Source organism: Mirounga leonina, unplaced genomic scaffold, assembly GCF_011800145.1.
Source record: "Mirounga leonina isolate KUSES-001 unplaced genomic scaffold, KU_Mleo_1.0 Mir_94, whole genome shotgun sequence".
Classification (NCBI taxonomy): domain Eukaryota; kingdom Metazoa; phylum Chordata; class Mammalia; order Carnivora; family Phocidae; genus Mirounga; species Mirounga leonina.
In genome coordinates, this window is record NW_023270855.1 from 15,294,443 (window position 1) to 15,366,531 (window position 72,089).

Sequence of the window (72,089 nt, forward strand, 5' to 3'; positions counted from 1 at the left end):
ATCAAGCCCTGCACTGGGCTCCCTGCTGATACATGGAGCCAATTTAGGATTCTCTCTCCGTCTGTTCCTCCACCCACTCCTGCTCGCGCATGCTCTCTCTCTTAAAAAAAAAAAAAAAAAAGGAAAGGAAAGCAAAAAAAACAGAAATCTGACATGTCTGAAACATCATCCTATTATAGGAAAATGTATAAAGGTTCCAGGCTTTCCTTAGCTCCCAGTATCACTCTTTGACCAGAGAGACTTATGTATGTGCTCTCTTAAAACTGCGTTTTTTGTTTGAAGGTGAAAATTGGACTTACAATTGGGGGAAAAAGTAATATGAGATAAATTGGAAATTTAAAGTAAAGACATCTAGAGATAGGAAGATAGCCTTGCATGGCTTGATACTGATGATAAAATAGCACCTCATATTTATGTGATACTTCATCATTCATATAATGTTCTCATATACATTCACATCTAATCTACATACCAAATGCAAATTAGATTTGATCATTCTCAGTTGACATATGAGGACATCTGGGCTGCTGGACAACCACAGCGGACGTGACAGAGGAAGTAGTATTTTCTTTTTTTTTTTTTAAGATTTTATTTATTTATTTGAGAGAGAGAGAGATAGAAAGAGCAGGAACACAAGCAGGGGGAGTGGGAGAGGGAGAAGCAGGCTTCCCGCCGAGCAGGGAGCCCGGTGTGGGACTCGATCCCAGGACCCTGGGATCATGACCTGAGCCGAAGGCAGACGCTTAACAACTGAGCCACCCAGGCGCCCCTGAAGTAGTATTTTCTAAATCATGTCAGAGTTGGTACTCAGTAATATTTGTTAGATAGGCAATTGTGATACAGTTGCCACAACTGGTAAATAGAGAATCATTTGTGTTGTTTGCCCAATATCCATTCAGAGAACCATGTCTCCCATCTCTGTGTAACTCTGAGACTGTCAGATTAGAAGCCCTGATACAGTGGCGCCTGGGTGGCTCAGCTAGTTACGCATCTGACTCTTGGTTTTGGCTGAGGTGATGATCTCAGGGTCATGAGATCGAGCCCCAAATAGGGCTCCACACTCAGCTTGAAGTCTACTTGAGAATTTCTCTCTCCCTCTACCTTCCCTTGCTCAAGCTCACTCGCTTTCTCTCTCTCTCTCTCTCTCTCAAAAAATAAATAAATAAAATCTAAAAAAGAGAAAAAAAAGAAGCCTTGATACATGACCCAGAGTAGTCAGTACCCATGCACTGGTCAAAACTTCAAAGACCTTTTTGGTGTTTAATTTACATGCTGGAGAGAAGGGGGGTAATTCTCAAATTTATTTGAGTCGTGTTTCTTTCTCTTAAAACTGAGAAGTCCTATTGTTACATACATCTGCCTATCACTCCAACAGTAAAAAATAGTGTCTGAATGACATGGGTTATTTTCCCATCCACCTATATACTCATTTACTTTCCCCTTCCTGAGAGATATGTTAGCCCATTTTAACTCAACACACTGGTTCATGGTTCTCTGGTTACTCAGATTCTGATTAATGATACTTCCTGTTGACTACTACATTATCTGCTGCGTACTTGGCACTAAACCCTTTTCCTTATCCCTGAGTTTATAACTCACCACTAGGCTTCACCACCTGCGAGCTTGGCTATGCTTGCCTCATAGTAGGGAACCATAGGGCCACTTGATCTCACTCTGTTAGTGCCCATGATCCCATGAGGCATAATTTTTCCTGTATTTTCATGCAAAATTTTCCTTCAGGCAATTATTTTAGGGGACGTATATAATAGTGGTTAAGGGCATTTTCTTCTCTTTTAAACAGGCTTGGATATAAGTCTTGGATACTACCTTTTATGAGCTGAGTATCCTTCAGCAAGCCATTTACCTATACTAAGCCTATATCTCATTCTTAAAATTGGGAAATAATAGTATCTACTCTTATTTTGGATTTTGAGGGATTGAAAAGGATAACACATTTGAAATACATCTGAGAAAAACCAACACATAATAAGGACTCAATAAATTCATTCAAATCTATTTACTGAGTATAGAGATTTTATATATATATATATGATAATCATATATATGGTTATATATCTCATGATATATACCTCATTATTTTATATATATATATATAAAATAGTGAAAGTATACCTCCTATATTCTCCTAGGTCTCAAGATGCACATAAATAAAACAAAAATGTATAGTTCTTATGGATATTGACTATAATAGTAGAGGCGGGAAATAAGCACATAAAATAATATATAATATAAATATATAAATGTAATATTTTTAAATATGAGAAGTTAATCATAAATAGTGATTTTGGGGGTATTTGAGGAGTTACTACTTTATGGACTTAATGAATTATAGAAAAATAATTACTATATCTTTATTACCACACTAACTCTTAAAGACACTAGGTAATTAGAATATGCCAACATTTGTGATCGGTGAGCAACATTTCAACCTCCTAGGCAAGGTACTTAGAATCTAGTATATTCAAGGGTTTATGCCTAAGTTCCTTGAATGGGGAGGTAAGTATATTAAGGCAAGTTATATCTAAGAACAACTGATAATGAAAGAAATGTTAAAAAAAGGCACATGTTAATATGTTGACTGGGGGCAGGGGTGGGGGGTGGGTAGTAAGATTCATTATTACAGAAGTAAAGAGAACAGTATCAAGCATGTGAAACCTCAATATTTTCTTAAACTGCAAGATTAAATTACGACATGTCTTATACTGCATAAGCAAACTACAAAATTTGTGCTTCATTCCGCCCCAATGAAAAACCATGAACAAAATGGAAAAGGCTTGATAAGGAAAATGAAATTTAGGAGTGAGAGACTGAAGACAGATTAATTAGGGGGTGATTGCAATAATCCAGGAGATAAATTGTGGGGTCTGAAATTCAGACAGTTGGCTGTACTGGCACAGAAAGATAAAGGGACAGTGTTTTTGCAAACTTTTCCCTAAACTTTAAAGGGTTTTCAAGTTGTTGGAAAATAAACAATTTATAAGTACTTTTAAAACTGCTGTAATAATTTTGGAATACCAAAGAGCATGAAACAATTTTTTTTTAATTTTTTTATTCTTATGTTAATCCCCATACATTACATCATTAGTTTTAGATGTAGTGTTCCATGATTCATTGTTTGTGCATAACACCCAGTGCTCCATGCAGAATGTGCCCTCCTCAATACCCATCACCAGGCTAACCCATCCTCCCACCCCTCTCCCCTCTAGAACCCTCAGTTTGTTTTTCAGAGTCCATCGTCTCACATGGTTTGTCTACCCCTCCGATTTCCCCCGCTTCATTCTTCCCCTCCCGCTACCTTCTTCTTCTTCTTTTTTTTTTCTTAACATATATTGCATTATTTGTTTCAGAGGTACAGATCTGAGATTCAACAGTCTTGCACAATTCGCAGCGCTTACCATAGCACATACCCTCCCCAATGTCTATCACTCAGCCACCCCATCCCTCCCACCCCACCCCCCACTCCAGCAACCCTCAGTTTGTTTCCTGAGATTAAGAATTCCTCATATCAGTGAGATCATATGATACATGTCTTTCTCTGAAACAATTTTTTTGAGAGGCATAAGTACATAACTTCCTTACATGTATGTACATTTAAGCCTACACAGATGAAAGATATGCACACAGATACACACAAATATTCTTATATACTGAACAAATCAACATTATAATCACCACTGTTTTGCAAACGTTATTGCTCTGTCATAGGACAATATACAACTTCCACAGCAGTAATTTTCTCATTTCCTGATTAACAGACACATAATATATACACAGAGACAGTAATATTCCTTCAGTGGCTGGACTCTCTATGGAGTGCCAGATTCTCACATGTATTTTAATAAAGCTTTAATGTGTTCTTTAAGTGTTACTGACCCCTCCAAGTAAAATATCATTTCTGATATAGTAGAAGGTGGGCATGATTAACACATGCCATCATTTAATTGTATCTGCCATTATTTTTAGTGTTTTATACATCTCTTTATAAATGAAACACTAGCAGTGACATCATCTCACTGTAATTACGTTTAAGTGCCCATGTAGTTAAAAGCACACTAGGTCCTTTTTAGTGGTTAAAGGCAGCCTCTGAAGCCAGACCATCTAATTTTGAATCCTGGTTCCATCTCCTACTGATTAGTAATCTCAGGCAAGTTACTGAAATTCCTTGTCTAAAATCTCTTTTCTTCAAAGGAAATAAGTATATATAATATACATATGATACTTTTGTACTTTACACAAATAATGTTATATATACACACACACATACATACACACTATCTATATATATTAGAATATTCCCCGTTACATTTTAAGCACTAAATAATTGTTACTATTTTGTTGTCATTGTTACTATTACTGCTACTAGTGTTATTGCAGTTTGCTGTGTTATCTTGGACAAGTCAAAGATAATGTCATATCCAGTCATTTTCCATGAGCAAGAAATATATCAAGATTCTAGGTTTGGTGTCTCTTTTACTGAGGATTTTTTTCCAGGTTATTTAACAAAGGCTTGGGTACATAATATTCACAATAATTGGAGAAGTAAGGGCTAGAAATACAATCTTTTAGATGACAAACCCTCTGCCTTAGAAGGGAAAAGGCATGAGGACAAATTGCTTTAATAAAAAACGATATATATATAACGTGGGGTGTAACTATGTTGACAGAGTGGGGAGGGGAGGGGGAAATGTTGATGTAGGGAGGAGATGACACTTCATCCACAGTGGCCTGAGTTACAAATCATGGCCTGGTATTTGGGATTTAGGAATCAAGCATTAGAAGATGAGCATGTTGTTTATAATACTGAGGAAGTACTGGGAAAATCTGTAAAATAATTTGAAGTATTTGCCTTGGGTGTCTAGAGGAATGGGCTATGGGACCATCATTTTATCCTGTGGTTTGTTGATGCCATGTCCATGCATTCTTGGAATCAAATATTAAAGTGATATAAAAGTTATTTCAGTTAGGAATTTACATGTACTCAAATTACTGCAGATGTGAATCTCCAAGACTACTGTGAAATACCTGCAGCAGGGTTCTGGGTCTATATGAAGCAACTGATTTTCAATTATTGTGTGGTCACTGTCAACTTGCAGAGGAAAAACTGGGAGAGCTGGGTTTGTTTATAAGTTAAAGAAGTATTGCAACTGACATGGCAGCCACTAGAGATACTGTTTCAAGGTCTAATGTAAAGAACTGTACTTTTTATGTAAAATGATTAGATTATTTCCATTTTATTTTGATTTTACCCAATGACATAATGAAAACTAATCTATTTAGTTTGCAAAAAAAACAAACAAACAATAATCAGTGACATACGATGTAGTAAAGGGGCTTATTCAACCTCATGTACTCAGTGCTAAGAACTGGTTCAGGAATCATATAAAACTGGTCTAAATCTCAAGCGTACTTCTTGCTAGATATATGGCCTTGGGCTAGCTACTTAACTCACTGGAACCTCACTATTGTGGTAGGATTATAATTTACAGCAGAGGCTCTGAAACCAGACTGCCAGTGGATCTTTTACCCACTGGCTGTATGCCTGGACAAGCTCTTCAACCTCTCAATGATTCCTCATTTGTAAAATGATACTAGTATTGCCTACATACATTGAGTTGTGATGATGCTTGAATGAGCTAATATAGACAGATAAAGACAAAGTTGTAATCAGCATGTAGTAAGCACTCAAAGACATGTTAGTCATTGATATTTAGATGGGACTCTTCATGACCTACAGTTTGACAAGCACTCCCAAATTAAATCAACAGAAACAAAACAAAACAAAACAAAACAAAACCTACATGCTGAATCTAGGTGCTAGATCTTTCTTGAATGACTTGCAAATGGAAAGCACCAAAAAGGTTCTGCTACTATAAACCGAATTGCTAAAATGGATTTTCTGTGTATTTCCTTATGAAGAGCTATCAATTCACTGTGTATTCACAGTCCTACACATGCCCAAACCATGGGAAAAGGGGAGCTGACCTCACCTTAAGCCAAGCGATAGAGATTCATGGAGGGTTTAAGCTCTACATTCGGAGCCTGAAAGCCTGAATTCAAATCCCTATTCTGTCACTTCTTTGCTTTGTATCAAGTCATTTATTTCTCTGAGGTTTAGGTGTTCATCTATAAAACAGGATGAAACTACTTTGTTCTTGGTATTTTTCTTCTTTACTTTACTACACACCCATTTATTAACCTATGACACTCAAAAATAAAGGGAATAAGAAGGAAAAAAAGATTATACTTCTTTCATTACACCACTAGGCTAGATTAAACTTGCTCTCCCCAACAGTTGCAGAGAGGAGAGTTTCTTGAAACTGCCTTAGCCCTTCAAAACATATTTAGCACTGTCACTTTCACAGTAAAAAAAAAATGACGAGAGCCCAACCCACGAGATGCTGATAGCATGAAGCAAAACATATGCTGATGTGACTCATCTAGTATCAAACATAAATAAACTCCATGAGTTTATTTATAGTAGGAGGTGTTTCACACTCAGAGAAACAAGCTCCAAATCAGATTCTGAATTCAATTCAAGGAACGAGGCTGAAGGTATGAATGAGCTGCAGAATAATGTACTAGAATATGAGGATTTACTGAATTTGAGTGAAGAAATCAAGAAGAGAATGAGAAAATAATTGTATGAATAAAACCAGCCCTTTAAGAAAGATGCCAGTTAAATGGGACAGCAACAAAATTCTCTAAAGCTCTGGAGGCTATGGAAGAGAAAAACAGATTCTACATTCAAATCACATTAACATCACATTTGTTTATCTTCCTACCAGTGTGGCATGGCTCATTGTAACATATATACAGCAGTTTAGTTTGGTACACTAAAAAAAACCCCAAAATACATAAAACAAAAAACAAACAAAAACCAGGACTGTGTCACAGCAGGAAAAAAGGGCCTATTCTTTCTTAAAATATGCAAATGCACAGGTAAAAAGGCCTTAAAAAATTTGTCTTCTCCTTCCCTGGGTAATGCTCCACTTCCTTGTCACAGGAAATTTTGAGATTCAGATCACCAGGCAGAGCTGACAAATCAGGGAATTATGGATTTAAGAACCAACCCAAAATCAAAATAGGAATAACATTTTCATTCATTTATCTATCTGGTCAATGAACAACAAAGTGTCTCCTAACAGCAAGGTCTCTGCTGAGTGCTACGAGAGACAGCAAAAAGAGCAGGAAAAGTTCTCCGCCCTTAAGGATCACACAAGCCCTATGAGGAATCATGAAAACAATGTGGGTTACCTCAATTTCTATGCAAAGCTTTAAATTGATGTTTGGAGCATTCCTGAGTATGAACAGAGGAAGAAGTGGTGGAAAGGGATATATTTTGGGAATTCCCCCAAATATGCAGCTTGCAAATATGTAACAAGAAAAAAGTGCGAACTTTATTTTTTTTTTTTTAAGATTTTACTTATTTATTTGACAGAAAGAGACAGTGAGAGCAGGAACACAAGCAGGGGAAGTGGGAGAGGGAGAAGCAGGCTCCCTGCAAGAGCCCAATGCAGGGCTTGATCCCAGGACCCTGGGATCATGACTTGAGCCGAAGGCAGATGCTTAACGATTGAGCCACCCAGGAGCCCCAAAAAGTGCTAACTTTAGAATGAACATGATCAAGGAACACAGGTTTAATGTCATTCAAAACAAAAAAAAGGCAAACAAGTATTAGCCTATTATTATTATCCCTACAGAATCTAACAAGAACGTCCAAGTCTTTCTCTGAGTTTGTATTTGAAACCTTATGATTATTTTTTAGAGTTAATTCAAGAAAAGGAGAATTAAAAGATCCTACGAAAATGCCTTCTACTTCATTATTTATAAATAATTTCAGGCATTAAAACATTGGTTTCTGGGGCGCCTGGGTGGCTCAGTAGTTAAGTGTCTGCCTTCGGCTCAGGTCATGATCTCAGGGTCCTGGGTTCCAGCCCCGCATCGGGCTCCCTGCGTGGCGGGAGGCCTGCTTCTCCCTCTCCCACTCCCCTGCGTGTGTTCCCTCTCTCGCTGTGTCTCTCTCTGTCAAATAAATAAAATCTTAAAAAAAAAACAACACATCGGTTTCTTCTGACAAAAATAGTCTATAGATTTAAGTATTATTTTTAAAAGAGAGCTACTTAGGTAATATTTGTGTTGTTTCACAACCATATTATTTTATGTTTGAGCATATTCTATGGACCTGTCATAGAAAATGGCCACAGCTGTATTATTTTTTAAATCTATATTTAGTCTCTTTAAGTCACATGAATTTCAACCATACTTGAATGGTACTAGTTAAACATTTCTTAGATGTGGGAGGTTCCAATTTTCACCTTTTTAAAAAATCTGTTTCCCTTGTATAGACAACCATGGCAAATTTTTTTTAAATATTACTCTTGTAATGTCTTTGATTTCACTCTTATTTTCCAGACTGATCAAGAACTGCAAATGGCTGTCATTTTTAAACTTTCAGGGAGTAGCACCTGGATCTGATGGAACCCCTTGTTAGAGAGAGATGACAAAGATGCTTAGGTCACCTCTGCCCAATAAGCACATAAACACATATATTGGTTCCACAGTCCCCCTGAAGGGGGTTAACTAGGTTTAGATTATTCTGTCTATCCCATCTCATTGTTTTAGAGAGCTGTCTGATCCTCTGACTTCTGAGCTGGGATATCTGCTTTAGCATTACCCTTTAGGATTAGTTATCACATGTTAATACAAGTAAGCTTAAGTGGACAGTCAATCATGTTCGAGCTGTCAGGCCAATCAGATTTTTTTTTTAACTTAGAACAAGGAAGAAAATGGATGTAGAATTCAAGGTGTGGGACTTCAGAAAATCTAGATGTAATAAATTTTAAACTTATATTTGTCAAGGGATACAAATGCAACATCAAATAGTTACATATGTAACCCTGATATTAGAAAAGTAAAACAAAACAAACAAAAAGCTTTGCTTTTCTGAAAGAATCACTTAACAAAAAGAGCAACAGGGTTGGAAGGCCATTAATTCATTTGTCTGACATCCACTTATCCATCCAATATTTATTAAGTGTTAGCTCTGGGGCTACAATGCAGACCCTGTCCTCATATGCCAGGGATGGTCTAACAGATGAGATATCGGTTAAAATCCTACCATGATCTTCCACTGAAGGTTAAAAAAAGACATGAACTTGCGTCAGCCAACAAGGCCTTGTGTGATCTGCTCCCTGTCAGCTGCTATAATGCCATCTTGTACCACTTTATCTCATTTGGCACACCCAGCGTCATTGGCCTTACTCTATAATTGGGTCCCCCTCGGGGTTTCCCCCTCTGCCTAAAGGGCTATTCCCTCTGGTCTTCACAGGATGGGCAGTTGTTACCATTCAGTTCTTGATTCTACATCACCTCCTCAGAGAGGTCTTTCCTAACTAGCATATATATACATATTTTTTTATGGCAGCCTCTTTTAGGTCATTCTCCATTTGTACCCTGCTTAATTTAATCTGCAAAGCACTTCTTATTACCTGATGTTATAAATACACATTGCCAGCTCTTTGCCTTGATTCCTTGGATATAAGCTTCACAAAGCAATGATTTTTATCCACTTTATTCACAGAGTATATTCACTGTGGTAAAAGGAAACAGTATAAAGTAGTTGTCTGAAAAATATTTGATTAAACAACAAAAAAAAGAACACACAGGTATATATAAAATTACACTGCCATGAAGGAAAGATAAATGTTTCTATAGGAGTATAAAATAAGGTGATTGGAGCTATCCTGGAAGAGGTGAGAGATTCCTAAGGAAATAATATTCAAATTTAATCACACATTTGTTTATCACATAAACTATGTAAACCAATTTAGTCCTTATTACTTAAAACCTAAAAAAACAAAACAAAACCAAAACCAAAATCAAAACGAAGATAAACCACAAATGAATCAACTTATACATAGATTAAACTGGTTAGTGAAATTAAATGAAGGGAAAAACAACCAAGTGGAACCATACTCCTGTTTGAGTGGTTACCACCATAGAAGACCTGCTCTAGGATCCTGGTCCTCCAGTAGATCAGAGACCCCAACTCAGTGAATTGATTAGGTAAACACTTAAATACATATTTAAAATCGACCTAAATGATGTATGTTTGAAAATAATTGGTATGATATCAGAATGACAGATATATTCCTTCTTATTGAACTCTTGTAATTTTTAATAATTTGTCTTCTTTGCAATACAAAAGCAGATCCTTAAGAGCTAATGCTAAGATGTTATCAAAAGGGCAGTCACTCTAGTGATTTAATGGGAGAGAAAAGCATTGAAAGAGAAAAGGACGGGTGCGTAAGCATGAGAAAAGAAGGGAAGGAAACTCAGTTGTCCTACAAGAAACTGGTGGTCCCGCCTGACAAATGAGAACACAACATTCATTTCCTGCATCATTTCCTTCTCAATGCTGGATGGGTCACCAGGAACTAGAATGGAACCAACTCATCAATTATATTGAAGAGATAGTTTTGTCAGAAAAAACTCTTTCCTGCAATGCTGTCCTTTAAAACCATCCCTCTCTTACAGAATTCTAAGTAAATTACTTTTCATAAGTAAGCTTCTACTATTACATAAACTATTTTCTAAGTAAAATATTAAAGAGATTTAAAAATATTTTCTCCCCTCTAGGATATATTTCTTCAAAGTGCAGATACTGGTTTGGGAATCTGACTTGGAAAAAAGAAACAGGTGCACTCTCCTTAACCATTTTAAAATATTTTGTAATTCAGGATTCAGGTCCAAGCACACAGTGCAGGTTAATTTTATGCACCAGTTTGATTCGTATGCAGCATGCCCCAATAGCTGGTAAAATATTATTTCTGGGTGTGCCTGAAGGGTGTTTCTGGAAGAGATGAGCATGTGAATCAGTAGACTGAGTAGAGAAGAGCACCCTCACCAATGTAAGTGGGCCTCATCCAATCCACTGAGGACCTGAATAGAACAAAAAGATGGAGTAAGAGTAATTTACTCCTCTTGGTTCCTCCCTGGTAGCTTGAGTGGGGACATTTCATCTCACTTCATCTTCTTCAGCCCTTGAGCTGTGATTCATACCACTGCCCCCACTAATTCTCAGGCCTTCAGACTTGAACTGAATTAAACCACTGGTTTCCCTGGGTCTACAGTTTGCACATGACAGATTATGGAACTTCTCAGCCTCCATAATCATGTATGTCAATTCCTCATAATAAACACACATCTCTCTCCTTTCTCCCTCTCTCTCTCTCCCCCATCCCCGCCCCCCTCTAATACACAAACATAGAAGTAAGCTTTTGAATCTTATATATCACACAAATAGTAGTAATGGATATATCACTACCTAGATGACACTATTTAAAGTATCCAAGTAGTTTAAAGTCCATATAATAGAATATAACCAAGCTAAATATTACCAAGGCCCTAAATTATAGTGCATTTCCTTTTAGACTAAAATATCTCCTGAAGGGGTGCCTGGGTGGCTCAGTCATTAAGGGTCTGCCTTCGGCTCAGGTCATGATCCCAGGGTCCTGGGATCGAGCCCTGCATTGTGCTCCCTGCTCTGCGGGAAGCCTGCTTCTCCCTCTCCTACTCCCCCTGCTTGTGTTCCCTCTCTCGCTGTGTCTGTCATATAAATAAATAAAATCTTTAAAAAAAAATAAAATAAAAAATAAAAAAGCTCCTGAAAAAAGCTTTACATGTGTACTGGGCAGGGGGTGTAGGGGTGGCAGGGGGTGCACAGGGGGAAGATAAATGACAAGTTTATAGTCATTCAATATTTAAGGAATGTGACATAAAATAATTAGAGGAAACAGGAGCGCCTAGGTGGCTCAGTCAGTTGAGCATCAGATCTTGGTTTCAGCTTGGGTCACGATCCTGGGGTCATGAAATTGAGCCCAGAATCCGGCTCCATGCTCAGCGGACAGTCTGCTTGAGATTCTCTCTCTCCCTCTCCCTCTTGTGTTCTCTCTCTCTCTGAATAAATCTTAAAAAAAAACAAAACACAAAGAATTGGGGTGCCTGGGTAGTTCAGTTAGTTAAGCGTCTACCTTCAGCTCAGGTCATAATCCGAGGGTCCTGGGATCCAGTCCCACATCCAGCTCCCTGCTCAACAGGGAGCCTGCTTCTCCCTCTCCCCCTGCCTGCCACTCCTCCTGCTTGTGCGCACTCTTTCTCTGTGAAATAAATAAATAAAAACTTTAAAAAAAAAGAATTAGAGAAAATAAATAAAAATGTTTTGTAATTCTGTTTCCATTCAAAAAGTGTGGAGCACTGGGTGTTATACACAAACAATGAATCATGGAACACTACATCAAAAACTAATGATGTAATGTATGGTGATTAACATAACATAGTAAAAAAAAAAGTGTCCTAAAACTCAGTAGATAACAAAATAATTCTCAATATTAGTGAAGACCTGGATTGTCATCATCTCATGTTTAGGCACAATCCAACTTATCTTTTGGGTTAAATTGTTATGGTCCATAAACTGTGTATTTTGTTGTTGTTGTTAGGGTTCTGCAATTCTAGACAACCGTAAAAATGTTAACACTTGATAAATTCCTGGATCTTGAGTTATATTTACAAAACTATAATAGATACAAGAGGCAAAAATAATAATCATAATCATAAGTGACACTGACTTAAAGATCTGACTTAAAGATATACTAACTTACTATTCTAAAGAACTTGCTTCAGTATGTATTTTCATTTAAAATACAGTATTCTTTTTATACATCAGTAAATTCCCCCATATTTCTTTAAATAGCATATTGAATACTAGTTTATGGAACATTAGTTACTAGAAAGAGGAAGAAAGCAAGAGATGAGATGGGAAATTACCATATTGGTTAGAGCCAATTATAAATGGAAGTTAAATCAGATATGAAAATAAAGCATTATTTAAAAGGGCATGTTTTCAGAGAGTTTTCTATTTATGTAAAAATTCACTTCACATAAGGCTGTTCTTTGAACTGAGATCCACCTGTTTTGTAATATTGCATACTTGCTAATGATTTCTCAATGGCTATACTGCTCCCTGCTGCCATTCGTGTTGCTAAGGACCCTGCACAGAACATCATGGGAGTAATCTGGAGACAGGCCTTCCCAACCCCCTTCCTGTAGGCAATTACTAGCAATTAGTCACACTGGAAGGCTAAATAACTCTCTCTGCACCTGCAAAAACTATGTTTGAATGCCACAGCTGAATCCATTGTAGGAATCAAAATTAAATTTGAACTGAATATCTAGCCTAATACCTTATTTATTACCTGCTACTCTGCAGAATAAAATACGTGGAAGAAGAGGCCCCCAGAGGTTATACTTTATCTTCAGTTTGTTAGACTGTTTCTCCATGAAGATGAGTCTCTTTTAGGGACAGATAATGTTGGGAAATATATTTCCCTTGGACCCTATTGTAAGCAATGCTGATTCAATCACATCACACAGACTTGGGAGGCTTAAATAAGACACCATTCCTTCCTGGAAAACATTACTTTTTGAATCATAGGCATTAATATGTTTATTAATTCAAATCATATTCTACTTATCTTAATAATGGGCTTCTTTGGGGCTCCTTTGAATTTATCCAAATGCTTCACTCATTTATTTAGTAATCACCAAATGTAAAATATAGTAACTCATTTCGACTTCAGTAGTAATATTTTATAAATGAATTGAAGACCATACAAGCAAATGCTGCCTAGAATCCACAGTAGGTACACTGTATCATCAAGCACCAGTTGCAATCCTGAATCAACTGGTAAATCAAGTAAAGGGCCTTGAACTAGTCACTTAACCTCCTTATTTATCTGCTGAATGGATGAATGAATAATAATAGAAAAAAAGATTTCAGGATGTTTGGCTCTGTAATGCAAAGACATCCAAATACTAAAAGAGAAACACACACACTATTCTGGAACACACTCTTATACATGCATCATTTGGTTCCTTTTGTAAAACCTGCTCTGACTTACTTGAACATGTTAAAAGTGAACTGAGGAACTGCAGCTCCTGAGTGTTACAGGTAATTCAAAAATTACCTGCTCACAATATTTACCAAAGTTGTACCTAATTAAACAAGGGCACACAATGGCACAAAATCTCATACTTTGGAATTTAAAGATCTATATGAGTGATTTTCAAGTACCATCAGTTAACCAATCTGAGGACTGTATGATTTAATTCTTCAGCAAGCACTTTTGCCAACAGATAAGTAAAAAAGAGCTGGAAAACAGACAAATATGACTGAATGCCAAGAATATCTCTGCAAATATAATATTTATGGAGAGAAAAGAAAACTGCTTTTCAGGTTGTAAAACTTCTGTGGATTTCTCTTAGCTTTGGTTTGTTAATCTCACTTACTTATTGCCGGAGGTTTTTGCTAGCACTAGTTTGGGCACTACTAAAGGCTAAAACTAAAAAATTTACTTCCAAAGATGTTTTTCAAAAGGAACTGCTTTTAAAATAGGCTGTTGAATGAGCAGGAGAACTTGAGGGTCTCCGTGCTCACCTCAGTGTTGAGTGCCTCAGGCACTGGAAAAGGAGAATCATAATCAAGCCCTCTGAGAGAATAACTGTCAGCATTTGTCCCTGTTTTACTGTTCTCTTCTCCATAACCCCTTTTCATTAGTGATCCAGTTCAGACTGGTCATCTTCTTCCACTTCAGAATCACACACACCCACACCCCCCCCACACACACACACTCCAAAACTTACTGTAAAGAAGAAAAGTCAGATGACGGCAATCCAAGTTAAAGCAAGACATTCATATCTCCTCTACAGTTCTTTCAACAACGCACAGCATCGTATTATCATTCATATGAGGGAATGTAAGTGGGAGGAGAACCGGGATTTAAAAAAAAAATCAGATTATTTTAATACTAAGTAATGAAAACAGTAAATCTGAAAGGTAATGGTTTGCTAGATTCAATAGAACAGTGTTTCCTACATTTCAGTGTGCATCAGAATAATCTGAAGAGTTTATTAAAATAGATTGCCTGGTCCCATCCCCAGTTTCTGGTTTAGTAGGTCTAGGGTGGGGTCTAGGAAGTTGCACTTCTAACAAGTTATCAGATGATGGGAATGTTGCTGGGCTGGGATACACGCTTTGAGAACCACTGCTCTGAGGTTGTAATGCTTTAATATGGAGTAATTATCTTGCTTTGTTTAAACTTACCAGAAACAGTATACAGTGCAGACACCCACGTTACTCCCAGGAATTTTTAAATAAGTCTTAAGGATGTTCAACTTTAACAAACATCTCATGTAATTTTAGGGATTGTGGTTTAGGAATAGACCATTGCCACAGTCTACCTTGAACTATCCTGGTTTATACTTGCTGTCTCAGTGACCACCCAGTTACTTTCTAAAAAAACTGGAACTGAAGATTCAGTATATGCTAATCCCATCTGTGAACCATACCTTAAGAAACAATGATGCAGAGGTACTCCAAATCAGTAAATCGCCAATGTCTTCACACCCCTTTTAAAACACTTTGTTCACCCAATGAGAACCAGAACTGCCATTACTGCAAAAAAAATGCTCAGCCAGCCAGTGGCCTACTACCATATTCTGAGCTAAGCGTCTTTGGAATTATATGTTATTACTGCACTGACACCTTCCTTTCTGCCTTTTATTTCTTATTTTGGCAAACAATTTCAAATAGGAAGTGTGAAGAAGAGACATAGCTTGGGCCTGCCACAAAAAATAAAAATTAAAACTAAAAGAGTAAGAATATTTTGAAAATTTTATAGCTCTGGTAATCTTTAAAGAACTAGTGAAAGAAGTATACAGTGAAGGTAAGCAAGCAGTTAAGAAAAAGGTGAAGTTTTTGAGCTAGTGAAAGTCAATATACAGATAACTGCAAAAAAGAATTAAAGGGAATGTAAGATACACAAAACAAACTATGGCTGAAGGCATATCATCATCTCATAGACTTTAAATAAACCCAAATACCAAGTTTGATGCTGGGAATGGATCTATTAATACTTACAGACTAAAGACTATAAAGATCCCATTGAATGCTGATTTGTTTCCAAGGTGCATGTCCCCACCAGTAAATTAAGCAAGTCATTACCTCCAGACATTTATACTAACTCCACCCTACTTCACCATATCTCCTTCTCCATTGCCAGTATGAATTTCATGAATCTTCAAAGATACAGGTGATTAAGCTTCATGCTTCAAAGTTTCTCAAAGTGTGTACTAGAAGGCACCTGCATCATAATCATTTAGGATTTCCATTTTAGAAAATGTTTCAGACCCTAAGGCAGGATTCTACAATCAGAATGTCTGCAAGTGAGCCTGGATATGGATATTTTAATCAATATAGAGGTGATATTTATGCATGAATTTTAAAATAAAGTTTTTAGATCTTCTAATAAGGCTTTTTCTTTCTTTTTTTTCCTATTGCTTTTAAGTAGGTGGCCCTCCAGAACAAAATGTATAGATTCAGAAATTTTAGGTTTGATTGTTAGCAATGATGTTTTAAATTTCACAATATAGGGCACCTGGGTGGCTCAGTCGGTTGAGCGACTGCCTTAGGCTCAGGTCATGATCCCAGGGTCCTGGGATCGAGCCCCACATCGGGCTCCCTGCTCTGCGGGAAGCCTGCTTCTCCCTCTCCCACTGCCCCTCTGCTTGTGTTCCCTCTCTCTCTGTGTCTCTGTCAAAATGAATAAATAAAATCTTAAAAAAAAAATAAATTTCACAATATAAAGGACTCTACATAAAATGCACATTTATGGTAGTGACAAACTGCCATTCATTATAGTATGAAAAATGAATTCAAATAATTGGGTCTTTTAACAGACATTTTATTTTACAGTGTTTTGTTTTAAGGAACATTAATGGAATAAGTTTCTTAATGGAAATTTTTCTTCTAAAATGTTTAGCAGTTATTTATTGGTATGTAGTTTTTCTTATGCTAAAGCGATTTCTGTCGGGGGGGGGGAACCATGAAATTGTGAATTGAACAGATTTAATTATCAGAGCCTCCCTGTTCCTCACTTTGATAATTAACAGGTTCCATTTGTATGAAAACAGGTAGAAAGCAAAGAAAAGGTTAAAGATGAAGAAATACTTAACATAAAATCTACAAATGAAGTAAACATTTCAATGTTTACTAATTCAATTTTGAAAGTTTACCATTTAAGGTTTAAAGCTGGAAAAATTAATCTTAGCAACACTTTGTTCTACTACCTGATAAAAGTGGAATTTAACATCAGGATCTGTAAACTCCAAGTGTACCATTTTATATTTCAAAAAAAATTATCTTAAAAATTCTCTAACCAATTCCAAAGGGAAAGAAACTCTCAGTTTAATATATATGTTATATTTATAAACTGAACTTCTGGGCATATCTATTTACACAATTGGAAAAATACATGAGGCTGCTTAAAACAAAGTATGTATGAGACATTAAACTAGAGAATGAACACACACACAGAGATTATACATATACATATATATATGTGTGTGTGTATAATCAGCTACAACAGTTGAAGACACTATATTTTGCAGTTAACATCTTCACTAAGCTCTGAGGTCAGGAAGAATGCCTTTTCAACACTCTATGTCCAATTCACAATGCCAGAGACCAATAGAAAGTGACTCTAGAAAAATTCAATGAGATAATAAAAAGCTTAGAAAACACTTTAGAGTAAATACTAAAATGATCTCTTGTCCCCTAAATAGAACTGCTTTTCACTGCCTCATCTGATTAGGAAGGTCATACCTAAGTAATTTAACCCAGTGTCACCTCCTCCAGGATTCTATCCTCCCACCCTACCCACCACCTTTCCCATCTTATTTACTGATCCCTGTGGGAACTCTCTAGAGCTCTCTACTCACACAATTGTGGCACTTTGCACATTTTATCTTCCTCTGTACACTGTGAGCAATTATAATTGAAGGTCTGTGTTTATTTAATCTATGAACCCAGAATTTCTGCCTGGCTATGAATAGATATGTACTCAGTAAAATGCTCGTTGAATGAATAACTGTTGAAAAATATAGCTGAAATCACTGACCAAAGGATGAAGTAATAATTGGTTCCAGCTACAGCTACCTCAAGGCAATTCAATTCAAACTAATTCAACTTCATTCAACAGACGTTTACTAAGGGTTTTTAGTCTTTGTGTATAATAGAGATATAAAGGCTTTTTTAAACCTGCATTAGCGCCTCAATTGCCTTAACACTTTTACTTTGCCAGTAAAGACACAGTTTAGGTCAACAACCAGAAACTAACTACAAGGGGGCTGAAATCATAGAAGTGCTCCAAGTTTTGTGGGAAGAAAACAGGAGTTAATACATACAAAATGTTTTCTGTAAAAGTTTGTAGAGATTATACATAGGCAGATATTTATGTATAGGTCTTTTAGAATAACCTACTAGGCTTTCTTAAGTGAGCTTTCTTGAAAGAGAACACCCATTGTTATGTAATAAATTATCTTTTTTTCTATGCATCTAAAATAGCACTAGAATAGCACCAGTAGCCAAAAGGAAACCTGAAAAAAAGTCACCGAAATCATTTCCTATGATTCTTGGATCAGGTGAGGAACCCCAAGTAAGACAGACTTCCAGTGTCTCCATTTCAGATTGTAAGTACCTATATATTTTTGTGTAAGTTTTTCATAAATGACCTCATTGAATTCATAATTACTTGAGGAAATTAAGGGTGGTTAGCAGCATACACATCCATGAGGATAATTTAGGAGTTTCACTTCACTATTAAGCTCTGTGATTTGAATTAGAGAGATAATTGGCTTAACTCTCTATACCACACATCTCGGACAATCACTATTAGAGATTTCAGGAGAAATTAACTGTTGGAAAATCCCCTTCCTTGAGATGGTTTAAGACAGGGTTACTCTCCTTTGTCCCAGGGCTTAAGAAAGCCACATAAAATAACAACTGCTGTAAATGTTTCCAACTATTAAGATACTTTGAGTGTAAAGAGGGTTTTCTTTTCTTTTCTTTTTTTTTTTTAAAGATTTTATTTATTTATTTGAGACAGAGAGAATGAGAGAGAGAGAGCACATGAGGGGGGGAGGGTCAGAGGGAGAAGCAGGCTCCCTGCCGAGCAGGGAGCCCGATGTGGGACTCGATCCCGGGACTCCAGGATCATGACCTGAGCCGAAGGCAGTCACTTAACCAACTGAGCCACCCAGGCGCCCTAAAGAGGGTTTTCTATTAAGGCATTGGAGGCATAATCTTAAAGCACAGAGGGGTTAACATGAATGGTGTTCTAATATGTATTCAGAGTCACCTTTGTAGAGGGAAAGAATGTTAGGTCTTTGAATTAATCAGAAAATTGGTTCAAAGGGAAAGAAAAAAACAAAACAAAACCTGAATAGTGATGGAGAACTTCAGCCTGAGTATTCAGACCTCACCAAAAAGTGTATTCAACAGGGAAATGATTTGATGAGTTCAACTTTTGAGTTTGTTCTACGCCTAAGATTCAGTGATTCCAAGATAAAGAGTGTGGCCTTGGAAGTTACAGAACAGACTGATCTTTCATGGTCTCAATAAGGGCTGTGCTTTCAGAATGCCCTGAGTAGTATTTCCCCCAAGGTACTACACCACTCTGGGGCTGGGATTCTTCTTTAACTGGAACTGTGTTCCTCCATTCACATCCACCTTGTTTCATTGCTCCAATACTCCCAAGTTCTTCCCTAGCTCCTGAGTTTGTTTTGTTTTTTGTTTTGTTTAGATTTTATTCATTTATTTATTTATTTATTTATTTATTTATTTATTTATTTATTTATTTTCTTTCCAGAGAGAGAGCACAAGTAGGGGTAAGGAGACCAGAGGGAGAGGGCCAAGCAGATTCCACTAACCGTGGAACCCAACACGAGACTCATTCTCAGGACCCTGAGATCATGACCTGAGCCAAAATCAAGAGTGGGATGCTTAACCCAGGTGTCCTGCTAATTTGTTAGTTTTACACATGGCTTTTCATTTCCTCTTTCCATACCTGGCTCTTTTTAATGCAAGAGTCTTAGCTTAGTGCCACCTCCTCAGAAAGACCTTTCCTGAATACAGCAATTGAAGTAGGCTTCTCTTCCCCAAGAATTTTATTCACAAAATTAATCTCTATTTGTGACTTACTATTAATTCTTTGTTTATTTCTTACAATTAAATATGACCTTGTAGTGTAAGGACCATGTTTGCTTTCCCCAGTATCTGGCATATGCAAGGTGTTCCATATATATATTTTTACTGGATGCAGGAATGCAGGAGCACATGGATGGAAGTAGGGAAGGAAAGGGAGAAAGACAGGAGAGTTAGTTTAGGTGATGTTTTGGTATGTCTTGGGCAATGAGAGATGTTCACTTATCCAAATAATGCCAATAACAGTGAGTTGATATTCAAATGGCCTTGGTCTCATAGTGCATCAGAAATGAACAAATAGGGGCGCCTGGGTGGCTCAGTTGGTTAAGCGACTGCCTTCGGCTTGGGTCATGATCCTTGAGTCCCGGGTTCGAGTCCCGCATCAGGCTCCCTGCTCGGCAGGGAGTCTGCTTCTCCCTCTGACCCTCCTCCCTCTCATGCTCTCTGTCTCTCATTCTCTCTCTCTCAAATAAATAAATAAAATCTTTAAAAAAACAAAAAAAGGAATGAACAAATAAACATATACTAATTTCAATAATGCTTGAATCATTGCTTGTGTAGTGAGAGTTACACTGATATTTCTGGATGGTTTGCCATTGGCTGTAGCCAATTGGATAGACTGGATAATCTGGCCTATTTCTTAAGAAATACTCTACACTTGTCAATTTTACTTACCTCTTTCTTTAGTGTTTCCATTATTTTAACTTCACAAATAGCCTTCTTGCTTAGTTAGGCCTGATTCAAGTTTCATATATTGGTGCAAGAATTCCTTCCTCAGAAAAACTTCACTGACCGGTGAAGTTTTTTTCCTACATAATAATGTATATGTTTATATCATTTTTATCTATTTATCTTTGGGCTCAGAACCAGTGTGTCTCTTTGCTCTCCATTGTATCACCAATGGCAACTACAGAGACTGACACACAGAATATGCACCATAAATATTTGCGGATCAGATTAATTATGACTCCTTACCTGTTTCACGGATTTTCTTCTTTAAAAAAATTCAACTATTATCAATTACACAAAACTCAGGTTCATGAATTATTTCGGTAAAGTAAAGATGTATAGATCATTTCAGTGCTCTACATCCCATTCTCCTCCACAGAGGAAGAGAATTCTCTTTCAAAACTTATTTTGTGCATATACATACATATATAAAGATATGTATACATTTTTATTTTTACTTATTATATAAAGAGCATCATAATATGCATAGTATTGTACATGTTGCTTTTCTCGTGGACATGCACATCTCTTCATATCAGAACATACCGATCTGTCTTATAATTTTAATGGGTTTATAATAATCCACTGTTGATAAGGACCAGAATTTTTCCTCCATTTATAAATACTTAGACTATTTACAATTTTCCTGCATGACAAAGAAAGCTATAATGAATAATCCCTAATATATGTCATTATGCCTATGTTTGATGTTTTTAAATAGTTGCAGAGAAACAAAACAAATGCTAGATTTTTTTTCTAAAGATGTACAACATTCTGAATGGAATGCTCAATTTATTTCATAAGATTATCAACATCTAAAAGTTGGATGTTTGAGACTCTTGGCATCATGATTTAATTCTATATTCATTAGCAACCTGGAAAACCCAAGTTGTTTAGATGAGTCTGTAGTATAATTTGAACGTATCTGTCTTTGTTTTCCAGAGTGATAAAAAAAAAAAAAACTCAACAAAGAAATATAAACATTGAAATAAAAACACTAAGTGTACTGAGCCCTTTCTAAAACTGATGAGGATATTCTCCCAACTCAACAGTTATGAGCAAATCATTTCTACGTATAATGCATCTCTAACTGGGGCAAACTAATTGAATATGTTTTTTTAATTTGTTCCCAATAACTGAATAGCAAACAAAAATATTACTCATAAAAAATGGTGTCTTCCAATTTTAAGACCCTGCACTATTCCTTTTATGAGATTTTTGACAGGATGCAAAAATCAAATGGTAAGAAAATAAAAAGTATTTTTCTCACTATAATGTGGGATAATAAATCTGGCACCAATTGATCAGTGTACTCAATACAATATATAAATGGTAAAATGAACCAGCAGGAAGTTTTACAACTGAAAGAATATTTTTTAGAAAGAACAAAAAATGACTTCTGGAACAAAGCTATAAAACATGAAATATCCATATAGCCACCTAATGACTTTCAAAGTCATTCAAACTTTAAGTAGATAAAAAATGGATTTATATTAACAAAACCAGAATAAATTTTTAATTAACACTTTTTCGTAGTGAAATTAAAGGTACATTTTAGTCATGTTTATTTATTTTTTATTTATTTTTAGTAAAAAGTATTTCACAGAGGCAGTTTGCAGAAAAGTAGTTTCGTCCACATCTTGACTTATTTGCAGCATGAAGAAATGTGTCTGAATGAGTATGATCAATGTTCATTAAATGCACTAAACTGACAGGTACACAAAATGGCACCACATGTTTGTGCATCTGAGCTCTCTATAATGAATAAATGGAGCATGTGATCCCAAAGGCAGCTACACCAGCCATAACTTTGTATTTGACACTTGACTGCCCTTAGGAGTCTGTTTGTCAAAAATCATCCATTTGGAAAAAAAAAAAAAAGAAAAGCAAAAACTTGAGAAGCTTTTAGAGGGCAGTTAAACAGAAGCTTCTCAGCCACGCCACTTCTAGGAGTTAGATTGAGATGAATCAATTATTTATTTTATTGGTTATCAGTTCATTACTGTCGGAGTTCATTCAAAGTTCATTTCACTACAAATAATGGCATCACCTTACATGCTAAAAGCCAAAGTCAATGTGAAAAAGAGGGCAATGCTGCTTGTCCAGTTTGGCATGGAAATTCGGATTCCACAACTAGAAATCTAGAACAGGTGGCAAATACGGATAAAAGAAATTTAGTTTCTGGACAACAAAGCACTCACTAATTTTCAGGAAATCTATCTCATTACCTGATGATCCTCCCATCACATCACATGATAAAGCATCCCTTTGAAACCATGTCACTCACACACACTAGGAACAACAGGATGTTAACGGCTCTCCCTTTATGTCAAAAAATCTTTACATTTTGTGACAATGAGCTAAAGTCATGCTTCTGAAATTCTGAATTATTTTGAGTATGTACAGAGGTCCCTGAAATGCTAAAATAAATTCCTGCATTCCATTTCAGACCAGAAATACCAACAATCTGTAGGGAAGGCGACACTGGCAGTGGAAACCAGTTGGCTGAACAATGGCTTTAGATTATAAGAACTTGATCCAAATCTTTGTTTTCCTGATATAGGCTGGTAGGAATCCAAATAGAGCTTGCTATTACAACCCATTTAGAATTTATAATTGAAAACTTGTCATTGTTTTCTATGAACAGTAAAGAAGACATCTTTTTGGGACTGGAAGGAACCTTGGACACTATCAAATTCAGACTTCCCATTTTATAAAAACATACAAAGTTAACAGAACTAAAATCAAAGGTCCTGGATTATGGCTGTTTCTACACGGGAGAAATTTTGAAAAAGGATGTGAATGAATGGAAATGGGGTTGGCAGAGCAAAGGGCAGAGGGGATTCATTAGGTAACACAAATTGGTCTAAAAATTTCAGCACTGCTCTCCCTCTGTTTCCCAGGACTATGATCTTCAGGTGCAATACCCCTCCCCAAGTCTGTTTAACTTTATCTCTGGTGAGAACCACCTAGTGACTATTTTTTTTCTTCCTTTCCTTTTTTTTTTCTTTCCATTTTTAGAATACAGATTAAAAAATGTTGTCCATATATATTTGCTACAGAGGCAGGGTTAGTTAGTGTCTGGGAGCACAAATCAATCAAGTACGTTCAGAGGCCAAGTTTTATTTATTTTTTTAAATATTTATTTATTTGAGAGAGAGAGCACAAGAAGGGGGAGCAGCAAAGGAGAGGGAGAAGCAGATTCCCTGCTGAGCAGGGAGCTCTACATGGGGCTCAATCCCAGGGCCTGGGCCAAAGGCAGAAGCTTAACCAACTGAACCACCCAGGAGCCCCAGAGGCCAAGTTTTATAAAGGATATCTATAGGTCCAAATGCTTTTTCAGCCTCTTACTTGCTAGTGTTTTAAGCGGATTACTTAATCTCTCTGTGACTATGGTTTCTCATCAGTAAAATGGGAATAATAGTATTACCTAAAAAGATGGCCAAGACTATAATGCCAGATAAAGGTTATAAAGTGTTTAGCATTTTGCCTAACAAAGCAAATGTTTAGTACTCAGTAGTTACAGTGTAAATGAGCTTTGTGTTTGCTCTTTCTCTGATGTTAAGACTTTGGTGAGGCCATAAGTTTACTCAACAGAATACCCAGTGAAGATATGAAAAGGGGCTTCAGAGCGCCTGGGTGGCTCAGTTGGTTAAGCGACTGCCTTCGGCTCAGGTCATGATCCTGGAGTCCCGGGATAGAGTCCCACGTCGGGCTCCCTGCTCGGCGGGGAGTCTGCTTCTCCCTCTGACCCTCCCGACCCTACCCCCTCTCATGTGCTCTCTCTCTCAGTCTCTCTCTCTCAAATAAATAAAAATCTTTAAAAAAAAAAAGAAGGGCGCCTGGGTGGCTCAGTCGGTTAAGCGACTGCCTTCGGCTCAGGTCATGATCCTGGCTGGAGTCCCGGGATCGAGTCGCGCATCGGGCTCCCTGCTCGGCAGGGAGTCTGCTTCTCCCTCTGACCCTCCTCCCTCTCATGCTCTCTGTCTCTCATTCTCTCTCTCTCAAATAAATAAATAAAATCTTTAAAAAAAAAAAAAGAAAAGGGGCTTCAAGGGCTGACTGTCTAGTACTGCGTATTACAGAAAGCAGAAAAAAAAACTAAGATTAACATATAAAACCATCTTAAGGATACCCTAAAGCTCACTCCCTGCTACCTTTTGATGACAAGGTGTTGATTATTATGGGAGCTGATTGTTAGGGTGACATGAGAGGCCTGAAGAGGGAATGGAATGGAATGTACCCTGAAGTAAGCGCTGGTTCTATAAACCCTTTCAGGAGGGCTTGCTCTCGTTAGCCGGGTGTGTGGGATGTTTTAGATTGGATTCTTCCAGAAGCTGACTCTAGGACGAATATTAGAATAAAACTAGTTTATTGAGGAAGTACAGACAATGCCAGAAAGGAAGGAAGGAAATGATATAGGGCAGTGAGAACATTCAATAAAGAATATTCTGTTAAAGCAGTGAAGGCACTGGACAATCTTACAAAGAAACTCTGGGAAGTCCTGTAAAATATACCTTGAAGAATTATCCCACTTGAAGAGTAAGCGTCCTGGGGTACAAACACAGCACCACTTAGAGTCATTGGTTGAGAGCTACTCCCAGAGGATGTTAATTCTCAGCATTTAAAGCTCAGTTCTACATAGGAGCAGCACAATTTCGCACTGTTCCAGGAGAAAAGAGGCCTTAGGAACAGGGCTGTAGATAGTACTGGCTGGAAGTCCTCAGGAATACAATTAAGGGTCTGATGCACATATATGGGCAAGGTACCAACGGCACCAGCTGTAGGAGGTCAGTCTACTCATACCATGGCAGTGTATCAGCAAATTCTCTAAAACTACATGCCAGACTGACTTTCAGACACCATGCTGCCCAGTGACCATGACTTCTGACAGAATCAACACCTAAGAATTATTCAACCTGCAACTCAGAATTATAGTCATCAAGTACAGTGATTATAAACATTCAATGTTTTGAAACCATAAGGGAAAAAAATATTTGAGCTGATTGTATGCTTGTGTTTGTGTACATGCATGAGGGAGAGAGAGATAGAATCCTGGAAACCACTCAGAGATTTGGATATATATGATTACTCCTTTAAAGATTTGGTGAATTCATGTAATACAAGAAGACATTTGGTTAATTGCAGGGTTCCTCAACATATCCTTTGCTCCTCATCATCTTCTGCATGACACCATGTTATGATTGCTTGTATAAGTTTTAAAAATTGGTTCAAAATTACATTTTAGATTTATTCACACAATGCTATTTGACATATAAGTGCTTTATCTTTTAGTTGCAGACTTCTCTATTTCCTAGGTTATATTATGTCATCCATATTACATTTCACTAAAATGCCAGCATTTTTGAATCATTGAGCTGGAAGGGACTTAAGGAGATCAGTTTATTCCATCCCATTCCTAGGAACAAATAAATGCTGGCTATAACCTGAATACATGAGAATCTCCAGAAGTAATCCCCTGCCCACACCTTCACTTCTTTGTAGGATATTCCAAGGTCTTTATTAACCTTATTTATTTTAAAAATTATAAAATTTTAATGAAGTTGAATATTTTAAGATATAGAAATCTAGATTAGAGTGTAGATGATAACTATTCAAGTTTTTTATCCAATGGAATTTTTGGTACATAATTCATGTCAGGAGGTTATCTGTTACATGATTGATTGCTTGCAATAATGGAACATTCACTATTATTCAAAGCAGCTTTTTTCCCCCATTGTTGGGAATATCCAATTTCTAAAAATCCTTTCTAAAACTTGAACCATGTGGCTATTTAACTCCTACCTATTAATCTTACTCCTGAATCCTTAAGCAAACTTAAAAAAATCTACTTTTACCAAAAGATCTAAAGGAAGTCCTTTATCTCTTTGGGCCTCAGTGTCCTCATCTTGCAAAAAGATTCTTGGCTTCTTTCATCCTATGGTTCCAAAGATTCTTTCATCTCCTGGAATTCTCTAAAGACTGATACAAACATCATGCAGTTTAAATTATTCCCTTCCTTCATAATTCAAGCCAAGACGGATTAAAAATGACATTGATTACTTTCCTCAATTCAATGTCTCAGAATGGTTTTATGTGTTATTTCTTCTTAATGTAGTATATCCTGTTTTCTATAAATCAAATGTGTTGAATGATTTCCTTTTGCTTAAACCATGGATGTGCTTTATAAAAGTGGAATCTCTTTACTGATTCTTTATTTCAGCTTTATCAACAGTTATTAAATACACAAATGCAATTGCCAAACTATAGCTTTATGCTGACACTGGACCATGGTAAGTAGCATATTACAGGGCAGGAAGTCAACATTTGCTACTGGAGGAAATTTCTTTGTTGCTGTTGATTTAGTAGTAATTTCAGTAGCTGAGTTGTAAGCAGTTTTATGTTGTGAACCATGTGTCTTAGTTAGCATTTGTAAATACTCTCTAAACACTATTTTCAAGAGGTTGCTCAAATCTCATTTTGTTAGTTTTTTTTTTTTAAATCACTCTCCAAGGGGTCTGTTGGCAGGTTATTCATATGAGGGGATGACAAGGCAGGAGGAGTTCACCACCTTGCTCAAGACCCCAGAGCAAAGCATGAAAGAGCTTAGTGAAAAATCAGTATTTCTGAATTCAAAGCTTGACTGAGATCATGCGATGGAGTTTGCAGCCTTTGAAACCCGCTCAAAATGTGGTTGTTAATGTTCTTGGTTGACTCATGATACAGTAGTGTATTGGATTGAAGGGACTGGATTCTACTCCTGATGTGACTGACACCAACTGTCTATATGACAAATAAATGCTGGATGGGACACCCCACACACTTTCCACTCCTGATGGGTTTGTTCTCATATATATACAGACTTATATTTGCTTTAACACTGAAAAGAGAAGGGAAGGGGAGAAATGGAGAGCATGTTTTATGGAAACCAAATGTGCCTCTGTCTGGTCTAGGACAGATAAATACCAAAAGGGAGAGGGCAACATGTCACATAGTAGGTGGCTGAAGTCATTATTTATAACATATCTGCCAGCCCTCAGTTGAGAAGGTTAGTTACCAACCTGTGAGACTTCGAGTAAAAGAAGCAAACCCAATGCAGGAGTAAGTCAGGACACCACTTTTACATCAGAAATTACACAGGCTTTTCAGAATCAACAGTGGAAAACTTGGGAACTCAAATGAGGAAGCATGAAAGAGTCAATAAATATCATGCACTAAGGGAACAAGCCAGTCCAGCTGTAGGCAGCCTCCTTTGGCATGTCAATATTCTCATCTGTAACACAGGATGGTTGAATCACCTACCAAATATCATTTATGTACTTTTATGAACATTCAAGCTATATTTCACATATGTCTCATAAGGCAGATATTTCTATTACCGCCAATTTAAAGACATAAACTCTGAAGGCATACCCAAATTAAGTACATTTTCCCCAGGTCACAAAGTCAATATGTGGTAGAGTCAGAATGGAAAGTGACATAATCTATAAAGTCTCAAATTTAACGATCTTATTCTTTTGGAGTGTTGCGGTGACCCATAATGAAGAATGACCTTATGAGAGAATTAGCTCCTCGCTTATTTTAAAAAGTTCTCTTTTATTATGTAAAATCATTATCTGCTTAATCTATTTTTAATTTCTCTCTCCACTAGATTGTTCGCTGTGTAAAGATGGGATCTTGGTATTATATATGTCTCTTAAAAATCCCAAAGCATGTAATCTAAATACCTAATACCTAAATATAGGTATTTGCTGAATACCTAAATAATTCTCACCCCAATGCACCTTGTATTAAAATCCACACAGTAGTTAAAAATATTAAGAATACAGTAATACCAACAAAGTTTATAACTTTGGTTATTAGGCTTCCAGAGTTGGTACTGAAGAAGGAAAATGTGGTGAAATCCTAAACTCTAATTAGACAATGTCAACGTAAGTTACAAACAAAATTTCAAAGAAGAGATAAAATTAGGCGAGGCCAATAGCAACAACATATAAATGGGAGTTTCATAGTGCTTAAGTGTATAAAACCTATATAATTTATGTTATTAATAGACAAATAAAAGAGAAATAGAAAAAGGTAAAAACAAAAGAAATTAGTCTAGCAGACTGTCAAAGCAATGCTTATACAGAAAAGTATACCATGCAAAACTACTTCCCTACTTATACTTATTATTAGACTAAAAATAATGTGATGTGTTCAATCCATTTTCTTCTTTCTTACAAAATGACCCATCACATTCCTTCACTGAAAATGTTATGACTTTATAAAAGCACCTGACAATTTCCCACACCTGGTTAAGCCCAGTGAAATTCTGCACTATTACAAAGCTGATCCATAAACTCCAATTCTATAAAATTCATATAGATTACCAGGTGGCTTCAGCTATTATGGTTCTCTCATTCAGAGAGCACAGGTTTGATGTGGGTATAACATTATGGGGCCTTTACAAGCCAACATAATCAATACTTTTACAAAATACGTTTTATCCTGGAATGGCCACTCATGCTGAGAAGGCTAAGGGTAGGAGCAACATAACAGATAGTGGGCTCTCAGCATGAATGAAAGATGGAAGAGTACATTTAATACTCTAATGTTTGATTAGGTGGCAGTCTTTTAAGTCACCTGAGAAGTCAGAATACCTCATCCACAGGATAAAAATAGGGGTGCTCTTTAACTGAGTTACCAAAATAGAAAGTGATTAAACCTACACTTGTGTTATACTTAACATGTTGGAAATAAAGCTTTAGATGAAGAGGAAACTGCTTCCCAATTGTGAAATACCGTACGAGTTTTCCAACAAAATTCACTCACCATTTATTATTTTCTTTTCTTTATATATGTTTCTTGTAATGTAGAAATAAATTATTGCTTTTTTTAATGTTTTATTTATTTATTCATGAGAGTCAGAGAGAGAGGCAGAGGGAGAGGCAGGCTCCCCGCCTAGCAGGGAGCCCGATGCGGGACTCGATCCCAGGACTCTGGGATCACGACCTGAGCCGAAGGCATGCGTTTAACCATTTGAGCCACCCAGGCGCCCAAATTATTGCTGTTTCTAAATAGGATTCTTGGTTCTGTATTCTTAAATACCCAATCTGAAGTGTTCTTTTTGTGCTGTTTTTGGCAGGTCTTTGTATTAATGCAATGATAGCTTTATTAAAAATAATTTAAGGGGTGCCTGGGTGGTTTAGTTAAGCAACTGCCTTTAGCTGAGTTCATGATTTCAGGGTCCTGGAATCAAGCCCCGCACATGGGCACCCTGCTCATGGGGAGTCTGCTTCTCCTTCTCCCTCTAACCTTCCCTCCTGCTTGTGTCCTCACTCACTCTCTCTCTCTCAAATGAATAAAAAATCTTAAAAAATTAGTTAAAGATTTCCCTCTTTTTCTATACTCTAGCAAAAATCAAATACATAAAAAAATTATTTGAAAGATGTAGGTGTGACAATTTTTGTATTAGTTTTTTAAAACTTTATGGATTTCTTTTACAGTTAATGTTCCTCAGGGTTTTTTTTTTATTCTACTATGAGCATATTCTTTTATTTATGAACATGTAAATAATATATAATTACAATAAAAATGATACAAAGAAACATTTTAATCATTTGAATTCCCAGCCAAACATAACTGCCCATTAATATTTTAGTGAGAATCATTTTCCTTAATACTTTAATGCTTATATGCCATTTTTGTTGTCATCTTCTTTTAAAGTAGCCTTTTTATCTCACTGTACTTTTTAAATCTAATATGCTTATTCTATTTTCTGAGAAATATTTATGGGGGACATAAGTGCAAGGCCTTATTCTAACTGATGCAGAAGAAACAAATTAACACCTAAAATGTACTCATTTCTAATAGATGAGATGAAACACTTAAAAAATAATTCAAGTGACTTCTCCAGTATGTCAAAGGCAACCACCAGCCATCCTACACTATTAGAAAAACCTGAAATTCCACAAGTTGGGAAAGTCTTGCATCTACCATCTGCCAGCCATCTCACTATACATAGTTATTTGCTGGATGCAACAAAAGAAGATCAGAACAAGAAAATCAGGAGGTTTGAGTGACAGCAGGGTGTAAAGAGTTAATATAATGAGATATGATAGAAGTGAGAGATAAAAGCATCAAAAAAACTATAAAAAGTAAAGCAACCCAATGCAATAATCAGTTTCCAATTTTATCATAATGACGACCACATACTTAGTTGGGAAGATATCAAAGTGTATAGTTATTTTAGAAATTTTTCATTTTTTTTTAAAGATTTTTTATTTATTGGAGAGAGAGTGACTGCAAGTGCACAGGGGGGCAAGGGGCTGAAGGAGGGACAGTTTTAAGCACTCCGCGCCGAGCACAGAGCGAGATGTGTGGCTTCATCTTAAGGAACCTGAGATTACAACATGAGCAGAAACCAAGAGTCCTATGCTTAGCCAACTGTACTACCCAGGTGCCCCCAACTTTAGAGTTTTTTCAATATAAAATATATTTAAACAATTCTGAGAACTAAAAAAGGGATCCTTTATACATAACCACTTCCCCTTGGTACTATGTCAAAAAGATCTAATTATATTAGCAGTTCCATTATAATGCTAAAACAATAATAAAGTATTTGCTGTATATTTAATGAAAACACATCTCTTTGAAATACCTAAAATCTTTAGTGAAATGTTATCAATCCATCAAACATTACTTAGTACCTATTAGGTGCCAAAATACGCAAGATTCTCAGAAATCAGGAAAAATTCAGGCATAGGGCTTCTCCTTTGGAAAGTAGGCAGGGCAGGACATAAAAAGTAATATAAAAAGGAAGATGAATGGTCACCAGGGGAAGGGATTTTTGGCAGGTATACAACTATGCCATGCCGATATAAACAAGATAATTAAACCATTTGTCTTAAAAACCTGTGCTTGCTAGATAATTTCTGAAATTTCAAGAACATTTAAACACAGTTTTGGGCTTTTTAAAAATAATTTTCACAGCATGAGAAATAGAAAAGTAAACCACTACTGCATATGGGTATATACAACTGACAAGGTAATTAAGGAAAAACATATGTGGGAATATGTTTCAGATATGTCCATCACTAAGCAAGGAAATAAGGAAATAGTGGTATTTTCATACAATGCAACCAACATACACCAATGGAAAAAACACACACCTGATACATTTAACAACATGGATGAATCTCAAAAAAAACTACGTTGAGCAAAACAAGCCAGATGCAAAAAAAGTGCATACTTTTCTGACTCTATGTATATGAATTTCAAGAACAGGCAAAACAACTCTAGAGTGATACAAGTCAGAAGAGCACATGCCTCAGGCTAGGGACTTACTGACTGGGAAGAGGTAAAGAGAACTTTCCTCAGTTAATGAAAAACTGGGATCTATCTTGATTTGGGTGGTAGTTAAATGAGTACATATACTGAGCTATACGCTTCAGATTTATCTTTCTATAGTGTGTAATCTGTGTTTAAATTGAAAAGGGGAAATATACTTCAAAATGCAACTACCACAGAATCAAAGGAAAAGAGGCACAAATGATGAAATTTATATGACATATACAGAATAAAATAATTCAATATCTTTTCCCAGTGACTTACTTTTCCATAACAGAAGAAAGAAAGAGAGAGAGAGAGAAAGAAAGAAAGAAAAGAAAGAGAAAGAAAGAAAGAGAGGGAGGGAGGGAGAAGAAGGAAAAAGAAGATAGAATTAAAAAAAAAGAAAAAAGAAAAAGCAATTAGTCTAGTAAATCATAGAATAGGATATTGTGGAACTCCCAGTTTCTAAAATAAAATTCCCTTTTGAAAAGGTATTCCATAAAACTAAACAGAGTAATCTTCTAAGACTGCAACTTTCACATTTTTTATAACAATAGCCTACCTTCTCCAGAATAAATGTACTTAGTTACGATTTTATTAGACTTCAGACACTTTTGGGAATTGTATTAAATAAACAGATCAATACTTCTAAAGAAATAAGTATGTGTCCTACATGTCAGTTTGCAAGTTAACTAAATAATAACCAAGGAAGAGACTGATCACATTAACACCATCATTTTAAATTTAAACTCCAGATGAAATATAACTATTGCACCTGGAGCTTATTCTGAACACCCAAGATTCCAAAAGCACAGCTAAACTAATAAGGCACTTAAGGCATAGTTCTGACACTTTATTAATATCACACATTAGTAAAAATAACATTTAGTTTTGCTTGACCAAGATATCACTGATTGTACTGCCGCTTTTCAAATATGAAAGTAGAGAGAGTTAATTTATCCCTAAGCTTATTCACATGAATGAGGTGATCTAGTCTTTGATTTTTGATATCTCAGTAAGGGACATGTATTCTAAAACAATGACATTGAAAATACATCTGAAATTGATTTCCAGTGATGATGCCTTCTTCAGAACCCTAGTAACCTAGCCCTGCAGTTTTATTTTGGCCACCAGCAATGAAACTGGCTATAGAATACAGGAGGTTATGAGACAGAATATAAAAAGAGGAGAATAAAAAAAGGTATCTTCAAATATCCTCTGAGAGGATAAAAATCACCATTTCACAAGTGTCAAGAGAAAGGATTAATTTTAAATCATTTTCTATTTCCACTGCCTGATGTAGTAAATTTAGATGAAGAGAAGGCCATTGTCTTTATTCATTAATTTCAAGAGATTGTTAGAAGATGGAAATCTTTTGGAATTTTTATGCCTCTGTAACAATCTTTATCTAAAAACTATGACTCTTAGAGAATTCTCTTCTCTTCTAACTATAAATGTTGTCAGAAGGATGAATCAGAGACATGCCGTCAACACAGATTTTCAATCCCTGTCCCACAAAGTTCATTTGAGGGTCTTTTGTCTTCTTACACTTGCCAAGACAGCATTTTATCAAAAATAACTTGATTTAAATCAGATAAAGATAAATGTTTAAATGTACTGATTTCTGATGTTTCTCCTCAGAGGCCAACAGTGGATTAAAGTCTGTAAATAAAACTAGTAAATGACAAAACTATGATGTTACTAACTTAGTTCAACCTTCTCCAATACTCAAATTTTTATCAGTGATCCAACAGAATCCTATCATGATGTGGTGACAAATGGATACTGATAAAACCATACCAGTGAACCATCTCCTGCAGAAACTATCAGCTCAGAGGTCAAAAGAGCAAGAAGACAATGTCTCTATAGGAATGTATGTGTATAGATATTTTTAAATTAGATAAAAATACATATTTTTGTAAATATGTAAAAATACAGAAAATAGCAAATACATATTTAAACATGCATAATTTTTCCATAATCATATAATGTATAAATAGATAATATATATACATGCTTCTTTCAAATGATACATGCTTATGTCCTTGAAATTCATATTGAAATGCAGCCTAAATATTCTTACAGAAATGAAATAAGAGAGATTGAAATGGGATCCCAAAATAAATGCTGACCACAAAGTTATGAGCCCATAGTTATGAATTCATTTCTTATATATTTAAAATTACTATATGTAACATTTATAGCAGTGTTGGAAAGATACCTGGAAATTTTCAGAACTTTAAAAAAAAACAAATGTTTTTATTAAATAAAATCTACAAGCTGAGTATGCCTTAATTCCCCAGAATTCATAACATTTTAGAAGATGATCCCAAAGCTATAATTTTGTTCCCCTTAAATTCTGGGTATATAAACACAGCTATGGTTCATTTGCTTTTAATGATACAGATGTGAAAGATATTCTCATAACGCAAAGGCCTCATCTGACTGATTAGTTGAAGAGCAGATTTCTATCATACAAAATCTACCATATATATACAAAAAGAAATTAACAAAGTAAGCCTTGAACATTACCTTTAAAGCTTAATATTTTAAGTAATGAGATCTTCAGTAAGTCATAAACAGGCATGGTTTCATTTTTCCCATCTGTACAATGAAAGGACTGTCCTAAAACTTCTAAAATCTCTTCTAACTCAAACCAAGAGGACAGTGACATCAACTATTATCACATTCTATACTATGAGGAAACTGTTTTCATTTACTATTGATCATCATAGTATTTTTGTCATATGGAGAAGTTATGAGATAACACATCAACTGATAGGACAGTTTTGTTCTTTATTATTTCTCACTCTTCTAATGGGTCATTCTGAGGGAAAACCATATACCCAAATACACACACTGAAGACTCCCTTCATCTACTATCTCTATTTATTATATGAACCATGACTATGTTTCCAAGAGTGACTCTTGGTGTCCTTCCATTAGCAAATTGCTGGCATGACTTTCCCTAAATGAGAATTATAAATTACACCTCTTACTACTTTTTTTCCTAAAGTACATTTTCCTAATATTTAATTTATAAATCATCTCCCAGATGTATTAGTAATAAATGGTTGAAGGCGGCAGACAGGTCTCCAACAAGAATGTATCATGCTTGTTGTTTACTGGGAGGCCTCATTAAAAAGGCATCAAGAGAAAGCAAACTAAAAACAACCTTGTGAACTCTTGTAATTGCTCTCAAGAGATACGTAACTGTAAGGATATCAATATAGCAATGGCCTAGTCCAAACTCCTTCTTAGAGTATACAGAAAATATTTATTTGGTGATACACTATTTGAGTAATACAGTTGCTTATGATCAGAATGAAAACAGACAAAAAAAAAACAATTGCTACTTGATTTCAGATATTTTACTGCTAAACAGTATTTTTTATAGAATGCCCATCCTAATCATTTTGAACTACCATGCTGCTGAGAAATGAATTTTAAATAAATGTCAGAAATGTTTCTTATGTATGTAGAAGTATATAGATACATACATACATTATATATACATAATATGCACATATATTATTAGTAGTGTGGTAGTCAATAATTTAAATATATCACATATGGATTATTTCATGAAGATTTATCATATACAAGGAAATTTTGATGACTCTATTTGCTACCCATCAAACATCAAACTTGACATTTTGATTGATTTGGATTATCAGTTTCAACATGTATACTATTTTTCCTTCTCATGATCCAAAGGGGGGGGGGCTATCATACCATATGATAGACGAAGACGCAAGTCCAACAAATGTGGCCACATAAGGAATGAAGCTCAGATTACTAAAATATAGACATACCACCAAAATCTCACTCCGGTGTCCTATATATTTGTTTTATGGTATTTCTGTGTTTTAAGACATTCACCCATATAGGGAGATAGATTTATGGCAGTTACACTCCAAGAGTTAGCAGATCTTGGTTGATCCATAGATCAGGTGGGTATAAAGTGGATTTGCAAAGAAAAAAAAAACAAAACACTAAAAGTATGTCAAATATCAGCATGATTCTTTAGATATATATGCATTTCTCCAAAGCTATTTGACAACTGATTAATCTCAATATTTATTCTTCTTTGTTTTGGTTGTAACTAAAAATAACTTCCGTTTTTATGGTCCTTCTCTTCAGATGCAAATGTACTTGTTATATGATTAATCAAGCTTATCTATAACTGCCAGGTTCAAATACTAACACATGAACTACATGCATAAACTAAATACTTCAGATGCTTAATTTTTAGTATGTGCTTTATGCAAAAACAAAAACAACAAAAACAAAAACAAAACAAAAAAACTAATGTGACATCCTGGAAGCCAGAGCATTGGATTCAAATTTGTTTTTCCTCATTCTTGGTTCACCTTCTGGTATAAGCATATATACACATTTATTTGATGATTCACAAGTAATTTGTGGAACAAATAATACTCTAGGTAGTAGCTTGAACATTTTTGCTCAGATAATGGCTGTACAAATAGTACATATAAAAAGTTCTGATCAGTTAACTAAATATAAATTTGTTCTCATATTTAGATATACCTCTTAGGAAAATAATACATGTTTAAAAAAACGAATATGTAAAATTAAACAGAAAAATAAAATTTACCTGTTATGTTACTATCAAGAAATCATTAGGCATTCTTGCATTCCTTTCTGGTTTGAATTCACTCATTCACCTACTATTAGACACTTAGGTTATCATTTTGCTACATTTAGTAAAATTATGATGAACCCTTTCACATATAATTTCTTGGCAGAATCTTTGTTTATTAAATTAGATTTTAAAAATGAACAAAAATCTGCCAAATGACATATTAACAAAACATTTTCCTGATCATCCAAATCATTCAAGTATAGAAAATACTGTTTAGAGCAATAGATACTGAATTGAGATTCAAGTAAAAAGCTACATTGAACAGAAACAAAAGGAGAAATATTATATGACTCTAATTATATGAAATACACAGAACAGGCTGATTCAATGAGACAGAAAATAGATCAGACATTACAAGAAGCTAGGGGTGGAAAGGAATAGGAAGTTGTTGTTTAACGATTACAGAATTTCCCTATGGAGATGAGGAAAAACTTTTGGAAATAGTGGTGATGGTGATACAACACTGGGAACATAATTAATGCCACCCAATCACACACTTAAAATTTATTAAAATGGCAAATTATATGTTATGTATATTTTACTGCATTTCTAAAAAGTTGCATGAGTCAACACATAATAATTAAAACCTAATTCAATGAGAATTTTAATATGTAATCAAAGCAGTATTATTGGTGAGCCTGGGTGGCTCAGTCAGTTAAGCGACTGACTCTTGATTTTTGGCTCAGGTCATGATCTCAGGGTCTTGAGATTGAGCCTCGCATCAGGCTCTACATTCAACACGGAGTCTGTTTGAGATTGTCTCTCCCTCTCCCTCTGCCCCTCCCCCTACTCACGTTCTCTCTCTAAAATAAATAAAATCTTTTTTAAAAAGCAATATCATTATAATATAATATATAAACAACTAATTATATTATTAATTAATATATCAATTAATATTAATTAGCTAATAGTATATTAAACAAAATAATATATAATAATAATAATAATAGCAAAATGTCAAATGCTCTGATTAAGTGCTCACCTGGTGTATCATATTTAAAACTCAGAGTAAGCTTATACGTACTAAAAATAAGGAAAATGAGACTTAAAAACAGGTAAGTGTTACGTGGTCACACAGTATTAAATGGCAGAACCAATATTTATACCACATGTATGACTCTGAAGGCACTGCTTTTAATTATTATTTTATATAAATTATATTTCACATGCTGTGTCTGTAACAGGCTCTGTGTGGTTAGGCCTACTTTAAAGATACTTAAATTTGGAAGCTTAAAGAGGTTATGTGAGTTGTCCAGTGTTATCACAAAGGTACTTAACAGAAGAATCAGACTTTACAAAAAATTATTTTAGACTAAAAAAATGGCAAAACTAGAACAGAGAATTCCCATGTACTCTTCATTCAGCCTTCTCCATGCTAACTACATTAACAGTGTCATGATTAAAATAAGAAACTACAAACTTTATTCAGATTTTACCAGTGTTTTTCTTACTCTCTTTTCTTTCTGTTCCATGATACAATATAATGAAGAGTTCTAGTAAATAATTTTGTACACTGTTCCTTGAATAATTTTGTATAGTGTCTGATATTTTCTTATGATTAGATTGTGGTTATATATTTTTCTCAAGAATAAAACAGAAGTGATGTGCCCCTTCAGGGTATCATGTCAGGGATATACAACATCCCATGTCTCATCACTAGTGATGTTAACCATGATCACCTTGTTCAGATAGTATCTCCAAGGTTTTTCCGCTGTAAAGTCATTAATTTGAAATTAATAAAGACTGGGGGGGGGGAATGCTTTGAAAGTAAGAAAAGTTTGTTCTTTCTCAAACTTCCATCCACTAGTTTCAGAATCCATCAGCTGGTCTTGCCTACAATTATGACCATGGCTTCTTAATGTTGATGTTCCATCCTATTTATTACATTGGAATTCCTCCATAAGAAAGAGCTGTCTACTCTCTCCTATCTCTATCTCAGTATTGACTCATGGATATTTTTTTATTCTATGGGTTAAAATTCACAATTATACTAATTTATTGGGTTGCTCTAGTTTTCTAGCTTTGGCCACTGGGAGCTCTTCCATGTTTGTGCCTATGTCCTTTGACGTGACCCCATCCTTTGAAGCACTCCTTACTTCTTCGGTTGCCAAAGATACTTCAAGCTCATCTTGTATTTTTCCTTCTGCAGCCCTGGAATCAGCCACTTACCCAAGGATTCCTTGGACAATGGTATTTAAATACCACAATCTAGGGCGCCTGGACTCAGTTGGTTAAGCGACTGCCTTCGGCTCAGGTCATGATCCTGGAGTCCCGGGATCGAGTCCCGCATCGGGCTCCCTGCTCAGCGGGGGGTCTGCTTCTCCCTGACCCTCTCCCCTCTTGTGCTCTCTCTCTCTCTCAAATAAATACATAAAATCTTAAAATAAATAAATAAATAAATAGATAGATAGATAGATAGATAGATAGATAGATAGATAGATAAATACCACAATCTAGGGTAGGCATGCTCATTGCTACTGGAGTGTTATTTCTTCCAAGTCCTCTCAGTAAACAAAGCTTGGAAATATATGAATTATATTGCCAAAGAGCCAGGCATTTTTTTTTTTTTACTCTTCCGATAATCTCACTTATCCTGAATCTGGTTTGTAATCTTTGAGGATTCACAAGTCAGGAAAGAATAAAGAAATAATAAGTCAATTGTATAAATAATTAAAACAGGAAGAGTAAAATAAAGGCTTGGTTTTCTTTTATTAGGTTTAAGGACTAGCAGATGTTCTTTACACTGATAGGAACTCAATATGCTTTAAATTATAAATCTAGTACATCCGAGAAAAACTTTTAAACTCAGTGCCTTTGTTTCCTTATCTATGAAATGGGGATGATTACTCCATCCCCTAAAGATATCATGAAAACAATGTAAGGTAATAAATGTAAAGGTACTTTGTAAACTGAAATACATGATTTTAAAGGCATATTCCTGTCCAATATGAAAAATGCTTAATACGAAAAACATTTACCATGATATGACAGGCAGAATTCTAAATATATCCCTCCAAGATTCCCATTTCCTGATTATTCCATCACACAAGTATATAGGTACTGCTCTTAAGGTACTTCGCAGATGGAATTAAGATTATTTATCAGCTGACTTTAAATAGGGAGATTATTCTGGACAATCACTGGGCCCAATGTAATCACAGGAGTCCTTAAAAGCAAAAGAGAAAGGTGGAAGAGTCCAGCAGATGTCTGTGAATGAAAAGATGAGGCCACAGAAATGAGGGAGAAGAGGAGGGCAGAGAGAGGTGTGAGAATAACTTGACCTACCATTTCTGGCTTTGAAGAGGATCATGAGCCAGGGTATATAAGTGGACTCCAGGAGCTGAGAATGACTACAGGGAACAGCCAGCAAGGAAACAGAGATCTCAATCCTACATCATATGAAACTGAATTCTGCCAACAGCTTAAATCATCCTGGAAAGATTTTCCCCTACAGCTGCAGAAAGGAAAGAAGAAAGGAAGGAAGAAAAGGAAGGAGGGAGGAAAGCAGCTTGCTGATCCCTTGCTTTCAGCCTCATGAGAATGTAGCAGAAATCCATGCTGTGCTCATACTCCTGACCAAAGAAAATTGTGAGCTAATACATGGGTACTGTTTTAAGTTTGTGATAATTTGTTAGAGCATCAATAAAACCGAATACATGAAGTTTCTGCAGAAGAAAAATGATTCAGAAAAATGAAATAATTCTTTTCATAATTTTTGTGAACCACAGCACCTCAGACATAATGACAACTAGTGATAGATAATAGTAATCAGAAACATTTGATGTGAGAAAGTCAAGAAATTGCGAAAGTATTATGCAAACAATCTGCACTGCACATACAGGGTCCACTGTATAATTTCATTGGTCCTTATTTGAGACCTATATGAGTCACAAATCTACTCACACCCATTTTCTAAAGAGAACATGCAAGAGAGTACAAAGAGCTCAAGACTTGGATTTGTAATCAATCATAAAATGTAATCCAGGTTGTATATAACCCAGGCACTAAACATGTAACCTTTGGCATTATATCACCTCTGAACTTCCATTTCCACACCTTTAATATGGGTGTAAAAAGGAGCTATGTTGGTTTAAGTGAGATAATGTAAATGAAAGTTTTCTAAAATGAAAAATACAAAAACTGTCACCAGGTTTTGGTACATTACTTAGTGATTTTCAGAAACTGACCTAAATAGTTGCTGGCAGTCAGATTAGTGTAGACTGTTAATATTCTAAGACTCATTTACAATCACTCATTATAATGCTGATCTCTTTGCATATTCTCCTACTCTGAGATTATAAATTGAATGTATTAGGAGGCAGTTTGTGGTTTATACAGAGAGCTAGAATGAAGCAATGGAAGGATGCAGAATAACATTATGGTAATCCCAAATTTTCCAATCAGTGAAAAGAACTAAGTAAGGAAAGTTTTAAAAAAAATTCCCATGATCCTTGTTGTAGGTTGAAATGTTTCTCCCCCTCTGACAACTTCATATGTTGAAGTCCTCATTTCCAGTACCTCAAGATGTGACCTAATGAGTTAAGATGAGTTCACACTGGAGTAGAATGGGCTCCTGATCCAATATGACTCATGTCTTTTTAAAAAGGGCAATTTGGACATAGACACATACACACAGGGAATACACATGTGGAGATGAAGGTAAAGATGAGGGTGATGCTTCTATACACCAAAGAAGAGAAAACAATGATAGCAAACCACCAGAAGCCAGGAGAAAGGCCTAGAGCAGACTGTCCTTCACATCTCTCAGAAGGAATAACCCTGTACCTTGATCTCAGATGTCTAGCGTTCAGATCTGTGCGATAATAAATTATGATCGTTTAAACCACCCAGTTTGTGTGATTTTGTTATGGTAGTCCAAGCAAACTAATGCCATCCTTCATTCAAAAAAGAAGATACACAAGGAACTACCAGAATTACCATTATCCTGCAGAGGGTATGGCCTTTCAAACACCTTGGTTACATGTAATTCCTAAAAAAATCTTTCAAATCATAAAGAAAGGAGGAATTGTTATTGCTGTATTTTACAAGAAAATACTGGACATAAAGTAGTTTGAAAGGCTTGCTCAAAATCAAAGAGATGGGGGTGCCTCGGTGGCTTAGTCGGTTAAGCATCTGCCTTAGGCTTGGGTCATGATCCCGGGGTCCTGGGATCAGGTAGCATCTGGCTCCCTGCTCAGTGGGAGGGAGATAAGCTGCAAACTTTGTAGAGGTTAAAACTTTCAACATACAAGTGTGGCTGTTGCCAGGTAAACTTTAACCGAAAGCCCAAGAGATTGGGCTCCCTCTCCCTCTGCCCCTCGCCCTCTGCTCATGCTCACTCTCTCCCACGCATGCTCTCTCAAATAAAGAAAATCTTAAAAAAAAAAAAAAAAAAAAGAGATGGAGGAGGAAAAGCTTGAATCTGAAACTTTTAAGTCTGAATCCACATTTCCTTTTGCTATGCCATTCAGTGAATTTCCATTTGGTTCAATTCCTCATATTTATCCTTAAACTCAGATGGGAGAATCTATCAAACAGAAATGGTAAGGGAGCTCAGCTCTTAGACTGTATGCTTGAGACACAATAAAATCCCATTAAATTCAAACTGCAAGGGGATTGGGGAGCAGAATCCAGAAGGCACGGTCCAGCTGTCCTGGCGAGGCAGTTTCCACAAACCTATTGTCTTGATCAGTCTGTCAAAGCAAAACTGCTTGAGCTGTTCAAGTATAGTTCCAGCACCAGCATATGTCAGAGACCTCATCTTTGTCCAATTCTGTTTTATTAGATTACAGTCCAGCAGTTGTTCTTTGCCCCTAGAGGAGCTCTAACATATTTTAAATTCCCAGCCTAGCTCCTTTGAGAAATACTCAAAATCCAGGTACTATTTTGCCAGTGAGTGAACAAAACTGCTTCTGTAGGATTAAAATATTCAATCTCTTGGGCTTTCGGTTAAAGTTTACCTGGCAATGCACTGTGGTGAACAAACAGCCACACTTGTATGTTGAAAGTTTTAACTTCTACAAAGTTTGCAGCTTATCTGAAGAGCAAACTATTATTAACTATAGAAGCAATGGATTTATAATCCCTGAAGAAAACATCAAAGTAAGTAGGTGAGTAAGAATGAAACAATTCCTTCTTTTCCCTATTTGCTTCCCTCTCCTTGAATTACTTGGATTGTCTCCATCCCTCATCCCATTTGAGAAAACTAGAAAAACCAAAATAACAGAAACCTATTATTATTTTAGAGAAAAAAAAAGTTTACATTGTAAAATAATTTAGACACAAAAGCATATGCAAATGAAAACTATCTTTTGTTATCTTAACTTCTGGGGTAATAACTCAAAATAGCCACTATGCTACATTATCCACAAATATGTGAGAGATTTCTGAATGTCAGCAAGGAACTGTTTATTGATCCAACTCAGAAGAAATACAGTGCACTAAAAAGGACATTAAACAAGAAGTCAGGAGACCTGATTTCTGTATCTGGCTTTACCACTAACAGGCTCTATGACCTTCAAGAGGCCTTTTGGTAACTATCTCCCCATTTTTGTAATGAACTACATGATCCCCCAGGTCTATTTCTAATCTAAAATCCATGAGATCCAAATAATGTAACGGACTCTCCAAAGTCTAATAAGAAGTAACTCTTGATTGCGATTTTGTAAAATCTGGAGAATAAACTAACTCCAAATACAAGCTGATCAAAGTGATAATAGCCAGATCATTTTCATCTCAATATTTGGTATACAAACCTTAAAGGTGGAATGTGGAATAAAAATTAAAATTAAAATTAAATGATTACTTATTATGTGCTATGTTCTGTCCTAGTTTCTTGATATACTAACACCTATCATGTGAGCATCCTACAAGAGAACTTTAATAATGCTCCCCAAAAGGGGCTAATTTTAAGCTGGGGGAGGAAGAGAAGAGAGGGGAATATATCTTCACACAGAAATGCAAAGTTGGAGAGTAAGGCAGTGTTTCTCCTATTATACACATCTTAATTCAAATGGTTTCAAAGTAGTCATTGGAAAACTTGGAATAAAAGCCATTATGAAGTTAGTTTCTGTGCTTCCAGGCACAAAATGTCATCAAATATTTAGTTTTTGAAATTATGATAGGCATGACTTTTGTACCATCACACAGATAAAGCCATGTAGAAAATACTAATCTTCTACTACTATTTTGGAAACATCGAGTTGTTACTAAATGTGTATCTATATGACTTATTGAACTAGCATTTAGAAACTGAGCTATATTACTTACTTATCTACAGAAACACCAGTATGCATCAGGTGGCCCAGGAAGGTTCAGCAGTAAACATGGGATTCTAAAACCTTGCAATGAAATTCAAGGAAAAACAAGGATATGATGAAAAAATAGAGAAAAATTCAAAATAATACAGAAACAAGTTTCTGGTTTTCTCACAGGAGAAATGTTAAAAGTAAGAAAAATATTTCATGGTAGTGTTAACAGTAAAGTTCTATAAAAAAGTTAGGTCTTGAAAGAGAGAAGGCGCAGCTTTACTGAAGGCAGAGAATCTGGAAATCCTTGTAGGACTGTTTTTCAAAGTGTAGAAATTAATTATATAAATATTTCCTGGGAAAACCTAACCCCATTAATTAGTCTCACTTTGTCTGCCCGCGTTAAATTATATTACCTGATGTATGCTGTTATATTTCTCCTTGATATATTTCATAACTAATGAAATCACTCACATTTATTGATTCTATTTGAAGAAAAATGGGAGGCTACTCTTTACAAGTAGATTTCTACCACAGCATGATTATGTGGTGAGCTGCTAATGACAGAAACCATTTGATTTTTACTCTTCATTAAAAATAAATATACATTTAAATAAGATTCATGACTGCCATACTTAGAATCCATAAAATAGACCAAGATCCATTATTACCCCAAACTAGAATTAACTGCAGTGATTTTTAGAAAAGCATAAACCATGTTGATAGAATAGGTGAAGGCAGTAATAAATTTTTTGAGCATTTACTACATGCAAGGCAAATACTAAGTATTTTACATGCATTGTTTCATTCAATTTTCTCAATAATCAAATTAGATAAGTAGCATTAATGTCTTCATTTACAAATAGGGAACGACAAAGTCTCAGAGAACTTAGGGAACTAGTCATTGCTAGAAAGTAGCACAGCTTATTTTCAAAATCAGTTCTATCTCACGCCAGGCTGAAATTTTAAGTGAATCCTAAGATATCTCTTCTTTAAAAAAAAAAAAATCATCTGCGCCATAAGAACTGTCTTGAAACTGTGGCCTCAAAAGTTACAACGGCTCAAGCCTTCTACAAGTAAAACAAGGCTTAAAGAAAGCACCAGACAGGGATAGCAAGTGAGCAAGCTTAAAATGCTTATCATGGCTTAATAGGGCCAAAGATATGAAATCTAGAGACCAACCCTACAGACTAACCCAGGGCAAGGACAAATCAGAACAGAAAGTGATCCCAGAAAAACTGACACAGATAAGGGGCAGGAACAGCAGGGGCTCCAACCAAAGGGATACCTTTTTCTTCCCCAGTTCAATAGCTCTTTAATAGAATAATGCCTGGGTTGGACCAAAGGATACTCTCTGCATACTGCTTTTCTCCAAAAGGCTGTCCTGTTCCTAAGTTGTTACAGATTTTAAACTTACCATCTTTCACTGGATAACTGAAAACTTAAGATTCATCTAAAAACTTGACCCATGAAAAAGCCTGACCCCTATATTCTATAGTTTCATTGAAAATCCAAATATATAATCCAAACTCCTGATACAACTGAAGGTAGGGGGTCAGATCTGGTTAGCAAAGCTGAAAGAAGAATGAATCCATCATTTGCAATTAAGTCCAGACCCAATTTTATTCCCAAGGGTTCCAGGGAACCCTCAAGTTCTGGCAATTTGCTGCCCAAAAGAGATAGGACAGAAACTGTATCTTGGAAATATGTTAGTTATAAAGAAAGTTTTGTATTAATATTGAACCAAAGCACACTTTGTACATCACAAACTTATGTATTATAGTAAATGTATTATAATAAAACTACTTCTATACAGTTTCCACCCCTTCCTGACAATATAAAGGGTCAACTTCTCATACAGAAAATAAAGTCAGAAAAATATCAATTTTTAAATGACAGTTGATGGCCAGTAGTATAAATGGGTCTAAAATGGTAGCCTATTAACAATGAAACAGTTCATGTAATTGTCATTCTGATGCATTCTTGCCCCTGATTTTATAAACAGTTTAAATAGAAAATGAATTATTTCACTCTAAAGGAAAAACATCATTTTGTTTTCTTTGTTTTAATGTACCATACAATTGTGTGGTATAATCTCTGCCTTTCAGGAAACTCTTTGGACACATATGCCATCGTGCAAGCATACTTAAAATTATAGTTTTCATGATTTCTGATGCACTGTCATTTATCTTTGAAGTGCTATGGGTGACAGCTTGGCCTCTCTGGCCTAAAAAGAAAACCATCTCAATTTTTAATACTTGATCGTCAGAATAGGATTCAAGCAAAATTTTAACTTGTCAATTTGTTAAAACTGCTACAGAAAAGCAACAGAGCATAATCAAGGTATTTTTATCTCCCAGGTCATTTTCACATTTAGTTATTTTTATAGAATGAATTTACTATCTATTTTCCTGTACCAAATGCAACCCCACAGAATAGATTTTTTTTTTAAATGTAGTCTGTTTCAATTTAAGTCAAACAGATCACTGAAGAGAAGTCAAAGTAATAAAGCTACTGAAATTTCTATTAATAATATGAAAGTTTGCAGAGATTTAGCAAAATAATTATTTCTTTAAAATAATCTCTTAGAATGGCTAAGCTGGTGAAGCATAACATACTCATTTTACCATAGCTAACCACAACATATATATCTACTGTATTAGAATTTATATTGATAAAAACCACCAATTCAAAATCATTAGATAGATCAGAGATTCAATGAAATTTCCTTCTTTAAATTACAATGTTGAGCAGCGTGGAATTTGTAATATTAGTTAAGTGTTGTTGTCTGAATTTGATAGAGGCTGATGTGTGTATACGTAGAGCACGCTTCTAAAATATTTAGAAATTGCTAAAAAAAAAAAAAAAGTCCTGCACATGAATGAGACTAATCTTGTGTTTGAAAAAAAGAACAGAATGTAAGCTCTTACGTTTTTCTGCAGAATGTTTAAAAAAAATGGCATTATATATTAAAGGGGAATGACTGGAAGGCTTCATCAAGTATTAAAGCTAAATCTCCCAGCAAAAAACCAGAAAGGATACATATATTCTTCGTTCTTTGTTTCTTTTAAGAGCTATAATTTGCATATGAAAAATAACATACTTACTATATCAGTTGTCTGCCTTCAACAATGAACTTATCTTTAGCATAACTTCAATCCTTGGTGCATTATTTATTTCCTCCTTAACAGCAGCAAAGATGCAAGATGTTCCAAAGATTTACTTTCAGACAGTTTTCTTCAACCACAGTCTTTTACATGTCCTGTTATCTATGAAACAACTCCATCCTTCACAACAATCAAAACCCTTGAAGCAATCCACATCTGCTTCCTTATACTGAATTTCAAATCTACTAACCAAAAAAAAAAAAGAAAGAAAGAAAGAAAGAAAAAGAAGCCTTCTTTACTTCGTATTTTATTTCGGAAAGTTTCGTGGGTTGAATATTCCAAATCCCTTTAACATATATAAAGCACTAAATGTTAAGAATTACATTACTTCAGCTCCTTAAATTCTGATAAGGTGTGCCTTTTACATTTATATTGAATTCTGAGGAGCTGATGCCATACCAGTCTAATAATTAATAATTCATGGAGCCAAATTACAGCCTTAGAAGGAAACAGCCACTTTGACTAGTTCTTTCATAATTCTCTGATTTATGTATGACAGCACAGTAGAGTTCTAGGAGAGGTTAATAAAAAAAAAAAATCCCAGACATAACACTTGAGTTTTAAAATTAGTACTGCCTTTGCACAAGCTGGGTTTGTCATGGCATCACGGGAGTTGTATCTCTTTGAGCAGAGTTCATTCAAAGGGATAACAGTATCATTTTGAATGAGCATCTGGCTAGGGAAGATGTCCAGGGAAAAAGCACAGGATGCAAGAGGCTGGGGGAGCAGGTTTAGTGAACTCAATTTGAGGGGTACTTTGGACAAAAAGGGGGGGTATTTCACCTCACTGTTTCTAAAAAGCAGTCTGTAACAGGATTTCTGAGAAGAACTTTCAGGTTTAAATCTACCCTATATCTCATTATTCTTCATATGTGGTAACAGCTCAGTCTGGGCCAGTTGTCATACATGTGCAGTGTATGCCTGTACGTTGATGTGCTTACTGGCACATGAGTACTCGGACACACACAATAATTCACACAGAGCAGTTTCTTCTCTGAGTAAGCTACCTATGATCTGTATTTAAACATTTTTAAAAGCCATTTTTGCTGAGGAAGAATTTACTTATACACTACATAGATCTGAAAGCTGTATTTCAATCCACTGTCCTATCAAGAGAGAGAATATTTTCATCATGCCAAAAATTCCCTTGTATCCTTTCTTAGTCAACATCCTGCCCTCAAAGCAAGTGATTTCTTATGTTGTAGATTATGTTGCCTATTCTAGAGTTCTACTTCAGTGGAATCACACGCAATGCATTTTTTTGTGTTTGGCTTCTTTCACTTAACATGTTTTGAGATTAATTCGTGTTGCTGCTTTTTGTTTTGTTTTGTTTTGTTTTTGAATGGTATTCCACTGTCAACATGTCATCATTTACTTACCTGTTCTTCTACTGAGAGACACCTAGGCTGTTGCCAGTTTTTTGTGATTATAAATCAAACTGCTATAAACCAAGTAACACAAACCCCTTTGTGGACATGTTTTCATTCTTCTTCGATAAAGTCCCTTGTATGTAAACATAATCGTTAGGTCACAGGGTGGGTTCATTTTAACTTTTTATGAAATTGTTGAACTATTTTCCAATGTAATAGCAACACTTCAGATTCCCACCCATAATACAGAAGAGTTCTGGTTGCTCCACATCCTCGCCAATATTTGTTGCTGTCAATCTCCTTCATTTTAGCAATTTAATGGGTATATGGTGGTATGTCATAATTTTAATTTTCATTTCTCTTTTAATTTATGATATTGAGTACTTGTTTCATGTGCTTATTGGCTTAAGGCTCAATATTCATTAATAATTAATAAAGTAGCCTTTGACTTGGTGATAGAAGAAAAAGATTTTCCACATAGAGCTAAGCCTCAGTGGTCTTTGAAATAGTGCACCTATAAAATACTATCTTTCCACTCAGATAGGTCTAGCCACTACCTCTATGATCAAATATTGCTCCTGTTAACATGAAAACTCTTAAGTCCTGACAACTCATCCTCTAGAGGTCCCCTTAATTTGGGTTTGATGATGCTCTGCCCTTTGGTCTTTTTTTTTTATCTCAATATTAAAATATTACTTCCTCTGTATATGAAGTGATACTTTCTTTGCAAACTCATATTCATTAGCATGCCTAAGAATGAAGCTTTCATTGATGGGTGTTGGATTAAGACAGACTGGTGTATGAACATCTATATATAACCCTGGAAATTAAGTCTTGAGCCTTGCTTTCCTTATTTGTAAAATTAGAATAGGAGGGTTCATGAGGAGGTGGTAACACTTGTGACCCATACTCAATCTAAATATGATGTCAGTTCACAATGACAATTATTTTTTTGAGTGACTTAGTGGATTTATGGTGGTTCTTTCCTTTTACCTGATCTCTTCAGGTATATCGTTTATCATCTGTGAGCTTCAATGATGATGAAGTTAATACTTAATAAGTATCTATAGTTTATATAAATGAAGATTTATATATAATAATAGATGAGAAGGTAATATGATTTGAAATGTTCAATATTATTTTGTGTCACCCAAAAAATCCATATGTTGAAGTCCTAACTCCCAGTATCTCAGAATGTGACCTTATTTGAAAACAGTCTTGTTGCAGATATAATTAGTTAAATTAAGATAATGTCATTAGGATGGGACTTAATCCAATAGGACTACTGTCCTTATAAAAGGGCAAATTTGGAGACAGACATGGGAACAAAGGGAAAATATCAACATGAAAATAAAGACAGATCTACAAGCTCAGGAATTCTAAAGATTAGAAGCAGTGTACCAGAAGGTAACAGAATGAAATAAAGATTCACTCACAGCTCTCAGAAGGAACCAAACTGCTGACACCTTAATCTAGGTTTTCTAGATTCCAGAACTGTAATAAAGTAAGTTTCTGTGTTTTAAACCACCTAGTTTGTAGCATTTTGTTACAGCAGCCCAAGCAAACTTACACAATCAATAGGTCAAGAGGTCCAGAAAGAGAGGCTACAGGAAATCAACTGCATGTCTCCTAGGTGATGAAGACTGGGCCTATATTTATAATCAGATGCTAAAAGGTCTAATAAGTAGTAAATCAACAAGTGACATTTAATGATTGGGGCATGATGAATATGAGGGTGCTAGGAAGAGTTTCCAAAAGAGGTGTTGAAGGTCATAAAGGGGAAAGAGAAGAAGCTACGCATATATCAAATTGTCAAATCTCTACTGGAGAAAGCTGATTACAGACTTCCTGAAGAGAAATCCCCACATGGGAATAAAGTGATAACTGTTTCTACTTCCTTGACATTGACCTGTCCTTAGGTAAAATAACCAAATAGATCTGGGAAACCTGAAAAACAGTCTGGTAGAATTTGATTTGGGGTAATGAAGCAACATTTTTCTTAGCTGGGTATTACTAGCAGGGTACAATTTGGAGAAGACTCAGTTCTATTCTGAGCTCCAAAAAAGCAGTCATGACATTCACATGTTGATTAAAACAAGTTGAATAAAAACTTACTCCAACTACTTAATTCTATTGGCTATACCTGACCCACTAAATGAGCAGACTGAAAACCTCCTATCTATGGGGTTTTACTTCCACTTTTCCAAAACTGGTGGATCAGAATGCTTATATTAAGCTCTCATGGGTCACAAGATCAATGAAAAGGCTAGCTAGTAAAGGTTTATGATCAGAGGTAATCCTTTATTCTCAACAATTAGTTCATGGGAAAAGCAGACCCAAGTTCAAAATCCTTGTGGAGGTCACACAAAAGTCCTATGCAATGGTTAAGAAACCAGTTATCTTTCTCAATCTACTAAGGCATCACACGTAAACATCCCTTGTGTGTTATCCCTCACTCATTAGACGATCCACCAAAATGAGGCTCAATTGGCTCTGATAGATATTTCCTTTGGGGACCATGTTGGTAGAGTTTTGAGATGTGGAACAGGAACAGGAGTTAGGAAGCTTGAGTTTGTACTTCAATTTGCCCTCTTCTAGCTCTATGACCTTGTACAGTTACTTTGTTGTATTCTTCATATAACACCAAAGTTTTTACATTTTTCCTAGGGTTTGCCATGGCTTTGTATACTGCACTTGATGATGACTCTCAGCCATGTAAGGCTGAGATAATGCATTTGTAAAAATGGTCTTGAAAGGGGATAGCATGGATTTAATCAGGAAACAAGGAGTTGAATGAGCTTAAAATAAGCACACACTAAATGATTCTAACATACTCTTATTATGCACTCTGTTTCACTTTTATGCTTCAGTAATTTTAGATGGGATGTTGGTTATTATATTTGAAGATATGGCAGGTATCCAACCCCATAAACAAAGGTATTCTTTCAATGCTAGCCATTTTATCATGTTAGCATGATGCCCACAGGTAATGTGGCAGGGAAGGTCAATATTGAGCCCATTACAAACTAAATCTGGCTCCCATATTACAATCCAGTTATTCAAAATCTATAAGAAATGTCTGTTATTAGAATTTTAAGCCAGATAATAACCATTATGAATTCTGTTTAGCATCTTTTATTTTATAACCTAAAAAAATGTACTTAAAGAATAATGTATTTTCTGGAAGAAAGAAATGCCTTTTTGGAGTTCACCCTATTTAGAAGGTATTCATTCAGTTGAAAGCTTGGGTTTAGCAACTCTCTGAGTAAAATATTCCAGTCCAAGAAATACATAAAACATCATTATTTAGAAATTAAAGCAGGTTGATGAAGTCTCGGTTATATGTCCAGCATTCTTTCTTTCTTTTTTTTTTTTTTAAGACTACTCTAATTCTACAAACATTATTTTACATCAAGAAGAAGTTGGGTGGAAAAAAACACCTCTGAATCCTGTTTAGGTTATTTATTAATCCTCTAACTGCATGGAAAATATTTAATGTGTGTTATTCTCAAAGTAGAACCCTCTATACTCTATACGTAACCTACAATAACCTATAATAATTTCAACAGGAAAAACAGAAGTCTTTGGCTTGTCACATCAATTTAGTTTATAAATAAATAGAATATTAATGTTATACCATGTGTTTTCTTAAGCATACTTAAAGTTTTATTTAGGGTGCATCAGTACTGGAAATTCCTTCTTTGTGGCTCTTTTGTTCTCTGATTATATAGATGGAAGCTTTGACTAGATGCATTTTTCTGTACTCTAAACTTTGATAATTACACACTTACAAAAATGATGCAATAGTATAAAGAAGCACTGTATGCTCAAATTCCCTGAGATTGCCCAAATTTTAACATTTTACTACATTTTTTTTTGTAATTTCTGTCTCCATAGAAACACACATATACACTTTTATGAACTCAGTGACAATAAGCTGCAGACATAACATTTATTTAACTCTAAATAATTTTGTATATATTTCTTAAAAGCAAAGGCATCCTCTTACATAACCACAATGACACTTCAAAATATGGAAATAAACATTTATATAGTACTGCTATCTAACCTAAAGACCTTATTCAGATTTCTCTAAATGTACCACTAAGGTTATGTTTGCCTTGAGAGCAAAAGCAAATCTCAGATCATATATTCCACATATAAATTGACAGGTCTCTTTAGTCTCATTTAATCTGGAACAATTGCTAAATCTTTTTTGTTTATTATGTTGAAGTCTTTGAATATTATGGATTATTATTTTGTAGGATTTGGGCTTGTCTGATGTTTCCTCATGATTAGATTCTTTTGTGAATATTTTTGTCTCCTTCTCAGTGCAACCTCTCAAAGGTGCATAATGTTGATTTGTCCCATTACTGATCAAGCTTCAATCCTTTGATTAAGGTGGTAACCATCATATTTCTTCATTCTAAAGTTTTTATTTTTTCCTTTCTAGCAATGGGGATATGTCAATGGAGACAGATAAGGCCCATTCTCTCTTAATGTACATTTAATAAAGGAAGGTAGACCACAAATGAAAGGGGGTGGGGAAAGGCAGAAGGAGAGAGGAAAGAGAAAGGTAGTAAGGAGGAAAAAGAAGAATGAACAAACCAACAATAAATAGATAAATTTTAGTAGCGTTATCAGAAAAACACAACTGAGACTTCTGGGTTTATAATAGGGACAGATAGGACAGATAGATAGAGGAGGTTAATGTTTACTCTGAAAACAAAATAGTGAGTCTCCAGTCAAGTGAATATATATTAAAGAGGAAGAGTATTTTTCCCTGAGAACAGGAAGCTCAACAGGCAGAAATGAGGGGCAAGAGTTAAAATCAGATTGATTAGGCAGGTTTCCAATAATGTTAAGACTTCTGAGGCCATACTGTGGAGTCTGGAATTTATTTTGAAAGCAAGCCAAGAAGTGAAATAATGTAGTTTCTCCTTGGATAATGAATTGTTGAATGTGGCAAGAGTAGAGGAAGAGAAGACGGCATGGGCTCATCTGTTTGTAACACTAGGATTCAAATCTCAACTTTTCATCCACTGAGAATAACAATGCAATGGTTGCAGTAAAAAACAAATCTGGTACCCCTACTTTTTAAGCATTTTTTTTGTATCTAGAACATTCAATTATGAGAGACAGATTAACCAAATGTATGTAGTATATTATGGTATTAATGATACCCAGAAATCTAAGTCATCAAAAAATATTTCCAGCATTTGACTCTCTATTTTAAGTACTTTTTGCAGAGAAAATTTAAATAATTGTTTTCTAAAATATCATTTGTTTAATTTCATTTTTTAAAATTAGGTCTACTGACTAAATTTACAATAAAAGCCTTTTCTAAAATCATAATACCACACTTAATGATACCATATTTTCATTACATGGAAACCAAAAATGATGGACCCTAAATATTATTTTAACCATGTTTTCAGAGAAGCTGATTGTACTCTTCTAGAACCTCACAGCTTGCATGGTACAGTGCAATTTTAAAATCAATTTGGTTCACACTTTGTTCTTGGGAAGACCAGCTCTTTGCTTTCCGCCTTCTGATGATACACATAGTTCAGGTATAATGGGTGGAACATAAGAAATAAGAATAATGGAAGTGTATCCCTTAAAACTAGTATCACAACTCTCTCAGGAAGAATAGCAAAACAAAACAAGAGAACCTTTTTTGAAAATTGGCTTTTGGATAAGAGCTTAAAAATAAAAATAAACATAAAATTTATCCACCTTTATGATAATTAAATCCTTCATAACTAAGTTCTATAATGTTTAAGATATTTTCCATTATTACATATATCTTCTATCAATCAAATAATAATTTAGCCAAGTTTCTTACTCAGCAAAAAATCTACTTAAAATGGAAAAAGATACCATTATTATTATTATTATTATTTTGACATCATAGTCAAAGTAAAAAGCAGAAATCATGTTTCTTTTGATAAAAAATAAATTCACAATAGCAGCAACTCTCTATGCCAACTTTATTTTTATTTTGTTTATTTATTTATTTTTAATAAAGATTTTAATTTATTTCTTTGAGAGAGAAAGCTGAGGCATTAAGCAGGGGGAGGGGCAGAGGGACAGGGAGAAACAGACTCCCTGCTGAGGGGAGATTGCCAAGACCCAGAGATCATGACCTAAACTGAAGTCAGAATTCCTGTAAGATTGATAAATCACAGACCTGTACCCCTGAAACAAATAATACATTATATGTTAATAAAAAATAAAATAAAATAATTCTATAAAAAATAATAATAAAAATAAACTGAAATCAGATGCTTAACCCACTGAATCACCTAGGCCCCCAATATGCCAACTTTATTTTTAAATGTTTTTCTTTTTACTTTTAATAAGGATTTGCCTTGAGAAAAAGGGAAATAACTTGTCAGATTAACATTTTAAAAGTGATTTGCAGTCTTTGTCAAGACATCACTGCCACAGACTAGTAGAACCACAGTCCCTAGATTACCAAAAGCATTGTTAAGCGACATATAACAAAAAAATGGACTATGTCATAACTGAAATAAAGATTAAATAAAGATGCAGGTGGAGAGAAAGACAAAGGGAGATACTCACGGATTTGCTACCTAAGTGACTCGCATAAATTTTATCTTTCTCCTTTACCAACCACCAGTAAAGAGGTAATCTTTAAGGTAAATGCTCAGTTGTGGTTATTTCTTATCTCAAACACTTGTGGTAATTATATCCTATACTCAATGTAATTTTTGAAATCTCAGTTTATCTCTTACTATCCTATTTGTGGGTTTTAGTTATAACCCACCCCAAATATTTTTTGAAAGGGATACATATTATTTAATGAATTATTTGTTGAGATAAATTTCCTTTTTGTTTCTAAAAAGGAAAACATGCCCTTAGCCATCAGCTTTTTTAGCTAAAAGCAACAAAAACAGCTTTGCAATTTCCATACATCTCCTTAGAAATTTTCTAGCTTCAAGCATGTGAAATGTTTACTGTTATCCCCTTATATAAATTTTTCCAACAATCATTGCTAAAAATGCAAACATATTTTCCAAAAAATATTTCACATGCAACATAAACATACTTTGTAAACAATGATTTAAACTAATTCTAAAAAAGCCAAACTATTAGAGTGTTATGAGATAATGCTAGTTAGATGAACTGGCCCCAGATGGTAAAAGCATTCTTCATTGTCTGAAGTGGTTATAGTACAATAGATCCACAGAAAGAGACTATGAATTCTATATCTCAATATTACAACCTTATCACCCAGCCAGTCTGATGCTCCCACAAAAGGTCGAGCAGACAGCAATAAAATTTTCAAGGAGAAAAAGGAAAATAATCCAGTCAGAATAAAAGCAGAGATTTAGTTAAATAAGCATTTGTTTTTCCCTTCCAGGGACCATGCTAGGCAGTGACATATGAAGATTAGTAGTACACAGCCCTTTCTTGAGGAACTCCTAATCTAACTACTGACACAAATATATGAACAAATATATTGTGACAGGACAATTAATAAATAGTATGTGCAAGGTATAGTAATATGCAATTATGGTTATATGGAGGTGGGGTGATCACCTCTCTTTTGGACATAGAAGATGATTTTTCAGAAGTGGTAGCTGAGTACACATACATTTATTCAGCATTGTTATGGTTTGAACTGTGTCCCCCCAAAAACAGATACTGAAGTCCAAAACCCTGGGACCTGTAATTGTGATCTTTTTGGAAATAGGGTCTTTGCAGACGTAACCAAGTTAAAAGGAGGCCATTAGGGTGAACCATAATCCAATATGAGCAGTGTCTTTATAAGAAGAGGAAAATCTGGATATACACACAGACACACATGGAATACGGCTAAGAAAAGATGGAGGCAGAGACTAAAGTTCTGCTCCCAAAAGCCACAGTGTGTCTGAAGTTAACAGAAGCTGGAAGAGGTAAGGAAGGATCCTTACACAGAGGCTTCAAAGGAACATGGCCCGGTCAACACTTTGATTTTGGAATTCTAGCCCCCAGAACTGTCAGAATAGATCTCTGTTGTTTAAGCCATCCAGTGTTTGGTACTTTGTTCTAGCAGCAGCCCTAGAACACTAATAAAGCATCTACCATGGACAACACACCATGAAAATCGTTCAGGAAATACTGCTGAAAAGGACAAAGACTCTGCCCTAAAGATGCTAATAGACTATTCTAGGCAATAAGACCAATATAAACAAAACACAAAATTATGAATTGGTATTGTTTGTTGGGAGAGTTGTACATAATTTGATATTACTATTAAAAAAAGGTGAGATAATGAGGCTAAGGAGTAAGGCAGACACCAAATCAAAAAAATTCTTCTACGTCATGGTAAAGAGTGTGGGGTTAATCCTGTTGAGAATAGCATGGTTTAAGCTAGGAAAATGATAATATCCTTATACTTCCCATAGGTCACTCTGACAGCAGCAAGATAATCAATGTGTTCTAGGCAAGAGCACAAGGAGAGAGACCAGTTTCGAAGCTATAGTAAGAAGCCAAACAAGAGATAAAATCAGGATCTGAGTGGAGGTAGAGAGAGCAAGTGACTTTCGAGCCAAATGATCTCAAACTTAGAATAATGTAAAAGGGGCTATGTGGAACTAATATTTTTAAAAAGAGTATGATTTAAGGCAATGTGCTATTAAAAAAGGAAAAGGAAGAAAGCAAGCAAGAAAGACAAACCCTCAAAAATAGGTAAAAAGTGAAATTTAGTCCTTCCATTTAGAAAGCAAGCATGTAACACAGAATGGCATGCATGCGCATATACAAAAATAAGTTGAGTGGTTCTATGTGTGGGAGCCAGAGAGATATCTGTATGTGCGAGCTGCTTGAAAAGGCTAGGCGAACAGCAAGGCAGATTAAGTTTTATTTGACTCTCATATCATCGAGAGACTTCCACAAAGGGACTGCCTTTGATTCAGTCTTGATTCAGCTGGACATCTGCAGTTTACTCTGACTTCAGATTTGTTTTTGACCAATGCATGATTTCCCAACCTACTGTATATAAAAAAAATTAAAATAAGCATAATAAATATGTCTATGCTTGGCATTCTCTGACATTAAATCTAAACAGTAAGAAAATTCCTCTTGCTTTCCCTCCCTCCCGCCTCACTCAGTTTAATCTAATGAAAAAATTTATGGGCTCCAAGTAATTATGTGACTTTGGAAGAGGCAAGAGAAGAAATTGAATGGAAGCACGCCAGTACTGGACTAGAGAATCTTAATTCAAGAATCTTAGTCCTCACCCTCCAGGTGCTGAGAATTACCAAACTTGTACAAGTCACTCAGCACACCAGGGCCTATGTTTAGGATTGTCTTGTTCAATATTTTATTAACAACAATGCTAAGAATATTGATTTTGGCTAATGTTTACTGAGCCCTTACCTGTGACAGGTTCTGGGCTATAAACACAATGCACTATCTTACTGGATCTGCCCTCAAGCCCTGATATTACTCTCATTCTCAAAGACTTCAGGAACCACCAATAATTTTTCCAATTGGTGAAATAAGGATCTGAATATATTTTTAATTATTAAGCTACCCAGTCAATCATAGGTACCAAATGGCTGTAACACATGCATACATATAGAAAGTATAGTGTTGCGATGAAATTCATGGGCTTGGGACAAGATATTGTAGAATCAAAATACAGATTTAGCTCCATCTCTGTTGTGTTAGCTGGGACAGTTTACCTACTCCAAGACTCAGTTTCCTCAAACATGAAATGGGAAAAAGAAATACTATCTATGTAAAGAGTTGTGGGAGATTTAAAACAGTTAATAAATGAAACTGTGCATACAAAGCATGTAGAAAGCATAATTTAGCTAGTGTCATTATAATGGTCGTCATCATCATCATCATCATCATCATCATCATAATTGGTTACTCATTACTGCAGACATTTAAGCAGAGGTTGGACAAGTACACAGCATGGATATTATAAAGAGGTTTCACATGCTGGATAATTTGATAAGATTATCATTATCTTGTGAGTTCAGGTCTGTGATCATGTAAGTCTGGGAAATACTATGTAATACATCCCCTTCTTGGACTTTCAAAATTAATGTCAGGTCTATTAAGAGTTTCAACAGTCAATGAAGCAGTTTATCTTGCTTTCAACCCAGAATTTTTTAGCTCTGTCAGATGATGCTAACCTTCTTGCACTGTACACTTGCGTATAATACAACATTAGTGTTATTTTAATACATTTTAGAAAATGCCTACTCAGGAAGCAAACTTACTTTTGGTTCTAATCCACCAGTAGTAATTCAAATTCAAATAACAATCACTTAAATGCACAGAACAGAGGTTCAACAGAAGACTTTTAGATACTAGGAAGTACTTCTTCCTAAGTGTTCCTGTTCTACTGATTATAGTTAAGACTGAAAAATGCCTGGAGTAAGAAATCTAAACTCAAATCAACAAATCAACATAACACAAAAAGTATAAGAAAAGGAAGTTAAGCCATAGACAATGAGGATATATTGGGTTTTTTATAGAGACCTATGGAGTGGTCCATGTTTAACATACCTCTAGTCTAAATCACAGAGTCACATATATATTATCTCCACAGGCAAATCAAAACTATTTTTTGTGTGTAAGAGAAACTGGCTTTGTGCCCTGGTTTGCATCATCTTTGCCATAAGATGTACAAAGAATAATAAACTTTCTTGCCAGTTTGAAATTATATATATATTTTTAAATTCTACACAACTCTAAAGAGACGATTTGATCTCAGAATAACTTCCTTTGCTAGGAAAATTTCAAAGTATTGGTAAAAAAAATACCATACTATATGTTTGCTGAATATTTCCAATGAGCTAAGTATCTTTTTCAAAATACACAATATTTTATAAGGAGTGCATAATGTCTTGAGTTACATCACCAAAATGGCTCTATAGTTAAGCCTCTGTTAAAGAATGGAGAGGATTTTCAAATAATTTAAAAACATTTATTTTAACTGGAACAAAATAAATCTCAAAGCTTTTAAATGTCCATCCTAATCTAAAAAGAAGTGACTATTATAAATTATGTGCCACACAATCTCCTAAGCATTTTTACACATTTTTTGTCATGTAATTCTCACAATAATCACATAGTTCAGATTTATTAATCCCATATTACAGAAAAGTATAGTTCAAAGAGTTTAAATTGTGTTCCCAAGACCTCCCAACTAGTAAGATCTAAGAGACCTAAATGAGGAAGGACACTTCTTTTTCTGCTTTCCATGTCTAGCCAAGAAACAAACTATGAAAGAGAAAATATTGGGGCCTGTCTCTCTCTAGAAAAAAAAAAAACAAAGGCAAGGTTTAAAAAATTCTAAAATAATTGGTACTCAGGACTTCAGAATACAACAGCAATGAGTTCAAAAGAGAGGAAAGACATATGATACCTATTGGAACTGACCAATTATAAATCAGAAATCCAGAAACCACAAAATTGCTAGAAGTCTTTGAAGTTAAAAGAAATGTCTAGTCTGCCCTACTCTCTTTCAGATCTCCCATTTTGCAGATGGGATTACTAAAATCTACAGAGTAAGTTATTCAGTCTAATGTCGAATAGGAAAAGAATAGAAAAATAAATAAATAAAAACCACAAAGCATGCATGATCAGCAAGTCAAATCCAGATGTCCTTAATTTGGTTCAATGTACTAAACGATTCAGGTAAATTGGCTATTTTGATAGATGCCCACAGATATAAAGTGAGAATGTTTGCTGAGCCCACCAAAGTGATGTTCAGATAAACTAATTAAAGTTTGAAAACGGTTCTGAAAATATAGGGTGCTGCAAGAGTGGTAAACATCGTTACTATTCAAATTAATACCAAATCTCACCTGTTCCACAGAGCTATATAAATGTAAAATAGATTCATTTCATTTTCTTCAGCTATTTCCTGCCTCCAATCTTTAACATCTCATCTTAGGGCTCTTTAATATTTTATCCAAATGACTTAAAGAATAAAAAGAGAAGAATATCCCTGGAACTGACAGTGAAGCAACCCCTAATGTCATCACCAGGGCTGTGATACACTGACAATAGCCAAATTTCACATAAAAAAAATTAAGATTTACTTTGGAAAAACCCCATCCTATTTCCCCTAACTTCAGGAAAAACACAATGGACTAAAGAAAGGGAATGACATTTTTATTTTAAACGACCAACTTTTTTTTGACAGCTTATGCTGTGTGACAGATAGTATCTAATTAAATTCTCACTATGACCCTATGATGCTGATAATCTTGTAACCTAAAACTTTTTAAGCTAATGAGGAAACTGCACCTCAGAGAGGTTATATATTTTTCCCAAGGTCACGTAGCTCAATCTAGTGGTGATGAGAAATGCAAATCTCAGCAGCTGGATTTCAAAGATAAGATTTTAACAATAAATAATACACCCCTCACCCAATATTTTATAATCATCCATCCCATGCCCATAACCAACAATTAACACTAAGTAGCAATTAGATAATGTTGGGGAGCAAGAACTGTCCCCTCAAAGGTCCTTCTAGTTGGACTAAGAATCAAATTGACAAGACACAGATTCACAGGAGAAAATCAAATTTATACAGGGAATCGACATGGACATGGAAATCCCTTAGCTTCTTAGGTAGCTTGAGGTATATATGTCATTTTGAACCAAGGAGAAGGGGGCATGGATCTGGAACTTCAGAGGAAAGGAATGCACTTCACAGGGCAATAAGAAGAGCAGATGTTTGGTAATTAGATGTTAGCCCTACCATACAGATGGGTCACCCAGATAAAATTCATCTCTGCTAATTACCCTTATTCTGGGAAAGACCTCCAATTTAGATTCTTCTGTGTGGTTAAGGGAGGACAAAATTTCTCTTGAGCCCACAGGGTCTCAAGTGCCTTCGGCTCAAAATAATCCACATGCCAAAGTGGCACATTAGGCAAGGGGGTTCTGTCCTGAACTCCTTCTGTAACAAGGCTCAAAGAGACCTGTGAAACTCTGGGTTCAACACCCAAACTTTTTATATTAGGATACTGAGGTCAACAACATTAATAAAATTAATTGTCCAAGTTAGTCTCCAGAGAAGAGAATACATAACTTGTAGCCTTATGATTTTTTTCCTCTTCAACAGAAAGAGCTACATGCTTCTTAAAGAATTTTACCTGTATTGATAACCATTTGGTTGAAAGAAAGAAGGAAGGAAAAAAAGAAAGAAAGAAAGAAAGAAAGAAAGAAAGAAAGAAAGAAAGAAAGAAAGAGAGAGAGAGAGAGAGAGAGAAAGAAAGAAAGAGAAAAAAAAAGAAAGAAAGGAGGGAGGGAGGGAGGAAGGAAGGAAGGAGGAGGGGGGACAGGGAGATGGGAGAGAGAGGAGGAAGGAGAATGGAGAAAAAGGGGGAGGTAAAAAAAGGGGGGGAAGAGAAATAAAGTAAAAGAAAGAAAATGGGCTATATGATCTAATTACTAGAAAAACTGTCTCAATCTTTTATGCTGCTTTGGTTGCTATTCCATAATTCCATTTAAAGGCTCAAATATCATACCTCTATTGAATAAGAAAATGTGCTAGACGATTAATGGGAAGTACCAGAAGCACAACAATGCATCTGCCCTCATTTAAACCTACATAACAATGAAAAGACAATTTGTTAATGTATGGTCAGTGACTGAATAAAGCACCTTACATTTGAAAGTTTATGGAACTGTAGTAAAAACTTTCCATGCCTCCAACATCAAAAATAAAGGGATGCACTCTTACAAAACACTAATAACAACAATGCAAATTCCTCTTACTAAGATTCAAAGGGCAGAAAAAGAAGAAAATAATGCTACTACCAGAATTATTTGTGGCTCTTCCTTTCCCAAAAGAAAAAAAAAAAAAGAGCTAAGCTAGAATTTTCAAGTTTCCATATGCTTTGTCTGAATCTTTAAACTCATTTCTCTCATGCAAGACAAATTAACTAGCCATTTCTCTGATGCACCAGGTGAAGGCCAATGAACTGATAAACAAAGCACCTAGCGCAATGCCTAACTAATGGTTTGTCCCAAAATGTATTACATGAAAAAATAAAGGAGTGCGTGTAGCAAAGATTTCTACCTGTTCACCGAGATCCATTTTTCCCCTTTTCCAGGGCCCTAAGCTAGATATTTCCCAGCTTGTGGTGCATAACCAAAAAAGGTCATGTGACTGAAGTCTAACCAATGGGAATGGAAGTAAAGGCTGTGCTGTAAAACCTCTCACAAGCTACCTCAAGTTCTTTCCTTCACCCTGACTGGAATGGCGATGCCCAGAATCATTTTGGAAAGCACATGTTGAAGAGGCAAAACCCTCATCTGTCTTGATCGCTGGAGAACTGGAGTGTGGGAGGGAGTTGGTCATGTGATCGTTGGAGATCACATGACCAACTCCCTCCCACACTCCTGAACATGGAACCACCCTGGATTTTTATAAACTTGAGAAATAAAATTGTATTTTATTGAGTCAATGCATTTTGGGCCCATTTATTTCATCTATCTTACCCCAAATTAATGCAATGGGTAATCATACAATTCAAGCCCCAAATCACATTGTGGCATGTAGGTTTTACACTATACACACATATAATGAAGCAAGCAACTGCTCCATTTCATACAGACAATGTAAGAAACTATGACATGACCACTACAGCTGGTGGGAACTCATCCTTCTAAGAATCCATTCTTCTGAAAAAAGAAACCTTTGTGTTAGCACTGTGTTTGCTTTTATGTGCAAATTTATTATATCATAAATATTCTGGGAAGCTTCAATTTACTGTCCTCTTAGCTTCTTAGGTAGCTTTTTTTTTTTTTTTTTTAGATACTCAAATCTAAAATTAGTGTGTTAGTGTGCAAAGACAATGAAAACTGCCTGACCTTTCCTTTGACGATATCACATCTCCAGAGAGGAAAGCTTTAACAATGCACAGGGACAGCATATCCTTCAGTGACTTAACAACCTGCGTGTAGGTGAAGGAGAGAGAGGAAAAGACTGTGCCTTGCAGGTACGACCAGTCATTCTATTAATACTCTGTATAACGAAGCACAGTTCAAAGTGGCATTTATATTAAAGGCAGGGTGCTATGCAAGCTATCTGGCTATGCTTCTGATCAAAGAGAGGTGCCACCAGCAATACTACCTTCTTTTTTTTTTTTTTTAAAGATTTTATTTATTTATTTGACAGAGAGAGATAGCAACAGCAGAACACAAGCAGGGGGAGTGGGAGAGGGAGAAGCAGGCTTCCCGCTGAGCACGGAGCCCAATGCAGGGCTTGATCCCAGGACCCTGGGATCATGACCTGAGCCGAAGGCAGACACTTAACGACTGAGCCACCCAGGTGCCCCAACAATACTACATTCTGTTTAAAAAGAAAAATCACGGGCGCCTGGGTGGCTCAGTTGGTTAAGTGACTGCCTCCGGCTCAGGTCATGATCCTGGAGTCCCTGGATCGAGTCCCATATCGGGCTCCCTGCTTGGCAGGGAGTCTGCTTCTCCCTCTGACCCTCCCCCTCTCATGCTCTCTCTCTCATTCTCTCTCTCAAATAAATAAATAAAATCTTAAAAAAAAAAAAAAAGAACAACAAATTCTTCAAAAAAAAAAAGAAAAATCACTGGATATAGCATCTAGAAACTGGATAAGAGCTCTCAGTCATGTTTTCGGTATGTTAATACAGATGATGCTTTAACACTATTCATCAGAGCTGTATACTGATGAATAATGAAGCAATCCATGGTCAGCACACAACCAAGGTGAAAGGACACAGCAAACATTAAAAGTGGAAATATTATCTCATATTAAATGTTAACCGTACAATTTTTTTTCACTTACAAATGCCTCCCCTTCCACAAAATATACAGAAGCTAAGAAATTGTGAAAATTGAGAGAGAGGAATTCTCAAGGTAAAAAGACTTAAAAAAACAAAGACAACTGTGGACAGCGTTTATTCCATCCAAAATACTTTATCTCAAAGATCGCCTGGTGATCCACAAGTACTTTTACTTCAAATATCACTTCTTTGAAGCCTTTCCTGACTTGCTCGTAGCTGCCTCAGCCTAAAAGGGAAAGGTATCTACCGTTTGTTGGCTCCCATACTCTTGGTTCTTACCATTAAATACACCATCAGCACCATCATCATCACCACCACCCCTATCTACCTGGAACTTTCTAGAAATATCACATAGGTCAACATTCTGATTTGGATTAGGAAACAAATAATTAGAATTATTCTATTATAATTAAATAGTTCAACAGAAACAGAATTGTGCCACACCATATACTGTTTCCTACATGGTTCATGGATTACTGATGTCTTTAAATTTGTAGTGGAAACCCACAACACAGCCCTGGGACTACAGTATCTTATTCAAAAATTAGCACTCCATTGTCATTTAGTAACAGAAGAACAGATGTTTATCTCATAATTTTATTTTTCATGTAGTAGAAAATAGCTTTCCTATAAGGTAAGACATCCTTCTATGCTTCAATAAATAGCCAAATAAGAAAAGAAAGGAAAATAAACCAAATATTACACTGACAGTGAACAGCAGAGGGTTTGTAAAACAAGCTGTTCTTTTTCTTTTCCTTTTTTTTTTTTTTTTTTTTTCAATTGATGTATGTCAGGCTGGTATAAAAGGGGCAAGTTGAACATCTGGACCAAAACCAAGGCATTTAACATTTCCAAGCAATTCAGAGGCACGGATGATTTACGATGCTATTCTTGGATTTTTATCATGTGTCCTCTCACTTTATGAAATGTGGGCAGGCACATAAACCTGGTGACACTTCATGACATAAAAACAGTGATTGAAGACTGATAAAGAAGAAAGAAAAGAAGAATCATTTTAGTTTGGAGATGTTCAGAACAGGGCAGGCCCCTGGGAAGATGAGTTGAATTTTGCTCTAGGGCCAGCACCTTTCAGCAATTGAAGGAACTCTGTGTTTAGGCAATCCCCGGCCTCCTCTATCTCTAGAAAAGGCAGAATAGGATCCGTAACTTAACTGATGTACCTGTGTGGCTTTTTTCGCTAGAGAAGCTGAGGCAGTCATATTATTGAGTACTGAAAGGCCCTGAGGAGAATAAGGCCACCGTAATATACTTTCTATCTTCAAAATGACCCATCTCCTTCTGCACTGGGGAGTGGGGGAGGGTGGGAGTGGGGGCGGGCAGAAAAAGAAGGCTGCAAAAGGAAAGAAGTGAAGAGAAAAGGGTAAGAGGACTGTGACTTACCAGGGAAAATAGAAATAGCATGACATTTTGGCAAAGCTTAGGTTTGTTTATAAATCACTTCTCTAAAAAATACCCTCTGCAACACAAAATAATGCCCCAGAAAATATCTGTGGGTAGCAATTTCTATTTAGCGGCAAAGACACGGCATGTATTAAGAAACAGTAGAAACCATCTATTGTCACTAACTTGTTGATTAATTTCAAACTCACTACTCAATTTCATAAAACCTCTTTGGACTAGAGCAGATTTGCACAATGAGTTTCTAAGACATCACATTTATGTATATTGTCAGATGAACTTTTCCAATTTTTAAAGTATATCACTCAATGTAACAATAATCAAATCACTGAATTTACTAAAGTAAGTAACAATTATGGTATCAAATGCTAAATTATATCTAAATAAAGACATAGCATTTTGGGAAAGTCATTCATCTTTTTCTCATTTATTTTATCGATATTTCAACCAGTGACACTGGATTAGTATCTCAGGGCATGATAAATGTGATCTTTCTTTCATTTAATCATTAAATAAAAATTTAAACATTCATTTATATTTTCTGATAGTATTTATGCTAGTTTTGGCATTTAAGACTTTTTAATTTCCTCATGGTCAATCGTGTGTAATGACTAACATAAATATTTCATTGCTTCTAATAATTATTTCTCATTAGAATTATAGCCTTGTTTTTTCAAATAAGTCTTCCCACTTTAGAATGGTCCATCAGGAATATATGATGTTCTACTTTACACATGGATATGAGACAAGTGAGCAAAAGGTCTGGAGATTCCTAGTTATGTGATAATATAACAGATTCACAAGTACCTACTCTGAAGAATACTGCATAGTTATAGATCATTTACTACCAATATTATGAAACAGGCAACATTTTAAAGTCAAGCTTTTTATATACACAGCTGATGAGACATCACAGGAAAAGAACAACCCTCCTTTCTAGGTATGAGAGTCGAAATGCACAGCCTGCCTGCATTAACTGAAGCTCTGTCTTGGGGCCGGGGTTGGTTTTTTCTGGACTTCCCTCACAGGCCAATTTATTCCATGACCTATGCACAGGAGGTTGTAAATAAATGTCCATGTTCACCTTCTGCCTAAGGAGCCCATTTTCCTTTGCTGAATTAAATAGGCACGCACTTACAAAAAAAGAAAAAAAAAAACTTTCCTTTAGGGGTTCTAAAAAAGAGCTGCTTAATTATTCATGCCACACAACCTAGAGAATAAAGTTCTCCTAATCATAGCAGAGAAATCATTATTATTGATTAAAATGTCATTTCAGTCAGAGATCAGGAACCCCAAAAAAGATCATTTTTGCTTTCCAAATTAACCATAAAAAGTTTAAACTGTAAGTGAAATGCCATTCTATGCTGTTGCAATGAATTTCCAATAATAGTATCTACTTTATATTGGTTCAAAAACATTGCCTTAATTAGGCTGACCTTTAAAGAGCTTTTCTAGAACTGAAATTCTTTAAAATGCTTCCGCATTCTATATTCACATGCAATCTATCTGTCCAAATATAACTATAAAAGCTTTAAAATCACAACTTAGTATTTGTTTTAGACACCAAATATTATTTTTGTCACTTCTGCTGCCAAACATCAAAGTCCCACTTAGAAGCTACTAACAGATGTAAAATTTTTAATACATGCTTATACCAGTTGAGAATTCACCGAATATTAAAAATTGTTTTCTTGGCTGTGGGTACAGGGTTAGGGATGTGGACAAAAACAAAAATGAAACCTTGTTTCAAGAAATCAAGAAATATCTAAGCAACGTATCCATTTTGAAGAGTGTTTAGCTTATAATCATGATACCCATATTTGTCTAATTCTTACCTTGGCTTTCAGTGTTTATAAAACACTTCTATATATTTTATTCCATTGGAAAATCACAGTATTCCTGGGAAATACAGGAGAATGGTCTATCTTACAGATGAAGAAACAGTTTCAGGCAGAGTAATCAAGTCATTCGTCTCTAGGTCTTTAACCAGCTACTACACTCAGAGAGTAAGATCCTTCTCAAGCCATGTCGAGCTCAAGTCCCAGCTTTTCTGACAATTCAATAAGAACAACATTGCTTCCTACATCTGTCATCACTGGATGAACCTTTGAGATTAATTCCTCTATACTCAGTGCTCCTCCTTACCTTTAAAAACTGGGGAGGTGGAGGAAGACTAAAACTAAAGTAATTTTTTCCAAGGTCAAACAATTTACCACACAGTCCACCTGACATTAGATCCCAGATCTTCTGACTCTTGTTCAATTGCTCTATAATGTCCTGCCTGTTTTCTCCTTTTCCAGAACTGAATAGAGATAAAAACATTTCTGGTCAGGCTCTAAAAGCCAGCTAGCCAGCCCTGAAAGAAAATGAAAGTGTCTTCAGAAATTCTTGCCTTTTAAAATTCATGTTTTTCAGAAAACACTAAGGCTTGGAACCTGGTGTCAAAGAGCAACTAAGTCCCTGATTTAGAGTTTTCGAAGAATGGGTACACTTCCTCCATGCACCTTTTAGCATTGCATGTGTCATATCCTCTGTTGACCAAGGAAGAATGTACAAATTAGCCATACATTTTATTGCCCTTTAGATCCTGTATTCTATCACATATTTCCAGCCACAATGTTCATTGGACTTTTAGTTGATCAATCACGTAAAACCACTATTTTCAAAACACTTCACAAAATTATCAAATTTCTGTGCATTCAGCAGACACTGAAAACCATTTCTGTCTCCTTCATAATATTGCTTTAGTCTTTTAAATGTTAAGCCTCTAAAGCATATGTCCTCAACAAAATAAATAAATAAATAGACAGATATGGCTACTGCAAGTGCTTGTCATCTCCCCCACTCCCAAATAGGGTTTCCCAAAAGATTATTTTGGGAATGATCACATTTGTGCACCTTTACTAACTCTAAGTGGGAAACATAAACCCTTATTACCAGGGCCTGCATCAACCCTTACACAAAAAACATAATGATTGCTTATTTAAATGAGATGAAATTCTTATCTAAACCAAGTAGCACAAAGTAATCAGATCCTGGTTTTAATCCCTCCATTGAAAATACAGGTTTTTGTATGCTTTTAGGACTTGATCAACTATTATCAATGTTACAACTGCATGCAGTCGATTATTTAGCTTATTTCCCAATCACCACCTGCTAAAGAATATTATTTAATGGAAATCAGCATCACATAGCTTTGAGCTTCTATGAGGACTAAAGGGAAATTTTTAACAGCCATGCGAACATTAAAATTCTTCCAAGTCTTTTCTTGGTTAATTCATTCACTCAAAAATATGTATTATATTACTATTACATGCAACACACTGGGGCTACAATCTGAGCACAAAAAAGCAAACAACATACCGTGTTCCCTATCTTCATGCATTTTAGTCTAGTGGGAGAGGAAATATTAAATAATAATGAAACAAACACAAACATATTCATTCATTCAGTATCTATTCTTTTAACAAATATTTACTATATTTACTGAGAGCCTACTATGTGCAAGGCACTAATCTAGACATTTGAGTTATATCAATCATCAGGCAAAATCATTGTCTTTTTTGTGTTTATATTCTAGGATGCAGAGACCCACCTAGTGTTAAGTACTGGAGGAAAGGAGGAAAAAAAAGAAAAAATAGAGAAAGACAAAGGGGATAAAGAGCATCGGAATTAGGGGTTGAAATTTTTTAAAGGACGGCAAGGATAAGCTTTATGAAAAGGTGACATGTGAGTTGATTTAAAAAGTAATAAATACCTTGTAAATACTACAAAACAAAGGCTTGAAAGACATGCAGGGATGCATGAGCCATGAAGAGGATGCTGGTCTTTACACCAAGGGCAATGGCAGACTTGATAAGATTAATGGCGAGATTATTTTGCTGCCTTAGGAAAGAGTGGAAAGGACTAGAAGGAATGAACTCAGGTATTTCCACAAACGCAGCAGCCAAGATATAGAAGAGATCAGAAAGCATTCCACACATTCTCCCATTTCTGCCTCTAAATTACAGCCAAGCACAAATAGGGAAGTTGGATTTGAAATCTTGATACAAATATGAAATCATGAAATCACCAAGTAATGGAATAACTTTCCCTATTCCTTAGCTTGTTGCTTTTTTTTTTTTAAAGATTTTTTATTTATTTATTTGAGACAGAGAGAATGAGAGAGAGAGAGAGAGAGAGAGAGCACATGAGAGGGGGGAGGGGCAGAGGGAGAAGCAGACTCCCTGCCGAGCAGGGAGCCCGATGCGGGACTCGATCCAGGGACTCCAGGATCATGACCTGAGCCGAAGGCAGTCGCTTAACCAACTGAGCCACCCAGGCGCCCCAGCTTGTTGCTTTTAAATAAGGCTTTTCAGGTGCAGAATGACTTACCACTCTTGCTGGGAAAGCTGGGTCTTCACAAATGCCTGCCTGCTCTTCTTTCACAGAAAGAGGCAGATGTGGTATCCAGCATATAATTTGAAAAACTAGTAAATAGCCACCTCCCAATTGAGAAACCCTGGGAAAAACCTCCAGAATTCTATGACTCTTTGAATCTATGATAAAAACACATTAACACTGGTATACAATTAATTAGATAATCCATTCATTTATAAAAAATGTCAAAGGACCACTGTCTTTGAGATCATCACCATATTCAGATTAAGAGAATCATTCCATAATCTACAGAACCACTTTCTCTGATGAAAAATATGCAAATGGTTCTGAATCAAATAGTCTCATTAAGCAGTTATCCTTCCAATGTTGTCAGATCAAACAGGATCAGCAGCAGCAGGGGCAATTCATTGCTCTGTCACCTCACCCTCCTCTATTCTGTGCTCATTTCATTCCTTTGAAATGTCATTAAACTTGACTCTGGTACACTCTAACCTTAGTTTTTTTGCCAGTCATTTTCATGACCATTTTATGATTTCAAGCAAACCAAAGCATCACAGTTATGAAATAGTTCTCCGCAACATAATATTCTTAGTGAGCTTTTTTTTTATTTTAATGGATTTAAGCATACCACAGAATGACTAACATTGGTCCTGTATTAAGTGCTTTTAAAGTTATTAAATACCAGAAATGTATTTTATGACATAGGTCATTAGATGTGGGTAATTAACCTTGGTACTAGCCTCAGGCTGTGAATCCAGTGTATATTAAAGAGAGCAGAGAAGATGTAGAGACAAAAAAAAAAAAAAAGAAAGAAAGAAAGAAAAAGAAAAAAAAAGGAGGAAAAAGAAGAAAAAAAAATACCAACTATTCCCATGTTCTAGAACTAAAGGTGGTATTGGCAGTCAATTAATCAAGGCTGGGCACTTGGTCAGTAAGACTCTAGACTGGTACTGTATTCTGATACTACAATATCAATGAGATAACCGATACTGTCTCTAAGGAAAATTAGTGTGAAAAGAGACTGCCAATATGGACAACTGTACCCTGTATCAAAACAGTAGAAACTATACGTAGACTCAAACACTCTCAAGAAGGAAACATCATTTTACTTAGGAGAAATGATTAGACCACCCTTTTATTAGTTTGGATAAAAGAAAGGAAGCTGGTTCCAAGTCAGTGCAATTATTCTTTTTTTTTTTTTTTAATTTGTGACAAGTATTGTAATTTCTAACATTAGATGCTAGACAGGGCTCTCAGAGAAGGACCTTGTGCTTTCTTTAAAATGTAAATATATTTTTAATTTCCTAGTATGAGGAAGGAAGCATCAGGTTTCTAATATAACCTGGACATTCTGCTGCATAGGCTCACATTCAGAGGAGAAAGCCAATATGTATAATGCGGCCCATCATAGTCTGCTCAAAATTAGGAACATTTCTGATTTCTGTTAACTTTTCTAATTCCTGCAGCCTCTTGCTAATCTTGCATAGCTGAGGCTTCCTTGGAGAACCTCTTGCTCTTCATTTCAGCATTTGTCATCTGATACTTAGAGGGAATAATACAGGTTGCTAAATAATAAAGGCTCTGATTTTTCCTTTAATTAACACAAGAACAATAGTAACAGTATAATTAGAATCCTTACAGAGGCAATCAAATTATTCTCACCTCCTTTCTGAATAAGAGTTTAAAATGTTGGCTTTCCGAAACTCAAAAGAAATGGGAACAGTGTCTTTGTTTTAAAAATCAGCAAATCACTGTTTTTATTGGCATGTTTCCCTACTTTGGCCTTAAGATTAGCTTAACATGGAGAGAAAAGTTTAATTCACCATCCAACTTTACATTAGCATTTTCCTCTTCATTTCTTTATAAT